At 44.8% G+C, this 72,089-nt stretch overlaps 3 protein-coding genes and 1 pseudogene across 3 annotated transcripts; 2 read left to right on the top strand and 2 right to left on the bottom strand.

Moving 5' to 3' along the window:
• Window positions 1-7,999: 7,999 nt before the first annotated feature.
• LOC147958317 (uncharacterized) lies at window positions 8,000-20,674 on the bottom strand. The gene is made up of 6 exons (XM_087532049.1): window positions 20,063-20,674; window positions 19,523-19,822; window positions 19,287-19,469; window positions 18,543-18,682; window positions 18,243-18,410; window positions 8,000-8,381 (listed from the first exon to the last, which is right to left on the bottom strand). Exons 1-6 carry the CDS (start codon window positions 20,672-20,674, stop codon window positions 8,000-8,002), a joined length of 1,785 nt encoding a protein of 594 aa, XP_087388175.1.
• A 32,246-nt stretch (window positions 20,675-52,920) lies between these two features.
• Window positions 52,921-53,869, top strand: LOC125521777 (protein DMP3). Its single transcript, XM_048686840.2, has one exon. It carries the CDS (start codon window positions 52,984-52,986, stop codon window positions 53,689-53,691), a length of 708 nt encoding a protein of 235 aa, XP_048542797.2. The 5' UTR covers window positions 52,921-52,983; the 3' UTR covers window positions 53,692-53,869.
• Window positions 53,870-64,214: 10,345 nt separating this feature from the next.
• LOC147958318 (uncharacterized) lies at window positions 64,215-68,440 on the top strand. The gene is made up of 7 exons (XM_087532050.1): window positions 64,215-65,040; window positions 65,097-65,300; window positions 65,409-65,491; window positions 66,602-66,748; window positions 67,560-67,645; window positions 67,809-68,199; window positions 68,351-68,440. Exons 1-7 carry the CDS (start codon window positions 64,215-64,217, stop codon window positions 68,438-68,440), a joined length of 1,827 nt encoding a protein of 608 aa, XP_087388176.1.
• Window positions 68,441-69,173: 733 nt separating this feature from the next.
• Window positions 69,174-69,708, bottom strand: LOC125525848 (GPI-anchored protein LLG1 pseudogene; annotated as a pseudogene).
• Window positions 69,709-72,089: the final 2,381 nt, after the last annotated feature.

Genomic DNA, 72,089 nt, shown 5'->3' on the forward strand with positions numbered 1-72,089 from the left:
CTTTATCAGACCAGACCTCCAGAGCCTTAGGGCGTGTGCTGCGCTACTGGAAGATTTCGGCATGGCGTCGGGGCTTCGCACGAACATGGCCAAGTGCTTCGCACACCCTATTCGCTGTTCAGATGAACAAGTGCAGCCGATTGCGGATGAGCTGGGATGCCAAGTCGCTAGGTGGCCATGCCGCTACCTGGGACTACCACTGGGTTTGCGTAAAATATCAGCATCACAATTGGAGTATCTAGTGGATAGAATGGCTGATCGACTTCCTGCGTTGCAAGCAAGACTCCTATTCAGGGCTGGGCAGTTGGAGCTGCTGAAGACCACGCCAGCCTCCATGCCCATTCACGCGATGGCGACGCTTGATCTACCGGTCAAAACAATTGAAGCGGCGAACAAGATATGCCGTGTGTTTTTCTGGAAGGGGCACCGCGAGGTGCACGGTGGCCATTGTATGGTCGCATGGCACCAAGTCTGCACACCGAAGGAGTATGGTGGTCTCGGCATACCGAACTTGCGCCTCCTCAACACAGCGCTTAGAGCGCGATGGCCTTGGCTGATGAGAACTGAGCATGATCGGCCATGGAGTGAGTTCAACTTGCAAGTATCTCCAGACTCCCTAAGCATATACAAGGCGGCGACCAAGTGTAATCTAGGAAATGGTGAGGTGGAACTGTTCTGGACGGATTGGTGGCTAGAGGAGGGACGAATCCAAGATCGATCTCATGCCAAAGCTATTCGCGGTTGTTAAGAGAAGGGCACGAAAACAAACGGTGAGGCAAGCCATAGTTGACGGATGGTGGCAGGATGTGTCGCCAAACATGGGCCCTCAAGAGCTGAGCGAATTTTTGCAACTCGTGGACAGAAGTTGACACATTCGGCTGCTGGACGTTGAAGATAAACTGGTTTGGGCTTCGGAGAATAATGGCCGCTACTCGGCGAGATCGGCTTACCGAGTGTTCTTTGCCGGGAGAGTAGAGGCTAATGGAGCATCACAAATTTGGTGGTCAAGGGCGCCGGCGACCTGCAAGTTCTTCACATGGTTGGCAGCAAGGGAGAGGTGTTGGACGGCCGATAGGCTTGCGCACCGACACCTACCATACCCGACAGCCTGCCCCTTCTGTGATCAATCCCCTGAGATGATCAACCACATCCTTTTTGGATGTGTGTTTGCTAGACAAGTGTGGTTCTCCATCCTTGACCACTGGGATAAGCTAGCTTGGCTACCTACTGCAGACGCCAACTTGGTAGAATGGTGGACCTCTGTAAATCCACAAAAGCTGCAAGTGCAGAGGGGAATTTCGCAAGCTAGGAGGAATAGAAAATCATAACTAAGAAACAATCAATCTGTCCACTAACTCTGTTAAGTAAGAGTTATACGAAATACTCTGATTCAATGTATGAGTTACTCAATCCCAAAGGTCAATCCAGCCAGCCGATTTTCAACAACAAAGGAGTTCACAGTGGAAAGATAAAGTCTAATGACAGACACTGGTAATTCTCTCACTGGGCCAGCCACTAGAATCAGTCACCAAAGCTTAGGAAGGAGACATGGACTGTAATAGCGCTAGTTGCATGGCTGCTATGGAAGCACATAAACGATATGATGTTCAACGGAAGGATCCCTTCCACAAGTGAGCTTCTTAGGAGGATCGGCTTAGAAGGGCAAGACTGGAGGGCCGCTGGGCTGTTGCGTGAAGAGAGGTCACTTCCGGATAGTCTAGATGGGTGGGCTAGTAGTGAGTAATCCGCATGTCCAGGATTGGCTATGATAGCCGTGGATAAGTTGTAAAATTATATGCCTTTCTAGGCTCTCTTGATCTTTGAACCTGAGACGTCAACCTTTGACGTATCCTTGAAAAAAATGTTGTCATCTCTCAGTTTTACGCTGATGCGCCTGCTCCATCAGAGAAATCATGCTATAGGTCCCGGCAAGAGAGGGCCGCATCCTCCCTTCCCAAAGCTCCAAACCGTCCTGGAGACCATGTCGATTGATATCTCCACTCAAGAATGTATCTACTTTTTTTTGTTGATATTGAGCTTCACGCCTTTAAAATGAGCTCTTCACGGTGAAGCTCACATGGACCATTCTCGGGTACTCTATGGTTCATTTCGTATTGTGTGCATACTCTGAAGTGAGCAGCTCACCAGCCAAACGGGAAATTCAGCATGCGCCGATCACTAAAATGTTTACAGGCAAACCAGGAAATACATCGTTAGAGAATAGTCACATCCTCCCTCTGTCCATATTTATATGGCGCCATCGTTTTTCTACTTATATAGGTTTCATGGTGATTGGAAAAATCAAAAGCCGTCAATCGAAAGGAATCAAACGTTGAAAAAATAGGAGGTACCAAAATAGCAGTACCGAAAAGCACCAAATAGATAAGGCCAATACCAAAAAACATGGGACCAGTAGCCGTATTTTATTTTATTTTAGTTTATTTATTCATAAGGGTAGATATGTAATTTCATAATCGTGGACATGATCACATCTTCATGTTATCCATCAAACCTCCTTAACACGAAGAAGCACATTTCGGAAGTTGTCCTATGGACCACCCCTGCTCTTCAATGATGCATCAAACATCTTGTTATCCATGTGGGTGCTTTAACATGAAGCAACACATTTTTAAAGGGGGGCCACCTCTGCTCTTCAATACTGCATTGGCTATTGTACAAATGTACCACCTAGAAAATAAGTGATGTCCATGGGGTTCCACATGGCAAAACTAGCCCTCAAACTGAAGAAGCACACAATAAAGGAAAATCACGACATGAAAACCTTACCATTCAATGACCCCATGAGGATTTAAGTTTACATCGCCCATGGACTTCAAAAGGCACACGTGACCCTCTTTCATCACAATACTGATCACGCACAAACACAAGAACTAGACGACACTCCCTCTCCTGCAACCATCATCTATCAATGGAAAGCTCTCGGTCTCCCGGGAGTTCAAGACTTAGACCAGTTCCCAACCAATTTGATTTGATATGTTGCTATTGTGACGCTGATTACCTAAGCATTCTAGTTGGTCTCAATATTTGAGGATCTATTTGATCGCTTGTTCACCTAATTTCCAGGTTTCCTTAATCATTGGTGTCTTGTTTGATGGTGGTCTTGAATCTTGAACCATTTGTTTGAGTTTTGTTTTGTTGGTGGCAAGGCTATCTCATATCAGCAAGTTCAACCGAGATGCAAGATTGCTCGAGAGTTATTGGAATCAATACTCAAGTAGAACTAGGTGTTGGAGGCATCCAGAAAGATTTATGAGCGGAATATCAGTGATCATCTTGCATGATCCTAAAAACAAGTAGTTTGTAACCAACCGTTGTAAGAACTATTAAGTTTCATGCACAACCAATAGAGCCAAAGTCTGAGCTAATGAAAAAGATTGGGGAATCCATATGTACTTCAACAAGAGCCAAGTCAAGGGTCGGAGGATCTTAGTCTAAAATAGGTTTATAATAATGTTAATAGCATTACTATATTCAAATTAACATTGCAAAAAGGTTTATGATATTTCAGTTAGTGTAACTAACACCTATTTCATTATGCAATAGCATAATTTGAAAATTCCTTAACTATTATGAAAATGCGAAAAATGTCTTCAATTAATTTTGATCAAGTCACTAAAAAACTTAAGGTTACTAACACCACAGTGGATTTTGCATGTGTTTCCAACAATACCAGAAAACGCACCCATGCTCAGGAGCATCGAGGAAAGAGAAAACTGAGCGGGGTGGAATGAAAATAAAAATGAGGTAGCGTGGCACTAGCATGCATGGAGATCACGATTGTGGAAGTATTTGCCGGTAGACATATCACTGAAAGCTACATGTTCCTTCAGACAACTATAAACAACTTTCTAGTTGTGATCTTGTGCTAGTTTTTACCTCATTTTTTTGAAATTGCACAATTTACCTATTAGTTGACAATGCTATGATTTCCCCCTATTTATATCATTGTTCCCCAACTAACAAGCCCGGGCTCTATGTCAAGATCGACGAACTGGGGGAGTATCCAGCATGGCGCGAGAGAAATACAGGACAACTAGCACTAGTGGAAAAAGTGCTAGCCACAACTTTCGTTGGTGGCGCGGCATTTTCCATACGCCCCAGCACTATTTTTTTCAAATAGTGCTGGTGTAGGCCAAATCCGTATGCCAGCTTTACAAGTATAGTGCTGGCGTTCATTGTTTTGTAAATGCCACAAATATATTGGCCCATATACACTCACCGTTTGGAAATCACTGGTGACGTTGGTTTTCTTTACATGCCATAGTTATTTTGTTAGTGCTGGCGTTATTTTTCTTTGCACGCCATAGTATATAATTATATTATGCTTATTTTGCCATCATTTTATTTGGCCTGTGATTAGCTATGGCGTTGCCATTTTTTCCAATGCCAGCAATGACCTAGTAAAATACCCAAGTGCACCGCTCACTCTCATTTCACACCCCACCCGGCCCGGTCGTAGCTAGCTAGACACAAACTCTCGTTGGACCAAAGTCGACGCCGCCGCCCCCCTCGCCGCCGCCCCTCGCCGCTGCCATGTTAGATCCACTCCTCCGTTGACGGATCTGAGCAAGTTTAGTAGAAATTATGTATAGGTTGACTGGTATATGTAAATCAAATTGTTTTTTCAAATTGTTAAAATTGTAGATCAGGGTTCCATTGTTTACTCCCATAAAAGAACATAATTTTCTTTGTTTACTTGACAAGTTGACATGCCTCTGTATAGATCAGTTAGGTTGTAGAATTTGTGTAACTGTATTAGATCACTTGCCATACATTGATTGGAATTATTATCAACTTGCTTGTTATTATTGTTATGTTTGGTTCTTGTCAGCACTAAGAAAAATTCTTGTTTGACATTGTGATGCCATCTATATATATTTTTGTAGTGATTGACAGAAGTTATTCAGAAGTTATTTTTATATATGATAGTATGTGTATGTATAGAAGTCAGTTTGCTATATCTTATTTATCAAAATAGATTCATAATTTTATCTATTCTACTTAATTAACAAAATCATATCTTTCCAACACATGAACTATTTTACATTGCATATTATCTTGATCGTATATATACGCGATGTGTTTGTAGATCATGGCCAATTCTGGAGGCAATAACGTTAATGAGTCGGTGTGCGATGTGGACATGGCCAACAATGAATCCTTAAACACTTTTGAGTATGTAATCAAGAGCGTGCAAGGGCCAAATGACGATCTAAAGGGGCAGATTAAAGAGCTACACAAGGACATTGTTCGGCTCGTTCAGGAGACTAATAAGCTTAGAGACGAGAGGGATAAGCTCGTCGAGGATCGGGATAAACTGAAGGAGGATAGGAGACGCCTCAGGGGTGAGAGGATTGACCTGAAGATGGACATAGATCATTTCAGAAGAGAAGGAGAGGCGGATAGAAAGAAGTTAATGCAGTTGGGCAAAATCCTTGCTGAAGATTAGTTTTTTTTAAGTATCTAGCTAGCTCATCTTATTAGTTCAAGATGATCTATTAACTAGAGTACTTGAGTGAAGTTATGTGAAGTTTAATATCAACTTGTTGAGTTCATGAGCCTCTTTATGTAATGATTATCTATTAAATAAGTACCTAGTGTTGATGAGTATATTGTGTTCAGTAGTATCTATTAAGTAAGTAGCTAGCTAGTGTTGATGAGTAATTTTTTTATTACAAAAAAACTATTTGCTGGCGTTGGACGAGCAGGCACGCCAGAGTTACGATGGACTTAGTGCTGATGCTGTACAGGTGTTACGTCAGCATGATGTATGATACTGCTGACGTGTCCTCCAACGCCGCCACTACATTTTAGCAATGGCGTCATATTAGTGGCGTCGTATGTCTACGCCAGTAAGGCCGTTTTTGGCACGCCATAGCTAGACTTTTTCACTAGTGTAGCCGGGCCTATTTGGGACAATTGCCAATTTAATAGAGTGAGATGAAATTTGAGGGAATTCAACATATTTTTTGTATGCTCCTGACAAACACACGTCTGAGTTGTCTGCCAATCATCAGGTGACACAAAATCCTAACAGGTAGGTATAGTTTCTCAGTTTGAGAAATATATAATAAAGATATATAAAAGCTGCCATGTGTCAAAGATATAAAAGCTGTCATAGAATCATGACCGGGGTAAGAAGTGAATTATACTCGCGGATTAATGCCCTCATATATGTTTCTCCCTCCCGATCAATTGATTCAAAATCATATGAAATCTCCATCCACCTCCAAGGCAGGATCGCGGCAGCCATCTCTGGATTTATGTATGCTGATACGCCTGCCCATTAGATAAATTTCCAAGCCATGGGTATAAAAATGGGCGACACTGACGACAACAACCATTTTGTAGTGTAGCAATGTGTTACAGATCAGGGACCGAATGGCTGCATCCTCCCTTCCAAAGCACCTCACAAAGGTGAAATATTTTTCCGCTTACCGTTGCTCGTTGTAAGTAGGTACTCAAGCTGGAAGGTTCGTCCAAGAACCATGTCGGCAGGCACTCACAAACACACACAGACATATTAGTGGTAACACTGAGAAGGTCACTTGTTCAGTTCAGAGTTTAAGCAACTTGCATCGGCAGATTAATCAATTAAATCAAATGCTTAATGTGTCCCTATGTTCCTCCCACCTTCAATTGAATCAAGAATCACATGAATCGCCAGGCACCAAATACTGAGCAAATTCCAACCACCAACACACTAGTTATCACTCGTAAACCGTAACAGTGTTCGTACTGAAACATAGATTCATATACTCTGATTTGTGTTGTACTTAAAATGCCATGACTGTGCATGGATTGATGTAGAGCCGGGGAGGCCACTTGTCATCATGGATTCGCAGTGTGGAGGGTTATAGATCTAATTTAGAGCAACTCTAGCAGAGTCATCATATTGACAGCCTCCATATCCTATATTCGCAGCCTCCATCGCCACACGGAATTACAGGTAACTACCATATGGACAGCGCTTCAAAAGGTATCCTCGAGACGCCATATATGGCGACTGTGGGGAGGGTGCTCCATATATACTATGACAATCCCTTACAAGATGAAGACTCTGCTAGAGTGCTTCTTTTGGGTCAAAATCGTTAATGGCGGTTTTTATGGCGACCGGACAAATATGACGACTCTACTAGAGTATCTCTTACCTTTCGTTTCAGTTGGCCATAGTTTTTGAGTTCAAAGATGAAAAGTCAGAATACAACAAATGTTTGTTTGGAATTGCTACACAATGTTACGAGAGACTTAATTTACCGATATATGTCAGTAGTGACATTATCTCTTTCGTTCCCCCATGTCTATCTTGGCTCCTCCCCTAATGGGAGAAGTATGGTGCATCTAGCTGCACCTATTTAGGTTTTTTTTAGAAAAGGAGGATGACCCCCGGCCTCTGCATCTGGGAGAAGCATACGACCAATTTATTGATTATTCTCGAGGACCTTACAAAGTATTACAAACAATATATCTGAATTCACCATCTTGGCAACATATGCCGCTACTCCTATCCATATGATGAAGGGATGCTAGTTGGGCCACTACCCAAAAGCCGGAAGCCCCAGCCGAGCCACATACCGGGTCTGGGGCACAATCCGGTCAGACGCACTCGTGTGTCGTCGCAACCATCTTCCACAGGCCCGTCTTCAGATTATATTGAGGCATCTACCTTGTCTGGCCACTCTGACATCGACATCACCATGACGCCAGATAGCTACCTCCTCCTGTGCGAGTCCATCTCCGCGCATCGGACGCCGAGCCTCCACAGCGCCATGCCGCCGATCTCCGCCGCCATCAATGTGTGAGATGAAGTACCGCTTCACCACGACAGGTACAAGGTAAGGAAGGGCGAGGTCCCCATCGGAGACACGGCCGGACGGGCCGCCACCAGGAACCAGACAACTTCTCCATACACGCCCAACATCCCCATGCCCAAGTCGGCGCCTTCAAGAAGGTGACGACGTTGTGGCGCCGCCGCCGCTTAGCCACCGGGGCTAGGGTTTTCACTCGGGCGCAGGGGAATGGGGGAGGCAGGGGAAGTTGAGCCTCGGCGCCGCCACCAAGGAGGGAATGGCGTCCGGTGCGCCATCGACGCCGTGACCGCCACCAGCGGCCAAGGGTTTCCCCCGGCCAAGCACCCTGCCGCCACCTCCGAACCAGCCACAGCATCAGCAAGCGCGTGCTCGCCGGAGATCCAGGCCGACCGGAGCTCATGCGTCACGAGCGGACCAGAACGCCTCAGATCTAACGAGCGGAGCCCGGGGCCTCCCCGCGCCACGACCAGCGCCCACCGGGACCTTGCTGCCCGCGCAGCCGAGGGGACCCGGCCAACCTCACCGACGAGCACTCCCAGAACAAAATAACTATAGGAGTACATCAGATAATTTGTTGAAATAACTATAGGAGGGTGGGATAACTTGATAATTTGTTGAAATTCGAGGGGATTTGACATGCTTCTATATACTGGTAATTTGAGGGGATTTGAAATATGTACAAGTAGGATGTTCTCAGTAAAAAAACATTACAAGTTTTCAAGTGTCACCAGTGTGGGGGGAAATGTGGCAAGATCATTTATTTCAGCCCGGCAAGATATTTTGAATGATGTAAAAACTATCACAAAGTCACGACTGAAGAAAAAGGTAAAATATACTAGAAAACTAGATGAATCCCCGCACGTTGCTGCGGGATATGTTGTGCTAAAATTTCTAATGTGGAGAGATACGATGTGTAAAGAAAAATAGTGATTTGCATCTACGTCAAAGCATTTCTCTTTTTGTGGGGAAAGCATATCTTTCAAATGAGTGTTAATGCAAAGGATTGAAATGATGAGTTAATACAAAAAAAATTCAAAACAAAGAAGTCTTTAAGTGACAACATGAAAAGAGTACATCAGATTCAGCATATAGCTAAAAGTAATAAATTCAGATGTTGGATCCATGTATGTGCGGTTATCATGTTACCTGAGCTGAACAACTATTCTTATTCTTGGAGTAACAAAAATGCAAGTAATCCATAACTATCTTCCAGAACAAAATAACTATAGGAGACAATTTTTTTTGCCACATACACAAAAACTTGTACAGAAATGTCACCTAGATTAACTTAACTTAAAATCTAGTACCAATGCATTAAAGTTGACAATCACTAACCTGCAACTCTCAAAAACAAACAAAATGACATTTTGAGACGTGAACTAATGGAGAATAGTATAGCAATAGAATAGGGAAACTCTTACCATCACCCGGCGGATCGCGGCGTCCGCGTCCGCCGCCTCCCCTGCCTCACACGTGTCCCAGTGAGATTCCACACACTATCCTCTGTCGAACGCGCTTCTGCAACAGAAGCTATGTTTCCGAAACATATATAGCGTTGCAATGGTCTATGACAAGTCTACGTTTTGTAATAAAATATCTCTTATGAATTTCTTTCTGCAACAAGACCTCGGTTGAAAAAAAAATTGCAACAAACAATCAGTTGCAAAAAAATGCAACAAAACAATTGTTGCAGAAAAATTCTGCAACAAGACCTATGTTGCAGAAAAATCCTGCAACAAGACCTATGTTGCAGAAATAATCCTGCAACAAGACCTGTGTTGCAGAAGTAATCCTGCAACAAGGCCTGGGTTGCAATAATGAAGGCACAGATCACAGATCTGATGGCTCGCGACCCAGCTGATCTTTTGAAAAGATCAGCCGGCGGACGCCTAGCACGCCCCAATAGAATAGGTGAAAAGTCGGAAGAAATAAAATTTATTCCATCAAGAACTATGAATGTGTGTAATGTAACTTTAAATATACTATGATCAAGACCTTTGACCTGAAAAAGACAATGACCATTAAGTCAGCATCAGAAATACTACATGGAGGTGCTAGGTAAGGAGTTGATGTCGAGATTCATATCGAGAATGGCATTATAAAGCCCATCGTTTGTCTCCTCAGATGCCCATTAATTTATGAGTTTGTAATGTCTATTTCAAGCTGCAACACTCACCCCACATGTTACATGAGAAGAAGAGAGAAACCGGCCAGTTTGGCCTGGCTGTCCAGGAGGGACTGAGCACATAATTACTCGACATGGTCAAGTATATTGCAACAATAGGTCAAGAGGACCACAACACCTCCAAGTCCAGAAACAACATCGATGTCCCCACTCATAAGCATAACACCGATAGAAAGGAGCAGCCTAGACGGTTTCCTCCGTAGCTGCAGACCCAGTTCACCAAAAAACGCTATCATTGCCATGCTAGAAACTCGACCATGTTGTTGTTAGAAATTTAGGGTTTGCGGTCTACCCCCTAATTCCTCTGCGCTTATCCGTGGTGCCGCTCACAATTCGCATATCTGAGACTAGGGGGTAGGGACCTTCTTATACTGTCTTTACAAAGAGTCCACCTCTTATACAGATATAAGATTCCTAGTCTTTTCCACTAGTTTCCGGGATAGAGTCCAGATCAAATAACCAACCACGATCATATTTGTCTGTTAACGGATTCTACCCATTATGTCCCCGGAGCACGCGCTTGTGAGCAACGCGCCATAATAGAGTGTAAATTCCTCTAATTACGTAGATCAACATTAGGGCTGTAACCTAACTATATGATCTAGCTCCTTCCAATCATCAGTGTACCCGGATAGTCTTTCCAATATAAATAGTATATTGTATTCCACTGATAATCGACCAGCTTCCTTAAGCATATATTACTTAAGTACATTCCAACAAGTGATAATTCCATGATAATCGTCTAAAGCAATTTCATGTATAAATACATGTATAATTCCATAATGAGGTATTCCAAACGTTAGTAATTTTCTAGTAATTTGAATATAGTTGCAGGACACATAATTCCAACATCTCCCACTTGTCCAAAACGATCATTCAATATTCTTAAACCCATAGCCTTAACATGCTTACCAAATACCTCATGACTAATAGGCTTAGTCAAGGGATCAGCAACCAGGTTAACAATACGTTGAAAATCCAAAGAAATATATAGTGATACCTTCCCTCAGTATGTTTCCTTGTTGTGACACTTAAGATCACTAGAGACCTTTAGTTTCCGCCTAATTATTCCAGCATAGCTGTCCTCGGCGCCTCAAGTATTCCTCCCTCGAGTGTAATGCCACCTTTATAGGCACCTTGAGTATTTTATTCCTCAAGTGAAAATTCCGCATCCATTGTTTTCCATCACATATATTAATAATATGATTAATTCCACATTGAGTCAAATAGATGATAACCATGTTGAATACAATTTCCAAAACCACATAATATCAAATCCAATCAGTACATGAAGCTCCATAAGCAACCATGTTTGGAAAGAAATTCCTGACCTCGGTCAGTGAATCCGCACCATATTAGTACTTCACAAAAAAAGGATATGCCTACCTAGACTTATTTATCATCTCATAGATACAGTAATAGCTTCCTCAATGTGTTTACCTTTAATATAAATTTCAAAACAAGTGACAGGTTGTGATGCACTTTCCACAATCTTATATAATGTGTGAGATTCCCTTAGCTGTTCATCTTTCCTTCCATTGCTTGAATGCAACATAAATTCCGAAAGCTAAGTTATGATAATATAATGAAGATACATACGAATTTCAGTACCATTTATTATTCCATTTTTCCTCGGGAGTTCAAATATAATTCCTCACCGAGTATGATTCCCTTTATCAAAGGTATTTTAATAGATTTTCAATTTTCCACAGAGAAACATTTCATAATATTTTGTATGTATTTCTACTCGTAAAACATAGGATGTTTCAAATGTTCCTTTCATATGAAAGTTAAAAGATGACCAAGCTTTCACTTCCATCAATGTGACTTTATCATTGCAAACAACAAAAAACAATGTTAATGTATACAATAATAATGCAAAATACTTTGCACTTACATTTGTAGATGACCGCCTTGCTTCATTTAGAAAACCATATGACCTGCTATTCCATTGATGTGAAGCTTGTTATAAGACCATACATTAATATACTCAATTAGCAAACCATGTATTTAGGTCCTCTTTCCCAAAATTCCAGGAGAGAGAGAGTTCCCACAAAGTATATTTTCCTCTGTGTGAATAATTTAATAACAAGAGTGACATTAAATATTCCAGTGAGCCAAATATCGTTACAAAAAATCACTTCCAGACAATAGGCTTACGGTTATTTGGTATGATATTAAGTTCCCAAACTATGCTCTTCCTCATTTGAGGTTATTCCTTCCCGCAATTCTTCCACCCATAGTTGACATTGAAAAAAAAACCTTAAGATCAATTTAGTGATTCCTCTAAAATTTAGAGTGACATCCCCCAACAATGCATAACAATTATCCAGACATGATCTTCCAAGCTAATTCCTCCCATTTATTCTAAGCAAGTCATGTTGGGAGTGTCACTTGTAGTTTCCTTGGGGTAAGATTATATTCCAGTATGATTGTCAATAATTCCACCCTTGATCATACAAATTATTGTGTTCCTACTTTCCACCAGTATTCCTTTTCCAGATAACTAAGGAAACACCCTTTGATCCACTAGAATAACCATGAAAATTTCCTGGTGTGCGCTTTGTAATAACTGGCAATTTAATGCCAAAATAGAAGATTTCCTTCCAGTCAAGTGACTGTACTAGATGGATAATGATATCAACAAATGACAGTACACAATGCTTCTTTCCAGGGGAGTATACAAGACATTCAATTCCTCCATTCAATTGTGTAGTGTACGGTATATTTCAATGGTGAATAGTTCCATGCTCTTTACATACAAACGATATATTCCTGAAGTGTACTCCCCCACCAATCGGTTGTTAAAATTATGATATTATTTAATCAACTGATTTTCCACTTCAGTATAACATGTGACCAGCACAATAAAACCTTCTGACTTATATTTTGAAAAAGTATATACATAACCATATCAAGTACAATCATTAATGAATGCGATAAATAATCAGACCTCTAGTGGGGATGTCCAAATAAATACCATAAGTATATCAAATAGAAACGATGTGAAGCCTTTTATCTCCTTCCACCTTAATAAAAAAGGTATATTAAAAAAATGTGCTTCACATGTACCATAGTCCTCCCACTAAAGTTTAAAATTCCAGAATCAATAAGCCTCTTGATACAGTTCCAAGATATGTGACCAAGTCGTTGATGATGTAGATAATAGATTCCAAGCATGTGTTCCCATTGTCGATATTCCTCCATATGGAGTTATCTTCCCCAAATAACAATTTGGGTTGGTGACTTCCAATGGACCATCAAGAAAGAATAAACCATTGTGTGAAATTCCGTAATGCACTAATTTTATTATTGAGCAATATTTCCACTCTTCCTTTTCCAAATAGTATAAGATAGTCAATAAATTCCAAGATAGAACAATAAACCAAATCCCTTCTCACTGAAGTTGCACATAGTGTCCTATAACAATAATAGTTTTCCTCCACAAGGGAGTTTCATGGCATAATTTCCAATCCAAAGTACATCAATTTTCCTTTGAAATTGTTGCATGACAATAAAGTTGCCCGTTAAGTGCGAGCAAATTTCCTTTTCCATGGAGTGGTTCCCATCTTCCTCCATAAATAAGTGATGTTCCATAATAGGCACTTCCTCTTAGCCAATTCTATTAGCAAAAAATATATCTTCCTCTTCAAGGTGTAGTCAACCATAATTGGTCAGATCATTCCCTCAAAGATTTTCATGTCTTCCTCCATAGAACAAATAGTATCCCATATTGGATAGATTGAATAACCACTCACGATGACAAGTGTATATAAAATTATTCCAACCATTTTGGCATATAGTTTATGACAACTATGACTTGCACTAAGAAACCAACTATCTATAATTTCTGAGAGATATTCCGCCCAAAAAGAAGGTGTTTCTGATTGCACATTATTTTCCATGCAATGTAATCACTCTCATATTGAATAGTAAAAAAAGAACCAATTGAATAACCCCAAATAATTATGCAAGTCATAGGTTATCCATATTCCAGGTGTCACATTATATATTTCCTTTTCCATAACAATGACATTTTAATTTTGCCTTTCCGGTTTGTTCTGTTAAATAATGTGAACAACATTCACCGTAGAATATATAACCATTATTATCTATTTCCAAACCGTGATAATAGAGTCACGTAATCATAATTTCCATGCTCTAAGTAACAAAGAGAAAAATACCGTTGGGTGTCATTATTGAGAAAAAAAAGTGTTACCGATCTAATCCGTAGACTTCAGAAATCAACTGAATAAATGACGTGAGCACGTCTCTGTAATCCTTCCTCGGTCCACTTGAATTGCTTATTGATGGGCAAAAGTAGTACTTACTCTGCAAGTAGTACTATTCCTCGATCGCTCAAAAGTCAGAACCTCTAGCAATCTGTGTTTCCTTGCGTTCTCAGTTTGGTGAAGTATCAACTTGCATGGCTTCTCGTCTGTTGAACCCGAACGAGAGAATAAACATAGACTGTCTTCCGTATTCATTGTTACTTAGAGCATGTCCATTGTGAGTTTGCTAGTACAATCAGAAGCAAGCAAAAAATTGTTCCTCAATCCACGTGAGCAGAAGTTGGGCATGTCCATTGCTTTCCAGGATCCCTCCATCTATGTGCAATAGGAAATTATCTCACAGGGAGTGACATATTTAATCTTGTATAGTTGTCCCTGCACGACTGTTACATGATGCTGAGTAAATCTTTGACCTCCATACCCGATTAAATTAATAAAAAAATCCATTAACGATTTCCGGCAGCGAATCTTCCCGTGCTTCTGATCGCACACGCAGACGTATCGATCTGCTCCTACTTGGTAGTAGCATAGTACTCCTATCTCTCCGATCGAATGCAAATGTACGCAATACAAGAACGTGGGACTCGGCAGCGGCGCATGAGTATTACAGACGATGAAAAAACAGACTGCGCCACAGGAGTACGACACGACAGCGGGTTGGCAGGATCAAGCTAAGCACCAGGAAAGCGGCGGCGACGGGTCGATCTGAAAGAGGCTACTACGCTGCAGATGAGCGACATACCAAGTCGGCAGAGTTACGCAGCGGATCAGCAATTGTTCCGGTTATAGCCGGATCACCCGTCGGATGAACCTTGCTCTTGATGCCAATGTTAGAAATTTAGGGTTTGCGGTCTATCCCCTAATTTCTCTGCGCTTATCCGTGGTGTCGCTCACAATTCGCATATCTGAGGCTAGGGGGTAGGGACCTACTTATACTGTCTTTACAAAGAGTCCACCTCTTATACAGATATAAGATTCCTAGTCTTTTTCACTAGTTTCCGGGATAGAGTCTAGATCAAATAACCAACCACGATCATATTTGTCTGTTAACGGATTCTACCCGTTATGTCTCCGGAGCACGCGTTTGTGAGCAACGCGCCATAATAGAGTGTAAATTCCTCTAATTACGTAGATCAACATTAGGGCTGTGACCTAACTATATGATCTAGCTCCTTCCAATCATCAGTGTACCCGGATAGTCTTTCCAATATAAATAGTATATTGTATTCCAATAATAATCGACCAGCTTCCTTAAGCATATATTACTTAAGTACATTCCAACAAGTGATAATTCCATGATAATCATCTAAAGCAATTTCATGTATAAATACTTGTATAATTCCATAATGAGGTATTCCGAACATTAGTAATTTTCTAGTAATTTGAATATAGTTGCAGGACACATAATTCCAACAGTTGTATCTTCCTCATTTAGTCCTCAAAGCTGAACTGCAGCTCCGGCTCCTCTATTAAGAGACTATAGTGTTCATAATTTTTGTCCCTGCAAAAAAATCATAATTTCTAGAACGCTATTCAGTTTTGCTGATCTGCCATCGACCAAACAAAAGAAACTAAACCTACATGGAACACTTACACATACGTTAGTATAGAGGAACTATTGTGGGATTTGAATTAAAAAGGAAGCGAGCCATCATGATATGTAGTTTTCTAGTATATTCTAATGTGGGAGTATGTATATCAACTCAGAAACATAAAATTTGCATGTACCTTCAGACTGTAGCATGTGTGCGAATTAACCTTCAGTAAGAAAATAAGAAGTGGAAAAACGTTTCAGAGTTGGACAGCACCAAGTAACACATCACTTTGAAATTGGTTGAGTTATTTTATTTACCACCTAGGATGTAATGCTTATAATCAGTCCACCTAAAGCATGAAACATGACAGTGACCAGAAGCACGAAAGAAGACAGTCTTCAGTACGCTGTTTAGAAAGCAGCAAGATAATTATGATGGCTTGTGTATACATCAATATATTTAACTCAATCCACCTGAAGCATGAAAAAAACAGTGAACTGAAGCACGAAAGAAGATAGTCTTCCTTGTGTATACATCAAGATATTTAACAAAAAATAGATTGAGAGAGTCTACTTACAGATAGTGGCACATAGAGCTATTCAACGGGAACAAATTACTTGGTAATGTAATACTTGACCAATGAATACGTGCCCATGCATAAATTCTATTGGACATACTTGAATAAGACAAATGCCCAACACAGCCGAGATGATACCCCTGCCAGTATGCAAGGAACATGTCGTAAAGCTGCTGCAAGTAGTGCAGATGTTGTATATCATGATGCGCGACAAATATAGAAAAACAGGGGGCGGAAACCCTAGATCAACACCTGATTAGAACAAATCGGGCCTAGTACAAATAGAGAAAAATAGGGGAAACCTAGATCAGCACTGGATTAGAACGAGTCGGTCCGAGCCGAGGCATGTCCGGAGAGAGGAGGCAACGGAGTCGACTTACGTGTCTTCCTCCTTTAGTCCTTGGAGCTGAACTGCGGCTCTGGCTTGCCCTCGACGATGTTGATGAGATTATTGATGCACCAGCCAGTCTCTAGATCGATCTTCTTGAGATCCGGTCACTGCTCCACCGTCGCCATTATACCCGCCGGTTTTGCCCCGGGACGGCCGCCGCAAACCCTAGAGGAGGGACGACCACCGCAAACCCTATAGGAGGCTGGCTTCTCTTGCGTTCGTCGCTTCGCCGGGGTTTTTTTTTAGGGCAAGCAAAGAGCTTTATTACGAAACGTGCTGGGCAAGATCGCCCATTACAAACTCAGCAACATTTGCTGGGAGTACATGATCAGCAACTAGAATATCACCCACTTGATGGGATAGGCCTAATCTGGCCATATGATGTGCTGGCATATTAGCCTCGCGCTTACAATGGGCAAACACACAAGTGAAGAACCAAAGCCTGGACTGCACCTTAATGTCTTCAATCGCCTGCGCTTGACGCGAACAATCAGGGGCGCGTCTGTTTAGAGCCTATTCCAGCATTAGAGCATCCATCTCCACAGTCAACCGCACGACCCCCAGTTCAGCCGCAAGATCCAAAGCTTGCTCCACTACACGTAACTCGGTGCTGAACACATCAGCGACATGATCAATCCGTCCCGCCCACGCAGCCACAACCTCTAATAGCGAATTGAGCGTGCTTCATTGGTTTCTCTCCCTCCCTAACCTTGTTGCGTTGAGTCCACCACTGCCACCACATGACAATGATAATCATCTGGTCCTTTTCGACGAGCTGCCACAAATATTCCAAGGTTGTGTGAATGCTATCGCACTCTGACAGCCGCTGTCTAGCATACTCAAGGCCAATTCCCCGCCACACCTGCTTAATTTCGTGGCATTCCACAAACAGGTGTTTAGCCGACTCATTTCTCGAATTGCACAGGAAACACTTGTGATCCTCAATTGCCATTCCCCTTCGACAAAGAATATCTTTAGTGGCTAGTGTGTTATGCACAAGGCGCCACATAAAATGCCTAACCTTGCCTGGGCATGGCAGTTTCCATATCCTCTTCCACGTTGCCTCTCCTCCACCCTCTAGATCACCGGCCACCTGAGGAATCCCATCCCCTTGTGCAGCCCCGGTCTCGGCCAATGCCCTCTTCAGCTTGTACGCCTGCTTGACGGAGAATACGCCCTTGGGGTCAAAGTGCCAGGCCAAGAAGTCGACTGCTCCATCTCATTGAGGAATTTGAAGAATCAACTCCGCATCCTCCTCCCAAAAGGTATCTCGGACCAGTTCCGTGTCCCATTTGCCGCTCGATGGATCTATGAGCTCAGCGACCCTCGTCAACAGGTTTCCTCCACGAGGGGTGATCACACGCCTAGACCAAGCTCTGGGTATCCATGGATCGTCCCAAATGCGAATGTTTTTCCCGTCTCCCACACACCATATCATCCCTTGCTTGACTAGGTCAATTCCGTAGGTGATGCTGCGCCACGCATAGGACATGTTTGTGACCTGGCCCGCATCCAGAATGGAGCTCTCCGGATAGTACTTGGCCTTCAAGAGCTGTGTGCACAGGTTGTCTGGGTTTTCAATCAGACGCCACACTTGCCTTGCAAGCATAGCAATGTTAAAGTCATGAATATCCCGGAAACCAAGTCCCCCCCTACCCTTCGACCTTGTAAGTTTTTGCCACCCAATCCAATGGATCTTATTATCATTATCTTGCCGGCTCCACCAGTACCGCGCAATCATAGAACTCAGCTCTTCGCAAAAGGACTTGGTGAGGTAGAAGACTGACATTGCAAAGGTTGGAACCGCCTGCGCAACACCCTTAACCAGAATTTCCTTGCCTTGCCAGGATAGAGTCCTCTCATTCCAGCCCTGCATATAGTTCCATATCCGGTCTTTTAGATAAGCAAAGGCCTTTCATTTTGACCGGCCGATATACACTGGGAGTCCCAGGTATTTCTCATTATACACCTCACTAACAATGCCCAAGGCTCCTTTCACATCTCCTTTGGTCTGTCCGGAGCAGTTTTTACTGAACATTACTGCAGATTTTTCGTGATTAACACACTGCCCCGAGCACCTCTCATAGACCTGAAGTATACGTTGCGGTTCCGCAGCTTCAGCAACCCGCGCTCGCATCAGGAGTACCGAATCATCAGCAAAAAAACAGGTGCGAAATGGATGGCGCACCCGGACAGATTTGTATGCCTCCAAACGAACCACGCTGTTGGGACTCATTTAGAAGAGCCGACAATCCTTCAGCACAAATGACAAACAGGTAGGGAGAACTTGGATCGCCTTGCCGGAGCCCTCTAGATGGCACAAATTGTTGGGAGAGATCCCCATTGATTTTGATCCTGTATCTCATCGAAACTACGCACTTCATCACAAGCTTGACCCAGCTGCTTGCAAACCCCAATTTATACATCATCGCTTCAAGGAAAGCCCACTCTACACGGTCATATGCTTTGCTCACGTCCACTTTAATCGTAGCAAACTCTTCCTTCCCTGACCTTCTGTTCATCAGGAAATGTGATATCTCATATGCCATGAGGATGTTATCTGTTATCAACCGTCCAGGTACAAACGCACTCTGGTTATCCGAGATGATCTGTGGCAGGATAAGCTTGAGGCGATTCGCCACAACTTTGGAGATTATCTGTTACACAAACTTATTGGCATGAGATCCTTTATCCGTGAAGGGTTTTTTACCTTGGGTATTAGCACCACATGAGTATCATTCCAACCCGCTGGCATCTCACCACCCTCCAGAACATGTCGCACCTCATCAATGATATTCCTGCCCATTAACTGCCAATATTTCTTGAAAACCACCGCGGGCATGCCATCCGGCCCATGTGCTTTGAGATCTCCGATCTGATCTAGAGCAGTTTTGATTTCCATATCAGAGAATGCAGCAGTAAGGCTATCATTCATAGCACTAGTCACCTTCACTTGCACAGCCCTGAGAAGCTCATCATATTGGCCATTGCCATTGGAGGTGAATAGGTCCTGAAAATAAGACACGACATAGTTAGTGAGCTCTCTTCCTTCCTCTACAACTACTCCATCCTCCCTCCTAAGCCTCTGTATCCTGTTGGCCTTCCTTCTCGCCGAGGCATATCGAAAGAAAAACTTTGTGTTTCTATCCCCATCCTTCATCCACCAAACATGAGCACGTTGCCTCCACTTAATATCAAGCACTTCTTCCAAATGATCAACCAAACACCATAACCTCACCTACTCAGCCACCTTCTCGGGTGAGACCCCTTGTTTTCTACAAGCTTCCAACTCTCGCTTTGCCTCCTTCAACTTCTTTTCCGTATCCCCCACCACATCCCTGCTCCATCTAGATAGATCACGCGCCACCCCCTCCAGCGTCGTGGCCACATCCGGCACTCCACCTTCTCGTACTCTTCTCCATGCTTCCTCCACCACCAAGTTGCAGCCCTCTTCCTTCAGCCACCGGGCCTCAAAGCGAAAGCATCCCCGTCCCTTCCTCCCCCTGTCCCCCACCTCCTCCGTGTCCACCACCACCGGCCGGTGATCGGAGTGCCTCGGGAACTCATTCCGAACACGGAACTCCGGGAATTTTGAACACCATTCCATGTTAGCAGTGGCCCGGTCGAGACGCCCACAAACATACCCTTCCGCATGCGTACAGTTGTTCCACCAAGTGATAACATCTCCCTCGTATCCTAGATCACTCAACTTGCACTCCTCCAACGCCTCCTTAAACTGATTCATGCACCCCTCCGGTCGGTCCACACCACCTCTCTTCTCCTCATTAGACATGATCTCATTAAAATCACCCAAACATAGCCACGGCCTCCCCTCCTGCTGTTGCTGATTAAGCAAGTGCATCGTCCTCCAGGTTTCCTTCTTTCTTCCCCATTGCGACTCCCCATACACTCCAGTAATCCTCCAAGTTGAGTCATCCTCCTCCGTTATATCCGCATCAATGTGCCTTCTACCCACCGACCGCAAAGAGAGATTGATGCCCCTCCTCCAGAAAATAGCCACCCCTGGCTCCTTCCTTCTGAGTCCTTCGCACACATATTTGCCAACCCTAGCTTCCACCTGTACTGTTCCAGCTCCTTCTCCAGCAGCTTTGTCTCGCACAAAAACAAAACATCGGGATCCTCCACCCTCTTGAGGTCCAAGAGGCCACGAACTGCCGGGCCATTCCCGAGTCCCCAACAGTTCCAGCTTACAATCCTCATTGCGTCCGGCGGGGCTGCTCTGGCAGCCCGGCCGATATCGTGTTTAAAGGAGACGTCTTAGTTGCACCCATCACCTTATCACCCCCTCCTCCACCCTTCCCTTCTTTCTCAAGTGCTCCTCTTCTTCCCCCTCCACATCCCTCTTCTTCCCTAACACACGATCAACTACACTGTCTTCTTTTGACACCACCGGCCCTTCCCTTCTAACCTTCTTGTATTTCTTTGGTATATGCGCGCCACTCTTCCCTCTCCCATCCTCCTTTGCAGTGCTTTCTTCCACTACTTCCTTCACAGTCTGCATCTCTGGTTGGAGCACACCTCCCTTGCCTACCTGCCCCTCGTCCATCTCCACCTCCATAGCCGCTCCTTCCCCCCCCACCATTGGCATTAGCGTCGATCACCTCCTTGCTTCCACTGTCTGCATGAAAGGTATCCTCTTTTGAAGCCCCCCTCCCCCGCACGCCTTAGTGATCTTGCTGGGGCTATTGACTTCTTCTCCCTCCTCCGTCCGTTCCTCTCCTGTCTGAGGGACAGATTTTCGCCAGCTAAGGCTATCACTGCGAGACTTACCACCCAACCTCCCACCCCCATACAATCGCCCATTTCCAGAGCCGCTCCCACTCCCATTCTGGTTGTTTCTCCACATCCTTCCTTCCTCTAGACCACGACGTCTCCCCATGTCAGCACGCAACCATCGCCCGTACTGCGCCTTCTCCCCCTTCTTCAGCTTGGTCGAACACCCTTTCTCCACATGTCCAATGATTCCACATATATAACAGAAGTCAGGGAGGTATTCGTACTCAAAACGGCAAAAAGGCCTCTCTTCTCAACATTTCCTTCATTTTCACGCTCCTTCTCCTCATCACTCTCCGACTCCTCATCCAGCGCGACTCCCCTCATTATCGGTTTATTGATCGGCATACACACCTTAATGTGCAAAAACCTCCCCACCACCGAACCATCCTCTTCGGAGTCCATCTCCACGTACTTGCCTACTAGATTTCCAATCTCCTCCGCCATCTCCTCCTCCATCTTCCCCAACGGCAAGCCAAACACTCTGAACCAAACAGGGACCTCCTCGAACACATACTGCTCAATTCGCTTGCTCGGCACAAAATCCACCATCACAACGAGGTCATTATCGAACATCCATGGTCCATCCTCCAACGCCTTGCGCTTGCCTGACTCTTGTTTGAAGGTGAATATGAAGATATTCTCGCCCAGCTCTTTGCAGTCCACGCCCTTCAGGGGACACCAGCACTTTCCCAGCGATAGGCAGATCGCATACGGGTGCGCGGGTCTCTCCGACATCACCTTCCCCACCGCTTGGATCTCACCCTTACTCTCCTTTGCCCGCGATGTCCACCGGATCTTCACTCCTTTCCTCTCCTCCTCCGACAGCTTCATCTTCTCCATCAACCCCGCAACCTTTTCCACGGTGGCTCGTACTCAGCGTCTGTGACTGAAACCCTAGACGGGTGTTTTACGATCGTGTGCCCTAGAAAGCACCCGAAAGGCTTTTGGTGGAATACGGGGGAGTCCCGCTGGGCGGACAGTGCGCCTCGCTGCGGGACGGGGATCACTCCACGGCACCCACCGGCGATCAGATCTGAGCGCACGGGGCGGACGCACCACGGGAACCAGGAGGGAACAAATCGCTTCCATGATCGCCGGACATACCAACCGTCACCGCGTACGTGGGACGGACCGCAGGAGTGTTTACTTGGACCCTTCCCAAGTGGCTGAAACTGCTTCGCCGGGGGTTGATACCGTGGGGATGGGAGACGGGGAGGCCAACTTATGAGGGATTCAAGACGTTTCGTTTTGGGGAGGTTTGCTTTTGCTTCCGCTGGTCGAGGAATAGAGATCCAAATGGGAGGGGCACATATTGTGGAGCACCGAGGGGTCATCTCGTAGGATGGCAGGCTCTCTCGTGGGTTGTAATAGCAGTAACTAAAGCCACGTGCTAGTAAAAAAACTTTTGGGTGGAATACCATCAAGTGATGCTACGTGAACATGGAGAAAAAAACCAAGAGTTAAAGTGACGTGGATGGAAATTGCTGAGGTGGCTAGACGATGATGTGGACGGGCTGCTGTTGGGGAACGTCGCAGAAATTCAAAATTTTCCTACGTGTCACCAAGATCTATCTATGGAGAAACCAGCAACGAGGGGAAGGAGAGTGCATCTACATACCCTTGTAGATCGCTAAGCGGAAGCGTTCAAGAGAACGGGGTTGAAGGAGTCGTACTCGTCGTGATCCAAATCACCGGAGATCCTAGTGCCGAACGGACGGCACCTCCGCGTTCAACACACGTACAGCCCGGTGACGTCTCCCATGCCTTGATCCAGCAAGGAGATAGGGAGAGGTTGAGGAAGACTCCATCCAGCAGCAGCACAACGGCGTGGTGGTGGTGGAGGAGCGTGGTACTCCAGCAGGGCTTCGCCAAGCACCGCAAGAGACGAGGAGGGAGAGGGGTAGGGCTGCGCCAAGGAGGAGAGGAACTCGTGTGTCTTGGGCAGCCCAAACCTCAAGTATATATAGGGGGAGGGGAGGGGCTGCGCCCCCACCTAGGGTTCCCTCCCTAGTGGTGGCGGAAGCCCCCCAGATCCCATCTGGGTGGCGGCCACAAGGGGGAGAGGGGGAGGCGCACCTGGGGTGGGCCTTAGGGCCCATCTGCCCTAGGGTTTGCCCCCCTTCCCTCTTGGAGGCGCCTTGGGCCTTGGTGGGGGGGCGCACCAGCCCACCTGGGGCTGGTCCCCTCCCACACTTGGCCCATGCAGCCCTCCGGGGCTGGTGGCCCCACTTGGTGGACCCCCGGACCCCTCCGGTGGTCCCGGTACACTACCAGTAAAACCCGAAACTTTTCCGGTGACCAAAACAGGACTTCCCATATATAAATCTTTACCTCCGGATCATTCCGGAACTCCTCGTGACGTCCGGGATCTCATCCGGGACTCCGAACAACATTTGGTAACCACGTATATCTATTCCTTATAACCCTAGCATCATCGAACCTTAAGTGTGTAGACCCTACGGGTTCGGGAACCATGCAGACATGACCGAGACGTTCTCCGGTCAATAACCAGCAACGGGATCTGGATACCCATGTTGGTTCCTACATGTTCCACGATGATCTCATTGGATGAACCACGATGTCGAGGATTCGATCAATCCCGTATACAATTCCCTTTGTCTAGCGGTACGATACTTGCCCGAGATTCGATCGTCGGTATCCCGATACCTTGTTCAATCTCGTTACTGGCAAGTCTCTTTACTCGTTCCGTAACACATCATCCCGTGATCAACTCCTTTGGTCACATTGTGCACATTATGATGATGTCCTACCGAGTGGGCCCAGAGATACCTCTCCGTTTACACGGAGTGACAAATCCCAGTCTCAATTCGTGCCAACCCAACAGACACTTTCGGAGATACCCGTAGTGCACCTTTATAGCCACCCAGTTACTTGTGACGTTTGGCACACCCAAAGTATTCCTACGGTATCCGGGAGTTGCACAATCTCATGGTCTGAGGAAATGATACTTGACATTAGAAAAGCTTTAGCATGCGAACTACACGATCTTGTTCTATGCTTAGGATTGGGTCTTGTCCATCACATCATTCTCCTAATGATGTGATCCCGTCATCAACGACATCCAATGTCCATGGTCAGGAAACCGTAACCATCTATTGATCAACGAGCTAGTCAACTAGAGGCTTACTAGGGACATGGTGTTGTCTATGTATCCACACATGTATCTGAGTTTCCTATCAATACAATTCTAGCATGGATAATAAACGATTATCATGAACAAGGAAATATAATAATAATCAATTTATTATTGCCTCTAGGGCATATTTCCAACAGTCTCCCACTTGCACTAGAGTCAATAATCTAGTTCACATCGCCATGTGATTAACACTCATAGGTCACATCGCCATGTGACCAACATCCAGAGAGATTACTAGTGTCACTAAACTAGTTCACATCATCATGTGATTAAGACTCAATGAGTTCTGGGTTTGATCATGTTTTGCTTGTGAGAGAGGTTTTATTCAACGGGTTTGCAACATTCAGATCCGTATGTACTTCGCAAATCTCTAGGTCATATTATAAATGCTGCTTCCACGCTCCACTTGGAGCTATTCCAAATGGTTGCTCCACTAGACGTATCTGGTTTGCTACTCAGAGTCATTCGGATAGGTGTTAAAGCTTGCATCGATGTAACCCTTTACGCCGAACTCGTTATCACCTCCATAATCGAGAAACATGTCCTTATTACTCCAAGGACAATTTTGACCGCTATCTAGTGATCCACTCCTGGATCACCTTTGTACCCTCTTGCCAGACATGTGGCAAGGCACACATCAGGTGTGGTACTCAGCATGGCATACCGTATAGATCCTATGACAAAAGCATAGGGGACGACATTCGTCCTTTCTCTTTCTTCTGCCGTGGTCAAGCTTTAAGTCTTAACTTCATACCTTACAACTCAGGCAAGAACTCCTTCCTTGACTGATCCATCTTGAACACCTTCAAGATCATGTCAAGGTATGTGCTCATTTGAAAGTACCATTTAGTGTTTTTGATCTATCCTCATAGATCTTGATGCTCAATGTTCAAGTAGCCTAATCCAGGTTTTCTATTGAAAAACACTTTTCAAATAACTCTATATGCTTTCCAGAAATTCTACATCATTTCTGATCCACAATATGTCAACAACATATACTTATCAGAAATTCTATAGTGCTCCCACTCACTTCTTTGGAAATACAAGTTTCTCATAAACTTTGTATAAACCCAAAATCTTTGATCATCTCATCAAAGCGTACATTCCAACTCCGAGATGCTCACTCCAGTCCTTAGAAGGATCGCTGGAGTTAGCATACCTTTTAGCATCCTTAGGATCGACAAAACCTTTCTGATTGTATCGCATACAACCTTTCCTTACGAAAACTGGTAAGGAAACTCGTTTTGACATCCATCTGCCAGATTACATAAATGCAGCTAATGCTAACATGATTCCGACGGACTTAAGCATTGCTACGGATGAGAAGATCTCATTGTAGTCAACTCCTTGAACTTGTGAAAAACTCTTCGCCACAAGTCGAGCTTCATAGACGGTGACATTACCGTCTATGTCCGTCTTCTTCTTAAAGATCCATTTATCTCAATGGCTTGCCGATCATTGGGCAAGTCCACCAAAGTCCATGCTTTGTTCTGATACATGGATCCTATCTCGGATTTCATGGCTTCTAACCATTTGTTGGAATTTGGGCCCACCATTGCTTCTCCATAGCTCGTTGGTTCATTGTTGTCTAGCAACATGACCTTTAAGACAGGATTACTGTATCACTCTGAAGCAGTACGCATCCTTGTCACCCTACGAAGTATGGTAGTGACTTGATCCGAAGTTTCATGATCACTATCATAAGCTTCTACTTCAATTGGTGTAGGTGCCACAGGAACAACTTCCTGTGCCCTGCTACACACCAGTTGTAGTGACGGTTCAATAACCTCATCAAGTCTCCACCATCCTCCCACTCAATTCTCGAGACAAACCTTTCCTCGAGAAAGGACCCGATTTAAGATACAATCCCTATTGCTTTCGGATCTGAATTAGGAGGTATACCCAACTGTATTGGGTGTCCTATGAAGATGCATTTATCCGCTTTGGGTTCGAGCTTATCAGCCTGAAACTTTTTCATATAAGCGTCGCAGCCCCAAACTTTTAAGAAATGACAGCTTAGGTTTCTCTAAACCATAGTTCATACGGTGCCATCTCATCGGAATTACGTGGTGCCCTATTTAAAGTGAATGTGGTTGTCTCTAATGCCTAACCCATAAACTATCGTGGTAATTCGATAAGAGACATCATGGTATGCATCATATCCAATAGGGTGCAGTTATGATGTTCGGACACACCATCACACTATGGTGTTCCAGGCTGTATTAGTTGTGAAAAAATTTCCACAATGTCTTAATTCTGTGCCAAACTCGTAATTCAGATATTCATCTCTATGATCATATCATAGATCTTTTATCCTCTTGTCACGACGATCTTTCAACTTCACCCTGAAATTAATTGAACCTTTCAATAATTCAGACTCATGATTCATCAAGTAAATATACTCAACATCTACTCAAATCATCTGTGAAGTAAGAACATAACGATATCCACTACATGCCTCAGCACTCATTGGACTGCACACATCAAAATGTATTACTTCCAACAAGTTGCTTTCTAGTTCCATTTTACTGAAAACGAGGCTTTCAGTCATCTTGCCCATGTGGTATGATTTGCATGTCTCAAGTGATTCAAAATCAAGTGAGTCCAAACGGTCCATTTGCATGGAGTTTCTTCATGCATATATACCAATAGACATGGTTCGCATGTCTCAAACTTTTCAAAATGAGTGAGCCCAAAGATCCATCAACATGGAGCTTCTTCATGCGTTTTATACCGATATGTCTTACGTGGCAGTGCCACAAGTAGGTGGTACTATCATTACTATCTTATATCTTTTGGCATGAACATGTGTATCACTACGATCGAGATTCAATAAACCATTCATTTTAGGTGCAAGACCATTGAAGGTATTATTCAAATAAACAGAGTAGCCATTATTCTCCTTAAATGAATAACCGTATTGCGATAGACATAATCCAATCATGTCTATGCTCAACGCAAGCACCAATCTCGATGGTAGAGGGAGCGTACGATATTTGATCAACCTTGGAAATACTTCCAACACATATCGTCATCTCACCTTTCAGCTAGTCTCCGTTTATTCCGTAGCCTTTTGTTTCGAGTTACTAACACTTAGCAACCGAACCGGTATCTAATACCCTGGTGCTAATAGGAGTACTAGTAAAGTACACATCAACACAATGTATATCCAATATACTTCTATCGACCTTGCCAGCCTTCTTATCTACCAAGTATCTTAGGGTAATTCTGCTCCAGTAGCTGTTCCCCTTATTACAGAAGCACTTAGTCTCGGGTTTGGGTTCAACCTTGGGTTTCTTCACTAGAGCAGCAGCTGATTTGCCGTTTCATGAAGTATCCCCTTTTGCCCTTACCCTTCTTGAAACTAGTGGTTTCACCAACCATCAACAATTGATGCTCCTTCTTGATTTCTACTTTTGTGGTGTCAAACATCGCGAATATCTCAAGGATCATCATATATGTCCCTGATATATTATAGTTCATCACGAAGCTCTAGTAGCTTGGTGGTAATGCGTTCGGAGAAACATCACTGTCTCATCTGGAAGATCAACTCCCACTCGATTCAAATGATTGTTGTACTCAGACAATCTGAGCACAAGCTCAACAATTGAGTTTTCTCCCTTAGTTTGCAGGCTAAGAAAATCATCGGAGGTCTTATACCTCTTGACGTGGGCACGAGCCTGAAATCCCAATTTCAGCCCTCGAAACATCTCATATGTTTCGCGACGTTTAAAAAACATCTTCGGTGCCTCAACTCTAAACCATTTAACTGAACTATCACGTAGTTATCCAAATGTGTATGTCAGATGTTCGCAACATCCACAGACGACATTCGATGTTCAGCACACTGAGCGGTGCATTAAGGACATAAGCCTTCTATGAAGTAATGAGGACAATCCTCAGTTTACGGACCTAGTCCGCATAATTGCTACTATCAACTTTCAACTAAATTTTCTCCAGGAACATATCTAAACAGTAGAACTGAAGCGCGAGCTATGACATAATTTGCAAAGATCTTTTTGACTATGTTCAGGATAATTAAGTTCATCTTATGAACTCCCACTCAGATAGACATCCCTCTAGTCATCTAAGTGATTACATGATCCGAGTCAACTAGGCTGTGTCCGATCATCACGTGAGACGGACTAGTCATCATCGATGAACATCTTCATGTTGATCATATCTACCATACGACTCATGCTCGACCTTTCGGTCTCTTGTGTTTCGAGGCCATGTCTGTGCATGCTAGGCTCGTCAAGTCAACCTAAGTGTTTCGCATGTGTAAATCTGTCTTACACCCGTTGTATGTGAACGTTAGAATCTATCACACCCGATCATCACGTGGTGCTTCGAAACAACGAACTGTCGCAACGGTGCACAGTTAGGGGGAACACTTTCTTGAAATTATTATGAGGGATCATCTTATTTACTACCGTCGTTCTAAGTAAACAAGATGCAAAAACATGATAAACATCACATGCAATCAAATAATAGTGACATGATATGGCCAATATCATATAGCTCCTTTGATCTCCATCTTGGGGCTCCATGATCATCTTGTCACCGGCATGACACCATGATCTCCATCATCATGTTTCCATGAAGTTGCTCGCCAACTATTACTTCTACTACTATGGCTACCGGTTAGCAATAAAGTAAAGTAATTACATGGCGTTGTTCAATGACACGCAGGTCATACAATAAATAAAGACAACTCCTATGGCTCCTGCCGATTGTCATACTCATCGACATGCAAGTCGTGATTCCTATTACAAGAACATGATCAATCTCATACATCACATATTATTCATCACATTCTTCTTGGCCATATCACATCACATAGCATACCCTGCAAAAACAAGTTAGACGTCCTCTAATTGTTGTTTGCTTGTTTTACGTGGCTGCTATGGGTTTCTAGCAAGAACGTTTCTTACCTACGCAAAACCACAACGTGATATGCCAATTGCTATTTACCCATCATAAGGACCCTTTTCATCGAATCCGTTCCGACTAAAGTGGGAGAGACAGACATCCGCCAGCCACCTTATGCAACTAGTGCATGTCAGTCGGTGGAATCGGTCTCACGTAAGCGTACGTGTAAGGTTGGTCCGGGCCGCTTCATCCCACGATGCCGTCGAAACAAGATTGGACTAGTAACGGTAAGCATATTAAACAAAATCAACGCCCACAACTACTTTGTGTTCTACTCATGCATAGAATCTACGCAATGGACCTAGCTTTGATACCACTGTTGGGGAACGTAGCAGAAATTCAAAATTTTCCTACGTGTCACCAAGATCTATCTATGGAGAAACCAGCAACGAGGGGAAGGAGAGTGCATCTACATACCCTTGTAGATCGCTAAGCGGAAGCGTTCAAGCGAACGGGATTGAAGGAGTCGTACTCGTCGTGATCCAAATCACCGGAGATCCTAGTGCCGAACGGACGGCACCTCCGCGTTCAACACACGTACAGCCCGGTAACGTCTCCCATGCCTTGATCCAGCAAGGAGAGAGGGAGAGGTTGAGGAAGACTCCGTCCAGCAGCAGCACAACGGCGTGGTGGTGGTGGAGGAGCGTGGTACTCCAGCAGGGCTTCGCCAAGCACCGCAAGAGATGAGGAGGGAGAGGGGTAGGGCTGCGCCAAGGAGGAGAGGAACTCGTGTGTCTTGGGCAGCCCAAACCTCAAGTATATATAGGGGGAGGGGAGGGGCTGCGCCCCCACCTAGGGTTCCCTCCCTAGGGGTGGCGGCAACCCCCCAGATCCCATCTGGGTGGCGGCAACAAGGGGGAGAGGGGGAGGCGCACCTGGGGTGGGCCTTAGGGCCCATCTGCCCTAGGGTTTGCCCCCCTTCCCTATTGGAGGCGCCTTGGGCCTTGGTGGGGGGCGCACCAGCCCACCTGGGGCTGGTCCCCTCCCACACTTGGCCCATGCAGCCCTCCGGGGCTGGTGGCCCCACTTGGTGGACCCCCGGACCCCTCCGGTGGTCCCGGTACACTACCGGTAAAACCCGAAACTTTTCCGATGACCAAAACAGGACTTCCCATATATAAATCTTTACCTCCGGACCATTCCGGAACTCCTCGTGACGTCTGGGATCTAATCCGGGACTCTGAACAACATTCGGTAACCACGTATATCTATTCCTTATAACCCTAGCATCATCGAACCTTAAGTGTGTAGACCCTACGGGTTCGGGAACCATGCAGACATGACCGAGACGTTCTCCGGTCAATAACCAGCAACGGGATCTGGATACCCATGTTGGTTCCTACATGTTCCACGATGATCTCATTGGATGAACCACGATGTCGAGGATTCGATCAATCCCGTATACAATTCCCTTTGTCTAGCGGTACGATACTTGCCCGAGATTCGATCGTCGGTATCCCGATACCTTGTTCAATCTCGTTACTGGCAAGTCTCTTTACTCGTTCCGTAACACATCATCCCGTGATCAACTCCTTTGGTCACATTGTGCACATTATGATGATGTCCTACCGAGTGGGCCCAGAGATACCTCTCCGTTTACACGGAGTGACAAATCCCAGTCTCAATTCGTGCCAACCCAACAGACACTTTCGGAGATACCCGTAGTGCACCTTTATAGCCACCCAGTTACTTGTGACGTTTGGCACACCCAAAGTATTCCTACGGTATCCGGGAGTTGCACAATCTCATGGTCTGAGGAAATGATACTTGACATTAGAAAAGCTTTAGCATGCGAACTACACGATCTTGTTCTATGCTTAGGATTGGGTCTTGTCCATCACATCATTCTCCTAATGATGTGATCCCGTCATCAACGACATCCAATGTCCATGGTCAGGAAACCGTAACCATCTATTGATCAACGAGCTAATCAACTAGAGGCTTACTAGGGACTTGGTGTTGTCTATGTATCCACACATGTATCTGAGTTTCCTATCAATACAATTCTAGCATGGATAATAAACGATTATCATGAACAAGGAAATATAATAATAATCAATTTATTATTGCCTCTAGGGCATATATCCAACAGCTGCATGTTGAGAAAATTGGTAGTAGTGGGGATCAACTTCTTAAGAATGTAAGATTAATATATTAGTATTTATTCCTCTCACTTCAATAAAATCAAGGACCAGCTCAGGAACGGAAAAGGTCTAGAATCAATTACCAATATTTTACTAATTAGTTATTTATTTTTTAATTTTTGGTGTTGTAAAAATTCCTAAACTATGATTTTTTTTTTGTATTGAAATGACTACCACGTGTGTGAAACTATCATCGTGGTATCCATCAAACAACTTTAAGTCTCAAGGGACCAAATCAGAAAGAGAAGCTCTTCTGTACCACCTATACTATTCAATACTCCATCAACTATTATACAAATATACAACCTGGAAAAAGGTGATGCCCATGAGGGTACCATATGCCAAAATCAGCCCTCTGTCTAAATATTCACGTAATAGATAAAACATGGGATGAAAACCCTGGATGGTACCAAACAAAACGAAATACCAACCTATGATGGTACCATATGCCAAAATCAGCCCTCTTCCCTTTGTGCCTTTTGCGGCCAACAGATTATGTTCACTTCAGTTCTATCCGTGATGCCACGGCATTAGCTTTTCTGTTTTCTTTTCTTATTTTTCTAACTCAACAAAGCTCTTTTTTTCCATTATATCTTGCAAGAAATTTTCTTTCTTCCTTTTTATACTTTTTTGACAAAACTTGCAATGTCGTTCTAAAAGTTGCGTGAAGAAAAGGATGGCCAACAACAAGCTGGCTCACATGTCAGTCACCCATGAACGTCGGACATCACATGCTAGCTACGAGTTTCCGATATGACCTTCTGATAGGCACCGATGCTAGCATGCCTGTGCTTTAATGAAACACATCACAACACGGCAAGATCTTTTGAATTTTTTCCCATCTCGTCAAAATTTGTCTTTCTCATCTCTCTTTCATGTGAAGGAGTATTATTATTTTTGTTTTCAGCCGTTTTAGACCCATCTTTGTTTTTAGTGTGTTTCATATGTGGTTAGTTGGATACCAAAGCATGACAATGGTGAAACGAAAAAACGACACTATCCATATTTTGGAGCCAACAAAGAGAATTAAATATGTGGCATCATTTTTTCCTTGTGCCATTTTGGACAACATTTTCTGTTCAGTTCTATCCAAATGTAGGAGAAAAATTGTTTTAGCATCTTTTCTCCCTTTCTTATTTTTCAAACTCCACAAAGTTCTTTTTCTATTGTATCTTGGGAGAAAGAATTTACTTTCTTTCTATTTCTATATATTTTGGACAAAACTTGAATGAAAAACACAACTTTGTTTGGTTAGAGGAGTTGCAAAAAGAAATGAGCAGCCGACAACAAGCTGGTCAACATGTCAGCCGCTCACAAGTGTAGACAATCACAACGGTCCTCGTTGCGAAATATTACAACTCTAATTTATATTCGACGCGATGGAAGCGAGAGAATACTTATAAGCTCTATCAATTGAGTTGTCAATTCAACCACATATGAAAACAAGTACTTGCTCGAAGAAATTTGTACCAATGACAATCTACTAAATGGACTGGTGTACGTAGCAGTAGAGTTACACAAAGTAGTAAATACCCGAGAGTTGCCAAATATGAAGGAACGAAAGAAAGCAAGCAATAATGAAAAAATGCAGATATATGTAGAGTTCTTTGGATATTTACTACTCTCTATAACACGCTGAAAGAGCACAAGGGAAAAAAAAACCTCACCACATGGTTGGAGAGATCATGGCGGCGATGAGGGAGAAGGGGTTGACGGAACCGATGGTGAAGTTTCCCCTCTCCGATGGCATGGTGAAGCCTTCAGCAGTCCTCCGAGAAGAAGATCAGCAACGGCGGCCCCGCATCAAGAATAATTTTGTGATAAATATGCAAATCTGCACTGTCACGTGCAACGCACCCCATTCAACTCTCGAGAACCTAATTGAGCTAGCTCACGGGCCACCAAGAAAAGAGATTCTACCGTGCATGAGAGGTCTCGTGTATAGGTCCCATGCATGGGTCAATTTCTTTCCTCCTTTCCCTCACACTACACATATTATATACACCACCCATCCATGCATTTTTCATTTGATTTCAAAGTTTGAATCTACTTTATCCATTGAGTCAAACGTCTAATTTATGATCCGCCTGCATCTTTGGGTTCTTTGCGATGAGTACTTTGAAACAAGACCACTCTTGAATACATTTTGACAAGTTTTAAAAATTGAAATATGAAACACGGTGAAACTCTATGAAACATAGTGAAATAATATTGTGTTGCTTGAAGCGTATATTGAGTTTTCATCAAGTTTCGTCAAGTTCTATACTGATGAACATTATGATGCACCAAGTTTCTCCATGTTTTAACAAGTTCCCTATCCATCACTTTGACACACAATTCAATTGACATGATACACTATGGTACAAGAGAAAATATGATATAACAAACTAAAATGTCATAGAACAATATTGCCAAGTTTTATTAGGTTATTTTGTGTTGCATCATGTATCACTAAGTTTCATAAATTTCCATCATGTTTTTGAATTCAAATTTTAAATATTTTCCTAATATATTAAAGATTGGCTTTGTTTGGAAGACTTCCTTACCGGAAATTATAATGTGCAAACAGATAAAAAAATCCGAATCATATTCAAAACATAAAATTGATACAATATTTGAATCATATGAAAAAAGTATGGGTGAGTTACATTGTACTAGGGTTGTAGAGTAGTTTTGAGGTCATTTCTGCCATGAATCATGGTGCAACAATCAACGGGTGAACCGTGCACAGTATTTAATCAGTCTCATGGGCCACGTGAGTGTCTTGACAATGAATCTTTCAAATACAGACCTCTTGAGCACTGACCTTTAGTTGGTGATGGAAATCAGTGGCAATATCATGGAGGTGTGACCTGCTCTCTAACAATCGTGTCATTGCAGAAATGACCTCTGAGTGAAGCTTGTACACAGTTGTTCATGGCATCCCATGCCGAGAGATGAACTTCGCCACTTTGATCCCTAAAATCATCGTTCCCAAGCACAGTGAGAGACATATACGTGTATAATGGCCTCACGTGCACTCGTCCTTGTGACCGCTATTCTCCTCTTGTTGTTATTGCTCTTTTGGGCAATTAGCTCGTGCACACAGCATAGGCTTCGAGAAGAAGACCATCACAGAGTGATTATATTAACCCTAAAGGACAAGGACTGATGGTGAACTGATGCCATGTACTACTACAACACCTCATATCCTTGTAGTTTTTCTTTTCTTTCAAAACTACTCCTTTAGGGTTGTAATTGTTTGTGATGATCATGTCACGGAGCCATGCATGGAGTATCTTTCTATGATGATCACTCCGCTTGTAATAGTCTGTGATGCACTTTGTAATTTGGTATACCCATTCGCTGGCATGACTAATGTTCACGAGGAGGACATGATATAGGTGCTTGGCGAGAGGGCATAGCAAAGACACATCGCCCGTGAACGGAGAATCTTTCTGTTTCATGATGCGATGGTGGGTATTGGTTTGTTTGACTTTTGAGTCAACATTTGTTTTCTAGATATGTCCAATATTTTTCTTTAAAAAGTTAAAATTAGTAAATGCAAATTTCAGAATCCTCCATACCATTTTCCTGATTTATCTAAGGCATCATGGGACCACATTGTTTATTTTGTTCGCAGTTACTTGGAGTAAAGCAACGGGCAAAATGAGAAGTGCTTTTACTTGCTTTTACAAGTACAACCATTCCAGATGGCGTCGAAGCACATTGTTGTTGAGAATATTCCCTCAGAGGAAACACATATGGCCTCACCTTACCAAAGACAGAGCACTAGAAGAGGGCGAGATCCATTGAGAGCAACTAAGAAATGGATCTTAATGCACTCAAAACCGATATGCCCCATCATGAACCGAGGGACCTGGTGACCGAAGTTCATAACCCTATCGCCTTAAAAAATGCTACGACTAGGAGGCATGCCTAGTGGACTATGTAGAGTTGAAGAACAAGTCCTAGGCTGCAGGATTAGCTGAGGAATGGTCGTTTTTCTCCCGATGTCTCCAATTCCCTTGTATTCCCCGTACACTCTTAGGTTATCACCTGTTTGATGTGCTAGCATTGCCAACTAGAAGATGCGATGGTTAATGTCCGAGATTGCTGAAAATTGAGTAGTATATATAGCTAGAAAATATTATTCGCTCGAATAAATGTTGGTGGAGTATTTATGTTATTCACGTGGTGAATGTGTTGGTACTGACACCTGTTGTCTACTTTTTTGTGGATACATATTATTAACCCAAATGATCCGATGGTGAAACCTCTATCTTGTACTACTAGAGTACCGCGTATTTTGCCTCCTTGCCATTGTGGCTTGAGGGTTCGACTATGTGAGTTGTGTCGTTGTAGTCGTGGCGTGTGCCCTGTGTGCCGAAAGGTGTTGTATCCACCGCTTGGCTCTTCTTCTGTGCTATTGATGCACCTTTCCATGGTGTATCCTTGAAAAAAAGGCACCGTGTGTCTCCATGTAGCTTTTCTCCAAACTATCTTTATGTGATGATCCTATATTAGTACTATCAATCTACCAAGTCAGACAGTACCTTTTGTGAGAACTGTATATTTATATACGTACCTTCTCCCTCCGTTCCAAATTACTTGTCGTGGTTTCAGTACAAATTTGAACTAAAACCACGACGAGTAATTTGGAACAGAGGGAGTACAATATAAGATTGTTTTTATGCTATGTTAGCTTGAAAAATGATCTTATATTGTGAGACTGCGGGAGTATAGATTAGCCATCGTTCATGAGGAGAACACGAAATGTCAAAGAAAAGAAAACAATATCCACGCGAAACTCGAACTAGAGGAGACACGTCTCGTGGATGCAGTATGGGAAGAGCGTGGGAACGTAAAGTAACCAAGATTTGGAAAATTGAGAGCTCCGCTAGCACCTTAAGTGAGCCTAATTGCTCTGCCTGCTTTGGCGGTGCTACTGAACAAGATGAAGGTATATAGTGAAACCTATACGTTGTAATGGCCTCGTTCATCCCTGTGGCTGCGGTCCTCGTCGCGCCGTTGTCCCTCCTGCTAGCAGCTTCCCATGCAGATACCGTCGGCAATCGTACGACCTTCGTGACAACCATAGAATTGTAGTAGTGAGAAGAAGATCAGCAGGTATCCTAACTGCATTTCTGTTGAGCTAGACACAATGAGCAGCACCGATGTTGTCGTCTCTTGCTTGGGGCAGTACCGGACCAGGCATACTCACTAGACCTTAGTGAGCTGGGCATGCCAACATACGACATGACACATCTGTAGGGAGAATTCACAGAGGCAGAAATCTAAGACGCGGTTCGCGCGCAAGATCTTGACAAAGCATCGGGTCCGGATGGGTTCTCGGCGCATTTTTACGTCATATGTTGGCCAATCATCAAAGATGACGTCTTGGAGGCTTTCCAGTCCTTTGGAAACTTGGATTTTTGTGGGATGACTTCTATCAATCAGTCATTCATCACTCTGTTGCCAAAATCAGCCGATGCACTTGAAGTGCAGGACTATAGACCTATCGGCTTGATACATAGCTTCCCCAAGCTTGCTGCCAAGGTGCTCGCGGCACGGGTCACTAGCGATATGCCGTGATTGGTTGGCGCTCACCAGAGTGCGTTCATAAGAGGAAGATGCCTACATGACAACTACACGATGGTACAGCAAAAAGGTTGCATGCCTCCTTGACACCTTCTGTCATGCTCAAGCTAGACATTACCAAAGCATTTGATACTGTGGATTGGGCGTTCCTAATGGAAGTAATGCAACAATTTGGATTTGGCCCAAAATGGATCGCATGGGTGGCTGGCCTCCTTGCCTCCTCCTCAACCAGAGTTCTACTCAATGGAATCCTCGAGGAAATTATTTACAACCAGCAAGGTCTGCGGCAGGGAGATCCTATGTCTCCCCTACCGTTTGTTATGGTCATGGAAGGTCTGCACCACTTGCTCCAGCACGCGGCAATTGATGGCGTGATGGCACCTCTTACGCATGCGGGATTACGACACATGACCTCAATTTATGCGGATGATGTTGTCACCTTTATCAGACCAGACCTCCAGAGCCTTAGGGCGTGTGCTGCGCTACTGGAAGATTTCGGCATGGCGTTGGGGCTTCGCACGAACATGGCCAAGTGCTCCGCGCACCCTATTCGTTGTTCAGATGAACAAGTGCATCCGATTGCGGATGAGCTGGGATGCCAAGTCGCTAGGTGGCCATGCCGCTACCTGGGACTACCACTGGGTTTGCGCAAAATATCAGCATCACAATTGGAGTATCTAGTGGATAGAATGGCTGATCGACTTCCTGCGTTGCAAGCAAGACTCCTATTCAGGGCTGGGCAGTTGGAGCTGCTGAAGACCACGCCGGCCTCCATGCCCATTCACGCGATGGCGACGCTTGATCTACCGGTCAAAACAATTGAAGCGGCAAACAAGATATGCCGTGTGTTTTTCTGGATGGGGCACCGCGAGGTGCACGGTGGCCATTGTATGGTCGCATGGCACCAAGTCTGCACACCGAAGGAGTATGGTGGTCTCGGCATACCGAACTTGCGCCTCCTCAACACAGCGCTTAGAGCGCGATGGCCTTGGCTGATGAGAACTGAGCATGATCGGCCATGGAGTGGGTTCAACTTGCAAGTATCTCCAGACTCCCTAAGCACATACAAGGCGGCGACCAAGTGTAATCTAGGAAATGGTGAGGTGGCACTGTTCTGGACGGATTGGTGGCTAGAGGAGGGACGAATCCAAGATTGATCTGATGCCAAAGCTATTCGCGGTTGTTAAGAGAAGGGCACGAAAACAAATGGTGAGGCAAGCCGTAGTTGACGGATGGTGGCAGGATGTGTCGCCAAACATGGGCCCTCAGGAGCTGAGCGAATTTTTGCAGCTCGTGGACAGAACTTGACACATTCGGCTGCTGAACGTTGAAGATAAACTGGTTTGGGCTTCGGAGAATAAAGGCCGCTACTCGGCGAGATCGGCTTACCGAGTGTTCTTTGCTGGGAGAGTAGAGGCTAATGGAGCATCACAAATTTGGTGGTCAAGGGCGCCGGCGACCTGCAAGTTCTTCACATGGTTGGCAGCAAGGGAGAGGTGCTGGACGACCGATAGGCTTGCGCACCGACACCTACCACACCCGACAGCCTGCCCCTTCTGTGATCAATCCCCTGAGACGATCAACCACATCCTTTTTGGATGTGTGTTCGCTAGACAAGTGTGGTTCTCCATCCTTGACCACTGGGATAAGCTAGCTTGGCTACCTACTGCAGACGCCAACTTGGTAGAATGGTGGACCTCTGTAAATCCACAAAAGCTGCAAGTGCAGAGGGGAATTTCGCAAGCTAGGAGGAATAGAAAATCCTAACTAAGAAACAATCAATCAGTCCACTAAGTCTGTTAAGTAAGAGTTATACGAAATACTCTGATTCAATGTACGAGTGACTCAATCCCAAAGGAAAATCCAGCCAGCCGATTTTCAACAACAAAGGAGTTCACAGTGGAAAGATAAAGTCTAATGACAGACACTGGTAATTCTCTCACTAGGCCAGCCACTAGAATCAGTCACCAAAGCTTAGGAAGGAGACATGGACTGTAATCGCGCTAGTTGCATGGCTGCTATGGAAGCACATAAACGATATGATGTTCAACGGAAGGATCCCTTCCACAAGTGAGCTTCTTAGGAGAATCGGCTTAGAAGGGCAAGACTGGAGGGCCGCTGGGCTGTTGCGTGAAGAGAGGTCACTTCCGGATAGTCTAGATGGGTGGGCTAGTAGTGAGTAATCCGCATGTCCAGGATTAGCTATGATAGCCGTGGATAAGTTGTAAAATTATATGCCTTTCTAGGCTCTCTTGATCTTTGAACCTGATACGTCAACCTTTGACGTATCCTTGAAAAAAATGTTGTCATCTCTCAGTTTTACGCTGATGCGCCTGCTCCATCAGAGAAATCATGCTATAGGTCCCGGCAAGAGAGGGCCGCATCCTCCCTTCCCAAAGCTCCAAACCGTCCTGGAGACCATGTCGATTGATATCTGCACTCAAGAATGTATCTACTTTTTTTTGTTGAGATTGAGCTTCACGCCTTTAAAATGAGCTCTTCACGGTGAAGCTCAAATGGACCGTTCTCGGGTACTCTGTGGTTCATTTCGTATTATGTGCATACTCTGCAGTGAGCAGCTCACCAGCCAAACAGGAAATTCAGCATGCGCCGATCACTAAAATGTTTACACGCAAACCAGGAAATACATCGTCAGAGAATAGTCACATCCTCCCTCTGTCCATATTTATATGGCGCCGTCGTTTTTCTACTTATATAGGTTTCATGGTGATTGGAAAAATCAAAAGCCGTCAATCGGAAGGAATCGAACGTTGAAAAAATAGGAGGTACCAAAATAGCAGTACCGAAAAGCACCAAATAGATAAGGCCAATATCAAAAAACATGGGACCAGTAGCCGTATTTTATTTTATTTTAGTTTATTTATTCATAAGGGTAGATATGTAATTTCATAATTGTGGACATGATCACATCTTCATGTTATCCATCAAACCTCCTTAACACGAAGAAGCACATTTCGGAAGTTGTCCTATGGACCACCCCTGCTCTTCAATGATGCATCAAACATCTTGTTATCCATGTGGGTGCTTTAACATGAAGCAACACATTTTTAAAGGGGGCCACCTCTGCTCTTCAATACTGCATTGGCTATTGTACAAATGTACCACCTAGAAAATAAGTGATGTCCATGGGGTTCCACATGGCAAAACTAGCCCTCAAACTGAAGAAGCACACAATAAAGGAAAATCACGACATGAAAACCTTACCATTCAATGACCCCATGAGGATTTAAGTTTACATCGCCCATGGACTTCAAAAGGCACACGTGACCCTCTTTCATCACAATACTGATCACGCACAAACACAAGAACTAGACGACACACCCTCTCCTGCAACCATCATCTATCAATGGAAAGCTCTCGGTCTCCCCGGGAGTTCAAGACTTAGACCAGTTCCCAACCAATTTGATTTGATATGTTGCTATTGTGACGCTGATTACCTAAGCATTCTAGTTGGTCTCAATATTTGAGGATCTATTTGATCGCTTGTTCACCTAATTTCCAGGTTTCCTTAATCATTGGTGTCTTGTTTGATGGTGGTCTTGAATCTTGAACCATTTGTTTGAGTTTTGTTTTGTTGGTGGCAAGGCTATCTCATATCAGCAAGTTCAACCGAGATGCAAGATTGCTCGAGAGTTATTGGAATCAATACTCAAGTAGAACTAGGTGTTGGAGGCATCCAGAAAGATTTATGAGCGGAATATCAGTGCTCATCTTGCATGATCCTAAAAACAAGTAGTTTGTAACCAACCGTTGTAAGAACTATTAAGTTTCATGCACAACCAATAGAGCCAAAGTCTGAGCTAATGAAAAAGATTGGGCAATCCATATGTACTTCAACAAGAGCCAAGTCAAGGGTCGGAGGATCTTAGTCTAAAATAGGTTTATAATAATGTTAATAGCATTACTATATTCAAATTAACATTGCAAAAAGGTTTATGATATTTCAGTTAGTGTAACTAACACCTATTTCATTATGCAATAGCATAATTTGAAAATTCCTTAACTATTATGAAAATGCGAAAAATGTCTTCAATTAATTTTGATCAAGTCATTAAAAAACTTAAGGTTACTAACACCACAGTGGATTTTGCATGTGTTTCCAACAATACCAGAAAACGCACCCATGCTCAGGAGCATCGAGGAAAGAGAAAACTGAGCGGGGTGGAAAAAAATAAAAATGAGGTAGCGTGGCACTAGCATGCATGGAGATCACGATTGTGGAAGTATTTGCCGGTAGACATATCACTGAAAGCTACATGTTCCTTCAGAACAACTATAAACAACTTTCTAGTTGTGATCTTGTGCTAGTTTTTACCTCATTTTTTTGAAATTGCACAATTTACCTATTAGTTGACAATGCTATGATTTCCCCCTATTTATATCATTGTTCCCCAACTAACAAGCCCGGGCTCTATGTCAAGATTGACGAACTGGGGGAGTATCCAGCATGGCGCGAGAGAAATACAGGACAACTAGCACTAGTGGAAAAAGTGCTAGCCACAACTTTTGTTGGTGGCACGGCATTTTCCATCCGCGCCAGCACTATTTTTTTTCAAATAGTGCTGGTGTAGGCCAAATCCGTATGCCAGCTTTACAAGTATAGTGTCGGCGTTCATTGTTTTGTAAACGCCACAAATCTATTGGCCCATATACACTCACCGTTTGGAAATCACTGGTGACGTTGGTTTTCTTTACATGCCATAGTTATTTTGTTAGTGCTGGCGTTATTTTTCTTTGCACGCCATAGTATATAATTATATTATGCTTATTTTGCCATCATTTTATTTGGCCTGTGATTAGCTATGGCGTTGCCATTTTTTCCAATGCCAGCAATGACCTAGTAAAATACCCAAGTCCACCGCTCACTCTCATTTCACACCCCACCCGGCCCGGTCGTAGCTAGCTAGACACAAACTCTCGTTGGACCAAAGTCGACGCCGCCGCCCCCCTCGCCGCTGCCACGGTTAGATCCACTCCTCCGTTGACGGATCTGAGCAAGTTTAGTAGAAATTATGTATAGGTTGACTGGTATATGTAAATCAAATTGTTTTTTCAAATTGTTAAAATTGTAGATCAGGGTTCCATTGTTTACTCCCATAAAAGAACATAATTTTCTTTGTTTACTTGACAAGTTGACATGCCTCTGTATAGATCAGTTAGGTTGTAGAATTTGTGTAAGTGTATTAGATCACTTGCCATACATTGATTGGAATTATTATCAACTTGCTTGTTATTATTGTTATGTTTGGTTCTTGTCAGCACTAAGAAAAATTCTTGTTTGACATTGTGATGCCATCTATATATATTTTTGTAGTGATTGACAGAAGTTATTCAGAAGTTATTTTTATATATGATAGTATGTGTATGTATAGAAGTCAGTTTGCTATATCTTATTTATCAAAATAGATTCATAATTTTATCTATTCTACTTAATTAACAAAATCATATCTTTCCAACACATGAACTATTTTACATTGCATATTATCTTGATCGTATATATATGCGATGTGTTTGTAGATCATGGCCAATTTTGGAGGCAATAACGTTAATGAGTCGGTGTGCGATGTGGACATGGCCAACAATGAATCCTTAAACACTTTTGAGTATGTCATCAAGAGCGTGCAAGGGCCAAATGACGATCTAAAGGGGCAGATTAAAGAGCTACGCAAGGACGTTGTTCGGCTCGTTCAGGAGACTAATAAGCTTAGAGACGAGAGGGATAAGCTCGTCGAGGATCGGGATAAACTGAAGGAGGATAGGAGACGCCTCAGGGGTGAGAGGATTGACCTGAAGATGGACCTAGATCATTTTAGAAGAGAAGGAGAGGCGGATAGAAAGAAGTTAATGCAGCTGGGCATAATCCTTGCTGAAGATTAGTTTTTTTAAGTAGCTAGCTAGCTCATCTTATTAGTTCATGATGATCCATTAACTAGAGTACTTGAGTGAACTTATGTGAAGTTTAATATCAACTTGTTGAGTTCATGAGCCTCTTTATGTAATGATTATCTATTAAATAAGTACCTAGTGTTGATGAGTATATTGTGTTCAGTAGTATCTATTAAGTAAGTAGCTAGCTAGTGTTGATGAGTAATTTTTTTTATTACAAAAAAACTATTTGCTGGCGTTGGACGAGCAGGCACGCCAGAGTTATGATGGACTTAGTGTTGATGCTGGATAGGTGTTACGTCAGCACGATGTATGATACTGCTGACGTGTCCTCCAACGCCGCCACTACATTTTAGCAATGGCGTCATATTAGTGGCGTCGTATGTCTACGCCAGCAAGGCCGTTTTTGGCACGCCATAGCTAGACTTTTTTCACTAGTGTAGCTGGGCCTATTTGGGACAATTGCCAATTTAATAGAGTGAGATGAAATTCGAGGGAATTCAACATATTTTTTGTATGCTCCTGACAAACACACGTCTGAGTTGTCTGCCAATCATCAGGTGACACAAAATCCTAACAGGTAGGTATAGTTTCTCAGTTTGAGAAATATATAATAAAGAGATATAAAAGCTACCGTGTGTCAAAGATATAAAAGCTGTCATAGAATCATGACCGGGGTAAGAAGTGAATTATACTCGCGGATTAATGCCCTCATATATGTTTCTCCCTCCCGATCAATTGATTCAAAATCATATGAAGTCTCCATCCACCTCCAAGGCAGGATCGCGGCAGCCATCTCTGGATTTATGTATGCTGATACGCCTGCCCATTAGATAAATTTCCAAGCCGTGGGTATAAAAATGGGCGACACTCACGACAACAACCATTTTGTAGTGTAGCAACGTGTTACAGATCAGGGACCGAATGGCTGCATCCTCCCTTCCAAAGCACCTCGCAAAGGTGAAATATTTTTCCGCTTACCGTTGCTCGTTGTAAGTAGGTACTCGAGCTGGAAGGTTCGTCCGAGAACCATGTTGGCAGGCACTCACAAACACACACAGACATATTAGTGGTAACACTGAGAAGGTCACTTGTTCAGTTCAGAGTTTAAGCAACTTGCACCGGCAGATTAATCAATTAAATCAAATGCTTAATGCGTCCCTATGTTCCTCCCACCTTCAATTGAATCAAGAATCACATGAATCGCCAGGCACCAAATACTGAGCAAATTCCAACCACCAACACACTAGTTATCACTCGTAAACCGTAACAGTGTTCGTACTGAAACATAGATTCATACACTATGATTCGTGTTGTACTTAAAATGCCATGACTGTGCATGGATTGATGTAGAGCCGGGGAGGCCACTTGTCATCATGGATTCATAGTGTGGAGGGTTATAGATCTAATTTAGAGCAACTCTAGCAGAGTCATCGTATTGAAAGCCTCCATATCCTATATTCGCAGCCTCCATCGCCACACGGAATTACAGGTAACTACCATATGGACAGCGCTTCAAAAGGTATCCTCGAGACGCCATATATGGCGACTGTGAGGAGGGTGCTCCATATATACTATGACAATCCCTTACAAGATGAAGACTCTGCTAGAGTGCTTTTTTTGGTCAAAATCGTTAATGGCGGTTTTTATGGCGATCGGACAAATATGACGACTCTGCTAGAGTATCTCTTACCTTTCGTTTCAGTTGGCCATAGTTTTTGAGTTCAAAGATGAAAAGTCAGAATACAACAAATGTTTGTTTGGAATTGCTACACAATGTTACGAGAGACTTAATTTACCGATATATGTCAGTAGTGACATTATCTCTTTCGTTCCCCCACGTCTATCTTGGCTCCTCCCCTAATGGGAGAAGTATGGTGCATCTAGCCGCACCTATTTGGGATAACTTGATAATTTGTTGAAATTTGAGGGGATTTGACATGCTTCTATATACTGGTAATTTGAGGGGATTTGAAATATGTACAAGTAGGATGTTCTCAGTAAAAAACATTACAATTTTTCAAGTGTCACCACTATGGGGGGAAATGTGGCAAGATCATTTATTTTAGCCCGGCAAGATATTTTGAATGATGTAAAAACTGTCACAAAGTCACGGCTGAAGAAAAAGGTAAAATATACTACAAAACTAGATGAATCCCCGCGCGTTGCTGCGTGATATGTTGTGCTAAAATTTCTAATGTGGAGAGATACGCTGTGTAAAGAAAAATAGTGACTTGCATGTGCGTCAAAGCATTTCTCTTTTTGTGGGGAAAGCATATCTTTCAAATGAGTGTTAATGCAAAGGATTGAAATGATTAGTTAATACAAAAAAAAAATACAAAACAAAGAAGTCTTTAAGTGACAACATGAAAAGAGTACATCAGATTCAGCATATAGCTAAAAGTAATAAATTCGGATGTTGGATCCATGTATGTGCGGTTATCATGTTACGTGTGCTGAACAACTATTCTTATTCTTGGAGTAACAAAAATGCAAGTAATCCATAACTATCTTCCAAAACAAAATAACTATAGGAGACAATTTTTTTTGCCACATACACAAAAACTTGTACAGAAATGTCACTTAGATTAACTTAACTTAAAATCTAGTACCAATGCATCAAAGTTGACAATCACTAACCTGCAACTCTCAAAAACAAACAAAATGACATTTTGAGACGTGAACTAATGGAGAATAGTATAGCAATAGAATAAGTGAAAAGTCGGAAGAAAGAAAATTTATTCCATCAAGAACTATGAATGTGTGCAACGTAACTTTAAATATACTATTGTCAAGACCTTTGACCTGAAAAAGACAATGATCATTAAGTCAGCATAAAAAATACTATATGGAGGTGTTAGGTAGGGAGTTGATGTCGAGATTCATATCGAGAATGGCATTATAAAGCCCATCGTTTGTCTCCTCAGATGCCCATTAATTTATGAGTTTGTAATGGCTATTTCAAGCTGCAACACCCACCTCACATGTTACATGAGAAGAAGAGAGAAACCGGCCAGTTTGGCCTGGCTGTCCAGGAGGGACCGAGCACATAATTACTCGACATGGTCAAGTATATGAAGGAAATATGGAGGTCATGTTACTCGACCAGAGCAAGATCCGCACCAGAGTGGTATGGTAATCCTGTTCTGAAGGTCATGTTACTCGACCATGACGAACCTACGAACTATGAGGAAGCGATGATGAGTCCAGATTCCGCAAAATGGCTTGAGGCCATGAAATCTGAGATGGGATCCATATATGAGAACGCTATTCAGTTTTGCTGATCTGCCCTCGACCAAACAAAAGAAACTAAACCTACATGGAACACTTACACATACGTTAGTATAGAGGAACTATTGTGGGTTTTGAATTAAAAAGGACCAGCACATATGCCCGTGCATTGCAACAGGAGAGATATTTCTTTGCGAGAAGCAATGGGAGAGATAATTGATGTGTCCACCAAAAATGATCTCCATGGCGGTGCGATGGTGCGATCGAGAGAGGAGTTGTGATCTTCTCGCAGGTCATGTTTGTCCCACGAGATCTTGATAGTGGCAGGGTTAGTCGGCATGGCGGTAACCATTCAACTCGTGTCCTTTCTTTCCTCCGGGTCCGCCTTTGTCTCCGGGTTGTATCTGCCTCCTCATTTGGTAGCTATGCGACAACCTTCGAGACACGGTTGCTTCGACCACTCTCTATTACAATGCTGTACAATGGCGTAACCGGACATATTACTAATTGTAAGTCGTAAATCCCGTTTCATTAGCATATTTAGCGCATAATGAGACATTAATGTTCCTTCTTTATTAGGGTTTATTCTCTTTTATTATTTTAGCGCTCATGTGCCCACATTTTTTTATTCCAGCCAAACCAACATATTCTCTTTTATTGGCCCAAGAAAAAATTTGCTCCCTCGAACAACCCAGTATGAGAGTGCGTGAGGCCCAATAGTGCATGTGCGATGAACCAAAATTTTCTCTTGGGCCAACTGCGTGTGGGCTACTATATGACGCTAGTAGCGTAAAATAGCGCGTGAGACGCACATGAGTTCATGTATGGGCCAGCACACTGGTAGGCTCCAAGACGACCTGTGTTTGTAAGACGCGAAAAAATCCAAAAAAAATGATGAGTTGAAGGATCAAAATAATGCCCTCAAAGGCCCAACTACGTGTTGCTAGCCACTTGAAGAAACGAGTCCTATTAACCAGTGGCCAACTTAAACCTTTCAGAACATACTCCAATGTCAGATTTATTTATTTTTTATTTTGATTTTTTTTAAAATATAAATTACAGAATATTATTGGGAACATGAATAATTTTGAAAATCTCAAACATTTTATAAATTCTTTACATTTTCAGAAATACACAACAAAATTTGAAATGTTTGAAATTCACAATTTTATTTGAAAACATGAACCTTTTATAATTACATGAACATTTTTATATTTCTGTTATTTTTTTGAAAAGGGAAACATATTTTGAACATTTGGAACAATTTTTGAAAATGTGTTTCCTTAACTCGGACATTATTCTGAATATGTAAACTTTTCACCAAAACAAGAATATTTTACGTATTTGGAACATTTTTAAAATGCTATTTTTATTGGGAAATCTCTAACAACTTTGAAAAAACACAAAGAAAAAGCGGAACATTTTTTTAAACCTGAACCAATTTTGGAATGACAACCAAGATGTAATGTTCTGAACATTTTTCAAAACAGAGTATTTTTTAAAATGCTAAACATTTGTAAAAATTCGATTTTTTTTTGAAATCATGATTTTTTTACAAAAGATACAGGAAAGAAAGGGAGAAAGAAAGGGAAAAACAAAAATAGAAACATAACACTGAACAAAATAAGGAAACTGGTTCAACCCAGGTTGGGCGGCCTGTGCGAATTTGCAACTATTTCACGCTCTATGCGATAAATAGGGTCGTCTTACGTGCGTGGGTACGAAAATAAATGGGCTGGCTTGGCTGGGCCACACTGTGGGCGGCCCATGTACGAAATTCTGGCGTTTTTCCTTTTATAATAGACGAACGGACACAAATTTAGTACCACCTCGAATAGAAAAAAATCTTTTCGATGGTGAACGGATAAAAAAACAGGAGAAGCACACCTTGCTTTATTAGTAGGTATTGAAGCGAGCCATCATGATATGTAGTAAAATATGTATATCAACTCAGAAACATAAAATTTGCATGTACCTTCACACTGTAGCATGTGTGCGAATTAACCTTCAGTAAGAAAATAAGAAGTGGAAAAACGTTCCAGAGTTGGACAGCACCAAGTAACACATCACTTTGAAATTGGTTGAGTTATTTTATTTACCACCTAGGACGTAATGCTTATAATCAGTCCACCTAAAGCATGAAACATGACAGTGACCAGAAGCACGAAAGAAGACAGTCTTCGGTATGCTGTTTAGAAAGCAGCAAGATAATTATGATGGCTTGTGTATACATCAATATATTTAACTCAGTCCACCTGAAGCATGAAAAAAAACAGTTAACTGAAGCACGAAAGAAGATAGTCTTCCTTGTGTATACATCAAGATATTTAACAAAAAATAGATTGAGAGAGTCTACTTACAGATAGTGGCACATAGAGCTATTCAACGGGAACAAATTACTTGGTAATGTAATACTTGAACAATGAATACGTGCCCGTGCATAAATTCCATTGGACATACTTGAATAAGACAAATGCCCAACACAGCCGAGATGATACCCCTGCCAGTATGCAAGGAACATGTCGTAAAGCTGCTGCAAGTAGTGCAGATGTTGTATATCATGATGCACGACAAATATAGAAAAACAGGGGGCGGAAACCCTAGATCAACACCTGATTAGAACAAATCGGGCCTAGTACAAATAGAGAAACATAGGGGAAACCTAGATCAGCACTGGATTAGAACGAATCGGTCCGAGCCGAGGCATGTCCGGAGGGAGGAGGCAACGGAGTCGACTTACGTGTCTTCCTCCTTTAGTCCTTGGAGCTGAACTGCGGCTCTGGCTTGCCCTCGACGATGTTGATGAGATTATTGATGCACCAGCCAGCCTCTAGATCGATCTTCTTGAGATCCGGTCGCTGCTCCACCGTCGCCATCGTACCCGCCGGTTTTGCCTCGGGACGGCCGCCGTAAACCCTAGAGGAGGGACGACCACCGCAAACCCTATAGGAGGCTGGCTTCTCTTGCGTTCGTCGCTTCGCCGGGGGTTGATACCATGGGGATGGGAGACGGGGAGGCCAACTTATGAGGGATTCAAGACGTTTCGTTTTGGAGAGGTTTGCTTCTGCTTCCGCTGGTCGAGGAATAGAGATCCAAACGGGAGGGGCGCATATTGTGGACCACAGAGGGGTCATCTCGTAGGATGGCAGGCTCTCTCGTGGGTTGTAATAGCAGTAACTGAAGCCACGTGCTAGTAAAAAAACTTTCGGGGTGGAATACCATCAAGTGATGCTACGTGAACATGGAGAAAAAAACCAAGAGTTAAAGTGACGTGGATGGAAATTGCTGAGGTGGCTAGACAATGATGTGGACGGGCTGCATGTTGAGAGAATTGACAGTAGTGGGGATCAACTTCTTAAGAATGTAAGATTAATATATTAGTATTTATTTCTCTCACTTCAATAAAATCAAGGACCAGCTCAGGAACGGAAAAGATCTAGAATCAATTACCAATATATTTTACTAATTAGTTATTTTTTATTTTTTTTTTGGTGTTGTAAAAATTCCTAAACTACGATTTTTTGTATTGAAATGACTACCACGTGTGTGAAACTATCATCATGGTATCCATCAAACCACTTTAAGTCTCAAGGGACCAAATCAGAAAGAGAAGCTCTTATGTACCACCTATACTATTCAATACTCCATCAACTATTATACAAATATACAACCTGGAAAAAGGTGATGCCCATGAGGGTACCATATGCCAAAATCAGCCCTCTGTCTAAATATTCACGTAATAGATAAAACATGGGATGAAAACCCGGGATGGTACCAAACAAAACGAAATACCAACCTATGAACACCGCCACGTGGATTTAAGTTCCCATTGCTCCCGGCCTTTAAAAGACGTAGGTTCCCTTCTTCATTTGTAACACACACACACACACACACACATACCTGCCCTTTTGGATGAACACAACAACCAAAGGACCCTCCATCTCCCACCACCCCCATATGAAAAATTGAAGGTCTCCGTATTGCGATATTTGGATAAATCCATAGCCAATTTGATTTGATGTGATGTTATTGTGGTGTGAGTTTCCTAAGCATTTCAAGCAGCCTCATAGTTTAGGATTGATTTGACCGCCTCTTCAGTGGGTTTCCTAGATTTTATCAAGCATCGGTGTCCTGTTTTGTGGCGGTCATGATTCTTCATCTATCTAGTTGAATGTTGTTTATCGGTGGTAAGGCTATCATATCGATGAGTTCATCTAAAATGTAGGATTGCTGGAAATTGATTGGAGCAAGAAATCGGAGGAACTAGGTGTTGGAGGCATCCAGGAAGATTTATGAGCAATTTTCCATGAATCTTCAAGCACCTTTCTCTCGAGCAATAGCTTCTTATGAACAATGAGTAATGGTAAAATGAAAGTGGAGATTTAGAAGATCTCCATTTAAAATTTGATAGATATCATTAATGTGGCAATGGAATAATTAACTTTGCATGCATTAATGTGGCAATGGAATAATTAACTTTGCATGAGGTTTATGATATTTCATACACAAGTAATTGACGACTTAAGGTACAAACAACAAATTTATTCAACAGACCAAAAAAATCGTAGTATTTTATTCCAATTAAGAATGGTATCAAAATTTGAACTCAAGGACCCAATGTAATATAATATAATATAATATAATATATCCTATAAGAAAATTGTTGAGTTATCATTTACATTTGTTAGTCCATACTCGGCATGCCGATCGAATATGAATTTCCACCTCATACAAGTCATTGTCTATTCGCCTTGGCTCGATGTATGTCCATATTTCTAGGTATGAATAGCTCGAGTTAATGTGCACTAGCTAAGCCGTATGTGGCGATCTTTGTCTCGCCGTTGGCCATGGCTCCACTTTTGGGCGTGGTGGCTGTTTCATGCTTCAAAGTGAGGAACCATGGAAATGAGATCATGATTTCCACTTTCTGTAATTGAAATCATGACTTCCTTTGTTATGTGCGGATATTTTTTACATGAGTTTTTTTTTTGCCATAGTGATACATGATTCATGAACAGGGTCCCGGCATGTAATGTTGTACCGCTAGCTGGAGCGAAACGAATGGTACTTCTATGCGCCACTTCAACTTCCAACACAAATATTGTCAATTTTTTATATCTAACTTCACCTCCCCATTTCTGTGGTGCTTTCTCAGAAAGAATGGAACATGCCAAACATATATGTGCTTAGAACACTCAAAGGCTGGTCATGGAAAATTCTTCAGTCTGTATGATATCAAATGTGTTCTATGATTCATTCTTAAATGTATAGTCCGTGAAGTATTTTTGTCTGATTGGACACTAAAAAAAATCACATATGTCATACAGGTGTGTGTTGCGTTGCGTTGCGTGAGTGCGTGCGCGCGCACGCATGCGTGTGTATCGAGGAGTCTTTCCTGATTTGGGTTCCATCCAGACTACCATAGAATACCCTCAGTACAATAGTTGTGGCATATTCTAAAATTGCCATACAGATGCCGTATATGTTTACTATACCACACAATATCGACCAATATATAAAATATCACCATATAGATGCGGCATCTTGGTTTTCTTAAAAGTCAAGTTTCATAAACTTTGACCAATTTATAAAATCCCATTGTTTTGTCATTTGAGAATATATTTCGTGATCCAATGGTAATGATTTGGCAATGTAGACGTTGACAAGAATTTCTCTAATGTTGCACAAAGTTTACAAAGTTGATTTTGCAAAAATCTATTATGCACTATATTTTGGAACAAATGGAGTTTTTCTTCTTCTTGTGGTTGGACATTTATTGAACCAAAAGCACAGTTTACAAAATTCTTGTGCTTCCAAGTCTTCTTCTATCTTGCACTTCCATCAAAATTCTTATGTTTTAAGATCATGCATACCAGTGAGGCCTGTAATATGTATGCGTTCATATGATATCCAATTTAGCAGTGGCTATAGAGTCACAGTATTGATTTCTAAGCGCACAATATGAATATAATTTTTTTTTATTTTTTTACAAAAATTTAGAGCAATAAAGGCAGGGTCCTCGCATTTGCCAGACGGCACTGTGCTAGTTGAGTGAAAGGTAAGCTTGCAGATTTCTACTGGAAACAAGTGATCTTGAACTAATTCATTTCCTCACTTTCGGGGAAGAAGACATCGTCGCACGTTCAGGACCACGACGTTTTTGTTGCCATTAGTGGAAGTTTAACCAAAGAAAATCTAGAGAGTTCCAAGTACGTGGGATGCAAACTTAAGACAATTCAAGACACGTAGAAACGACTGATCACGCCTAGAATAGTTGAAGTCAACATGTGCAGGGCTTCAGCTAGCTTGGCACACCACGTAGACAAATCGACGCGGCCAACGGTAGAACCATTCGTAGAGGGTTCACCTATATACACACCAACGTTGCGTTGCCACACGAATGGAACAGCTTAGGACCACACAATGGCGTCTCCTCCTCCATCATCCACCGTGATCCAGATGCCTCCAAGTCCACAAACCAACGGCCAGCCGACGGCCGGGACAGTCCCGGCCATGCCTAATGATGCCGGTGACGTGACCATAGCACCTGCAGCAGCTGCCGGACCAGCATCCAAGGCAACGGACAAGGTCATGTCGAGCGCCGCGAACCTCGCGCAGCTCCTGCCGACGGGCACAATGCTCGCGTACCAGGCTCTATCCCCGTCCTTTACCAACCACGGCAAGTGCGAGGCCTCCAACCAGTGGCTCACCGCCGCGCTGGTCATCATCCTCACCGCCCTGTGCATCCTCTTCTCCTTCACCGACAGTGTCCTCGGCCGCGACCAGAAGCTCTACTACGGCGTCGCCACACCACGCGGCTTCAACGTGTTCAATTTCTCCGACGAAGAGGAGAAGCTGAAGTGGACTCCAGCTGAGTTCCGGAGGCTCCGCATCAGGCCACTGGACTTTTTGCACGCCATCTTCACAGCGCTGGTCTTTCTCACCGTGGCGTTCAGCGACGTGGGGCTACAAAATTGCTTCTTCCCCAACGCCGGCAGGAACACCGCAGAGCTGCTCAAGAACCTGCCGTTGGGCATCGCATTTCTGTCGAGTTTTGTGTTCATGGTCTTCCCCACAAAGAGGAAGGGCATCGGTTACACCGACACCACTCCTCGCAAGAAGCTCACTTGATGTTTAGATGATCATATCACCTTTTTTTTGGACAATTAGATTACAACGTAATCACGATATATATTGTTAACTTGTGATTACTTTATTTTTGAGAAATACTTGTGTATTGTTTAGTTTGTTATGCCATGGCCCATGGAACCATCCGTGTATTTTGAGAAATATACTTGTGTATTGTTTAGTTTGTTCATGCCACGGTCCCTCATACCAGCTCAAATATGAGGCGGATATGGGGCGCCCGGGCTGACCGGCACCCCTCATGGCTAACGAATTTGAGATGATCTAGCAACAGCATCGCCCCCCGCGTCGCCCTCCCGCTAGGGCGGCTCGGGTGGAAACCCTAGCCCCCGCCACCGGGCATGTCCATCCTCCCCCTCTCCTCCGCCGCCGCTAGAGGAGGTCGCCGGGCGAAGCCCCAGGCGGCTGATGGCGACGGCGGAGGCTCTCTTCCCTCCCGCGCCAGATCAGGTGAGGCGGGTCACCCATGGCACTGGGGTGCTCTCCCCCGATCCGCGTCATGGCGGCGCGGCGGCGCATCTAGGCGATGGCGCAAGGCGGCGGCGTGATGCTGGGTGGGGGCGGCGCAACTACTAGGCTCCAAGGAAGATCTGGTAGCGCCGTCCATTCGATGGGCTCGTGGGGTCATGGCGGCCTTGGTCGCGGTGGCCGGCGGCTCAGCCTGTCGGCGGCGGCTGGATCCCGGGGTGGCGGTCCTGGAAGGTGGCGGCGGGTGAAGCTCGGGCTTCCCGCGACGGCATGGCGTGGTGTTGTCCCTATCCAAGGCGGATCTGCATCGCCGATCTCATGGTTTTGCTGTGGATTGGTTCAGATCAGAGACGGTGATGAGCGTGCGGGATCATCTCGACGGCTCTCGCGGTTTGGTGAGGTGGGGTGAGAGCCCTCCTCCCAGGCTCCAGTGGTGGCGCACTCAGGCAGTGGCCATTGCACCAGGGCTCCTATGGTGACACTGTTGTTGCGGTTGGTTGCCAGATATAGGCGGCTAGATCTGGGGCTTTGAAGGCGGTCGAGACAGTGCATAGGTTGCCGGGTGGATTTCTTGGGACGGATCCGGGTGAAAACTAGGTCTTCGGTCATTGGCCAGAGCCGGTGATGACGATGCCCTTATCATTGTTTCCTTCATGAAGGCATCATCGAGGTGAAGCTCCCAATCCCACCCAATACCTCCGGAGGAAACCCTAGATCAGCTGATTGGATGACGGCGGCATTCATGTGTCGTTACCCCCTTGGGGCGGCATTCTTGGAGAGGCACTTGGGCTCGAGGGACCAACGGATGGCTTCTTCGGTGGAGCGGTGTTTATTTCTACATATTCATGGCGGCGGTTCTCGGCGGCATGGAGCAGTGGAGGCTTGACGTCAAATGTGTGGCGATGGACACGCACAGGAGGTCGACGTTGTCTGGCGTCGTGGTGGCGTCGATGCCAGAAAGGCCATAAAAGGTCGATGCGTCAGTACATGCTTTGAGATGGATCGAGGGAAGACGAAGGTGACGTCCCTTTGCAGCGTGTGCGTGTGGTACTCATTAAGAGTGCGCCGGGCCGGAGTGTTACCCAGTCCCGCCTATGTGGCTTGGATGGGGCATCCAGCGTTAAATGTTAGGCTTTTGTGCGATGTCTGTTTGGTATTTGGTCCGAACATTCGGCACCCCTTCATCAAAAGGATAGGAGTAGCGACAGATGTCGTCTAGATGGTGGCCTCGGGTTTACTATTGTATTTTCTTTGTAAGGTCTTTGTGAATAATAAATAATATGGCCGCATGCATCTCCCAGATGCAGAGGCCGGGGGTGATTCCTCCTTTTCTAAAATAATATCAAGCCCAAATATGGCATGGATATGGGGGCTCCCAGGCGTCCGGGCGCGTCCGCCACGTTGGACCCGACATCCCTACCCCATCATAATTTGCACCAAATCCATTAAACTATCCCTCCTCCTCCCGCCTCCCTCCACCCGTTCCCACGTCCGAGCCCTCGCCGTCCGCCACCTTTGCTCACCATCCTCACCACCGATCCCGATCCTCCGCCCTAGATGTCATCTAGCCCGTCTCCGACCGCTGTGACGGAGAGGTTGAACTTGAGAAGAAGAGGTTGCAACTCGCACGGGACGCGGAGGATGCGAAGATCATGTTGACAGACGAAACACTTTTGGATGAACATGCAAAGAAGTGACTTGCGGAGAAGAAGAAGGAGATCAACAACCATAGGGTGTACGAGGTGACAGGGTGCCAGTGGCAGCAGCGGAGCATGCAGCAAGGATGAGGCGGAGCGGGACGCAAGGATGGCCTCTGAGTAGGCGGCATGGATGGCGTCCGGCGAGTGATCCGGCCAGCCAGTGAGGCACCTGTCACGCTCGGGCATTGCTATCATTTTGGCATGTTCGGATTGTTGTCGAACTATGATTTGTTTTTCTTTTGTTTTGAACTGTTGAATTTGGACAATTTGTATTGTATGATTGACCTGTATAGATTGCATGTATTTGAGACTCTGCATCTAAGGTGTGCGGCAACCCATATGAGGGGCCGCCCGGCGCTGTTCGTGGACACGCCCAGACGCGCTCACGGGCGTATAGGAGGCTGGATTTGCTATGTCCGGCCGTAGATGCTCTAAGATTGGTAGATAGCAAAAAGAAGTATAAGAAATACTTTTTTTAATACTTACAGAGTCAAAATTGAAAAAATAAAACGAAAATACAAATGTCAGGAAACGTAGGCACTCGCAGCGCCGGCCGGCCTAACGAGCCGGCAATCAAGGCCGCGGCTCCACGCCGGGAGGGCGAACGAACTCGATCCGATCACATCCACACGCATCGACTACAATCTCCAAGGCAAGCCTGATCGAGCCAGGTCTGCACATGCGCGCACGGACGCGCAGCCTGTCAGGTCCATCCGCGCACGGACGCGAACGGAAGCGGAGCTTCGTGGGGAGGCTTCGCTGCTGTCCCTGCGGATTGGTCTGCGGAGGCGTGGGACTTCTATCTAGAGAAAGAGAGGGATTCGGGCTGGTATTCCCTGCGGATTGGGTCGTCCAAATGTCGCTCCCGATTTTTACCTGGTGAGAGTTTGCACGTGGGTTTCGGGCCCTGAAAAAAAGGAAGGGATCCGGGGGAAACCCAGGCAACCAAATGCGCCTTATACGGTTCACCCGACAGGCTGACAGACGACATGTTCCTCCATGGAGATCACGGCGAGCGGTCAGCTTCAGGAACCATGCAAGGTGAGGCCTCGTGTATGAGTTCATGACGTTTTTGTGCAGCTAGCAACACATACATGAGCTGATATGCATCGATCAGCATCAGCACCAGATGATCTACATCTAGCGCTTCCAGCCTTCGTCGACCTACGATAGTCATGTGTCGAGTGAATTGCAAAAAACCATCACATTGACGTCTAGGTTTGCAGAAAACACCGGTTTACGAATTTCTGTCAAAAATCATTTATTTTCGGTCTAATTTTTGTAAAATACACTAGTTGACAGCTTTGGCTCATTTGATAATGATTATGACGGATGGAGCTCATCATTTGATGACATGGCATGACGGTGCACAGTAAACGATGTTAGAGGGGTCTTTTTTGCCAAACACACCCCCTCTCTAAAAAGAAAACTGCCTTAAAAAAGTCACCACCCATTCCACTGCCGTCCCCAAGTCGTGCGACCTGCCCCGGCCCCGGCCCGGGTGCGAGCAACGGCGACCGCGCCTCCCCTTCTCCACCCCCTCTCTCTTTGCGAGCTGGCGGTGCGCATTCAGGCATCTCGGCCATGCCTCCCCTTCTCCGTCATCGCTCCTATCTGTTTCCCGAGCCGGTGGCGCGTGGCCTCGCGCAGCAGGGCGAACGTGGGTCAGCGACGGCCGCGCCTCCCCTTCTCCATCCTTCCTCCTCTCGGCTTCGACCTACCTGGACCTCACGGCGCCCTCGCGCCCGTGCCGTCCCCGCGTCATGGTGGCCACATGACCGGACCTCACCGACATCAAGCATGACGTGCGGGTCATGGCGGATCCAGATCGCGAGGCCATGGATCCACCGCGGTCCCCGGCGTCGTGGATCCGGCGAACTTGGCTGCTAGATAGCAGGCGGCTTCCTCTGGTGGCTCGACCATAGGCTGAGGTCGACGGACGCCGGACCTCTAGCGACCGCAGGCTGAGGGACGAGGTGCGGCCCACCCGCCCGGCCAGCTTCGTCGCCGACTGCTGCAGAAGCCGCGCACCTGTGGTCGTTCCCTCTACTCCGGCTCCTGGCGACGAGACCATTGCCGGCATGCTGCTGCTCTGCTCGCTGCTTGGGCAGCCCAAATCTATGTGTGGAGCTGATCGCTTTTTTATTGAAGGGTGTCCCGGTAAAATTACAGGGATTGTTTTGTAAATTGAGAATATCCCTCATCTAACAATGTATAACGTTGTCTACCTGAACCTTTACGCCAAGTCATCAAATGTGAGGCCCACATGTCATAATCACGGTTAAAATGCCCGAAGGGACCGATCAGTGTTTTCTGCAAAAGATTAGACTAAGAATCAGTAGTTTATGGCAAAAATTCATAAACTAGTGTTTTTCTGCAAACCTAGGCGCCAATATGTTGGTTTTCTGCAATTCACTTCCGTGTGTCCTTACTCATCGTCAACTCGGTGCGGGGCCCGGTCGAGGTTCGAAAGCGCTGTCCACTACGTCATACGGCTCCGTCCGATCCACCAATCCGCCTCTGCGCTAAGCCACACGAGCCCAACAGAACTTTCATCTTGCACACATCGTGGATACACTTCGACAATACCCACCTACTGAATATAAGATTTTTTAGATCACTACTTTAATAATCTAAAAAATCTTATATTATAATGTATTAGTTAACAGAGAGAGTACATACGTGCTGCGAGTCTTAGAATCACGAGAGGGCTAATTCCTTCATGGACCACATCTACACCAACCTAGGACGCCTCATGCAATAGCTATTTTTCGCCCAGTCGATCAACTCCTTCAGGCAGAGCACGACATCAAGCTGTACGGCTATATCAAGTTCAAAAAATTATATATTTGTCGACCACGTCTATACTATGAGAAGCTATATCGACATGCACCATCCACATGACACGTCAGTGTGTAAAGAGATGTAATTCTTTATCGATTTCTTTTGCACGACAACAAGCATCAACACACATCGTCAGTGACGGACGCCTTCATGTGACGCACTACTTCACACCGCTAGTTCTTCATCGACACGTTATCGCCAAGGTCTACTATAACGTGGCCTTCATCAATCATCGTCAATACACCGTCGTTGTCTTGTCCATAAGATGAACACCTAACATTCTCTGATAGATTTTTTTTTGCAAGACGCGACTTCAACAATGCCAATGACCGCATCATGATGACCGAAACGATCGCGCCATTTACGACAGTATGACTGCATCGACACGACATAGTGACGAGCCCTACAACCACATGGTTCTTGAAAAACCAATGTGTTCTTTTTCGAAATGCGCGAGCCATTGGGCGTACGAGATGGCAACAGAGTGCTCGCAGTGGTGCGGGCGTTGGGCGACTCCTCGCCGGCGGAGTGGACTCTGGTCCGCCACGGCGCAGGGTCCCCTCTGGCGAGCGGTGCGGTTGCCTGTGCCGGCTCGGCGGGAGCGGGGGCGGGGGTAGGGGCCCGACGCAACCGCTTCTGGGCTTTGGAGGCGGAGGACTCGGAGGATGACGACATGGGATCGGAGGAGGAGCAGCTGATGCGCGCGGTGTCGGCGGGGCCGTCGGTCGGCGACTTCGTGGGGTTTGCGGCTGAGGCTCGCGGTCTGCGTGCGGGGGGGCGCCTGCCGTTTCGCGCCGGGAGGCCGTGGCTCAAGAGCCATGGACTCTCGCATCTGGCTTCCGCCGGCGGTGGCGTGCTCGGGCTCGGGCTCGGGAGAAGAGGTGGGGGCGGCTCGGATCATCAGATCCAAGACGACGGCGAGCCTGGTGGCCGCGGGCGGGGCAGAGCTACCTAGGAAGGACTGGCCATGCCTGCCTGCACCACCCTCCCCTGCGGCGCCGGCGGTGGCGGAGCGCGGTCGGGAAGCGCCGCCCCCCCCCCCCCCCCCAAGTGCCTAGGGTTGAACTGGTTGGGCCGGGCTTTGTTAGTGGGCCTGGGCCGGTGCGCCCTCATAGGCCCGGGACGGATGCTCCAGGTGGGGTGGGACAGGGCACGACCCTCGTCTCGAGTCCCACTGGGCCTACAAGGCCCTCGTTGCCTCGGCCTGCTCCAAGGCTCGTGACGGGCTATATATGGCTGCGGCGGGGCTGCCTGGATCCACATTTAGGGTTTCCAGTCACTTCCAGAGAGGTGCGGCGCCTCGCTCACTCTGCCTGCACCCTCCAGATCTATCCTCCCCCCTCCCCTCTTCTCAAGTCTTTCGCGGCGGCGGTGATGGGTGACCAACGGGCTGACAAGCGACCAATGGAGACCTCCAACCACGAGACGGACCGACGCAGGGAGCGCAAACTGCGCGACAAGGCGAAGCGAGCGATGCGGGAGCGCTCGGACGAGCGCGAGGCCCGAGAGGGGCGCGGCGGGAGCCGAGACCAGGGCGGGCGTGAGGGGGATTGGGGTCCTCCTCCCCCTTGGTGGATCCAGCTGCAAGAACGCAAGAAGAAGAAGGCCAGTCAATGGCGTCAGGAGCTCGAAAGGACGCCGGCGGTGCACCCTCACGGTGGTGGGGGCCACGGTGACCCACTAGCCAAGAAGCCGCTGGCCATGGCGCTTCCCTCTTCGTCCAAGGGCACGACGGAGGAGCCCATTCATTGGAGGAGGTCCCCGACGTCGAGTGCTTCAAGTGTGGGCGCTTGGGCCACTTTCAATCCAAGTGCAAGTTCAAGCCTCTCTGCGTGCTCTGTAAGGAAGAGGGTCATGCTTCCCCCCATTGCCCGTCGTGTGACCGCCAACTGCACTTGCAGATCATGGGCAGTGCCATCTCAGGCGACGGTTTTTTCTACCTTGAGTTCGATGAGGATGCCGAGGCTGACTTGCCCGTGGATGCTAGAATCAAGAATGCAGCTATCCTAACCGTGGATCCTGGGAAGCTCAACCTCTGCATCCTCAAGCAAGAGCTGCAGCACATGGTGACCGGGGACTGGGATTGGCAAGTGACTCAGTTGTTCTTGTCCATCAATGACATCACTGCTATGGTGTGGGACATGCTTCACGAGGAGGTGCAGCCGATGGCCATGCCCGAGACGTGGGTGAGGGCTGCACGTCATCCCTAAGAAGCACATGCGCGAGGACCGCATCAAGGAAGAGTTCTGGATGCTAGGTCGACCAATTGTGGTGGATGAGCTATCCCTCATCAGGTTGGGACCGGTGAGGATGAAGATAGCGTGCAAGGCTCTGGAGAAGCTGAACGGGTTTGTGGAAGTGTGGTTCAATCACGAGGGTTTCCAGATCAAGGTGGAGCGCGAGGTGCTCCCCAAACGCGGTGGCGAGCGGGCGGTGCTCGGAGCTGGGCCTTCCAACCCTCCGCCTAAGGATTCTGACTTGGCGGGGGGAGCACGGCCACCAGGCAGCTCTAGGCCTGGCGGTGCTGGTCCTGGCAACACCCAACAGGGAGATGGCAGGGTCCCTAACACTGCAGCGGATCCGGATTCCAAGATGCAAGACATGGGAGAGGACCAAGAGGATAGCCTATGATACGTCTCCAACGTATCTATAATTTTTGATTGCTCCATGCTATATTATCTACCTGTTTTGGACATTATTGGGCTTTATTATTCACTTTTATATTAGTTTTGGGACTAACCTATTAACCAGAGGCCCAGCCCAGAATTGCTGTTTTTTTGCCTATTTCAGTGTTTCGCAGAAAAGGAATATCAAACGGAGTCCAAACGGAATGAAACCTTCGGGAACGTGATTTTCGGAACGAACATGATCCAGGAGACTTGGACCCTATGTCAAGAAATAAAGGAGGAAGCCACGAGGTAGGGGGCGCGCCTACCTCCCCCCCAGGCGCGCCCTCCACCCTCGTGGGCCCCCTGTTGCTCCACCGATGTACTCCTTCCTCCTATATATACCTACATACCCCCAAATGATCAGAAATGGAGCCAAAACCCTAATTCCACCGCCGTAACTTTCTGTATCCACGAGATCCCATCTTGGGGCCTGTTCTGGAGCTCCGCCGGAGGGGGCATCCATCACGGAGGGCTTCTACATCAACACCATAGCCTCTCCGATGAAGTGTGAGTAGTTTACCTCAGACCTTCGGGTCCATAGTTATTAGCTAGATGGCTTCTTCTCTCTTTTTGGATCTCAATACAATATTCTCCCCCTCTCTTGTGGAGATCTATTCGATGTAATCTTCTTTTTGCGGTGTGTTTGTTGAGACCGATGAATTGTGGGTTTATGATCATGATTATCTATGAACAATATTTGAATCTTCTCTGAATTCTTTTATGTATGATTGGTTATCTTTGCAAGGCTATTCGAATTATCAGTTTGGTTTGGCCTACTAGATTGATCTTTCTTGCAATGGGAGAAGTACTTAGCTTTGGGTTCAATCTTGCGGTGTCTTTTCCCAGTGACAGTAGGGGTAGCAAGGCACGTTATTGTTGCCATCGAGGATAACAAGACGGGGTTTTTATCATATTACATGAATTTATCCCTCTACATCATGTCATCTTGCTTAAGGCGTTACTCTGTTTTCATGAACTTAATACTCTAGATGCATGCTGGATAGCGGTCAATGAGTGGAGTAATAGTAGTAGATGCAGGCAGGAGTCGGTCTACTTGTCTCGGACGTGATGCCTATATACATGATCATACCTAGATATTCTCATAACTATGCTCAATTCTGTCAATTGCTCAACAGTAATTCATTCACCCACCGTAAAATACTTATGCTCTTGAGAGAAGCCACTAGTGAAAACTATGGCCCCGGGTCTATCTTCATCATATTAATCTTCCAATACTTAGTTATTTCCTTTGCTTTTTACTTTGCATCCTTATCACAAAAATACCAAAAATATTATCTTATCATATCTATCAGATCTCACTCTCGTAAGTGACCATGAAGGAATTGACAACCCCTTATCACATTGGTTGCGAGGAGTTATTTGTTTTGTGCATGTACGAGGGACTCGCGCATAATATCCTACTGGATTGATACCTTGGTTCTCAAAAACTGAGGGAAATACTTACGCTACTTTGCTGCATCATCCTTTCCTCTTCATGAAAATCCAACGCAGTGCTCAAGAGGTAGCAGCCTACAAGATACTTCTATCGACACTGAGACTTGGGATAAGTTGGGTGCCTTGTCGGCCGATGCTGGGGCCATGGGGGTGGCGACCCAGGACACGGCGGTGAGTGTGCCGCCGCTGGCCCGCTCCCTCGCGTTGTCCTTTGACGAGTATGGGTCCAACATCATGGCCCAGATCCCGGAGATGGCCGGGCTACACGAGGTGGTTGGGGCCCCCTCTGCTGCTCTCCTGTCATCCTCTCCTCTCGTGGTGACGGGGACGGACTCAGGGTGTGTGGTGGATGAAGGTTGCGACATGACACCTGCGCCCAGGCGTGGCTCCAACAACTCTGGTCATCAGGCCAAGAAAACGGCTGGCAGAAAGCCGGCCAACAAGCAAGCAATGTCCAATTCGACGGCGACGGCGATGCTCGATGGGGATCTAGGGGCGGCTTTGGGAGCGCCCGAAGCGGGCAGCAAGGCCAGTTGCTCCAAGGCGACACCGGTGGTGCAGCGGGCTCCTAGCGTGCGGGCCAAGGCCAAGCTGGGGGAGCTGTCCTCCATGGAAAGCGCCAAGCTTCGTCTCGCAAACAAGAATCTGGAATCGTCGGGCTTGGGCGCCGTTGGGGAAGACGCGTGATGAGGACCGCATGACCGAGATTATGCAGCAGATCAAGCTATGCATGGTGAAATCGCGACAAGAAGGACAGCAAGCTTGAGTCTTTTGCGTTGAGCTCTATGTTTCGCTCCGCTTTTGTGATCCTTAAACTACTTGGTTCTTAGCCTTTGCCGGGACGTCGAGCCCGCGGAACTTATGTTTTCTTCGGTTTGTAATGTTGAACTATTTGTGTGGATGCTTCCTTGGGGCTTTATTAATTTAAAGTCGGTCGCTTCGTGCGTCTTCGTTCCAAAAAAACCGATGTGTGCTTGATGTGTTACCTCTAGTCCGGGCAAAACCGGCGGAGTCATGATGACACCCTCTGACGTTCGCAAGGTGCATCATCGACGTGAAATTTTCACTGGTAATTCATTTTTTGTACAGAAGGTAATAAGTATTGTTAGATGATATGATTTAAACTTGATGTAATCTCAACCATCTCTTATCTCTATTCCCTGTCGTAGCTTTCCTGTTCTCTTCTTTCATGTACGAGTTGTATCCTAGCAATCAACTCTTGCCTTGTACGCCACGAATAGGGGCTTTCCTGTCGCACATAAATATACACCATGCGGCTCCTCACGAGGAGTAGGAACGCTTCCATCTAATCTTACATGGTATACAGAGCCATCCTCTTCACAATCTAGCTACCAGAAACCTCTCCATCTCCATGGCTTCCTCGACTTCAGTCGTCCTCAACCTTGGTCCTCTGCCGGCTGAGAAGTTGACAAAGGGGAATTATTTCCTATGGAAAGCCCAAGTGATGCCCGGCCTGCGAGGAGCGCAGGTCACTGGGCTCCTAGATGGAACCGACGCCGCGCCCCTAGGCACGGTGGAGCAGCAGCAGTCAGACAAGACCATGGCTGCGGTGCCAAACCCACTGTATGTGCCATGGCTGCAGAAGGATCAACAAGTCCTTAGTCATCTGCTGAATTCTCTCTCAAAAGAGATTCTTGCACAGGTTATTGGTAAGGAAAATACCTATGATCTATGGACTGCAATCACCACAATCTTTGCATCGCAGTCACAATCTTGTATTACAAATCTGCGGATCGCCATCACCACCACCAAGAAGGGCACGATGTCCAGCTCCTCCTTCATCGCCAAGATAAAGAACCTCGGGGATGAACTTGCGGCAGCATGTCATCCAGTTTCAGATCCCGAGATGGTGGACTATGTACTCGCAGGTCTCGACCGCGACTATGATCCCGTGGTGGCTGCCATCGGCGCTGTCAAGATATCCACCAGTGTCGATGAACTCTTTGCCCAAATCTATGCCTTTGATCAACGGATGGAGATGTTGGGCGATGGGGCAGAAGGTGTCGGCTTCAACTCTTCAACAAACTTGGCATACAGGGGTCGTGCCCAAAACAACAGAGGCCGCGGCCAAGGAAACAGGAGGCGTGGCAGAGGAAGGCATCCTCCCACTCCTTCTGGTGTCGGCACCAACGGTGGCAGGAACTACCGAGGACGTCCACAACAGCAGCATCAGCAACGTCAACAACCAACTCGGGATTACCTCAGTGCCAAATCTGTTACAAATTTCATGCAGGAGGTGCCCATGAATGTTGGGATCGCTATGAGGAAGATGATTATGAAGATAAGGAGGCAAATGCAATCACCAGCAGCTATGGCATCGACACCAACTGGTACGCGGACACTGGAGTAACAAATCATATCACGGGTGAGCTGGACAAGCTAACCATCAGGGACAAGTATCATGGACCGGACCAAGTTCACACCGCAAGAGGTTCTGGTATGAAAATTACTCATGTTGGTCGCTCAGTTGTCAAAACCCCCGTGAAAAACTTGCATCTAAATAGGATCCTATATGTTCCTGAAACTTCAAAAAATCTTGTCTCAGTTCATAGGTTTACTCTTGATAATCGTGTTCTAACTGAATTTTATCCTTACTTCTTTTTGGTTAAGGACTTGGACACGAGGAGAGTACTTCTTAGGGGCAAGTGTGTGGGAGGTCTTTACCCACTTATATCATCATCGTCGTCGTCATCGTCAAATAAGCAAGCTTTTTTCGTCATCAAGCCGTCTTCTGCAAAGTGGCATAGTAGATTAGGTCATCCTTCATCAGTTATTGTTAAACATGTTCTTAGCAAAAATAAGCTTCCCCATGCTCATGAGTCTAGTAGTGAGTCAGTTTGTGATCCATGTCAGCAAGCTAAAAGTCTCAACTACCATATCCTATTTCTACCAGTATCTCTACTGCACCCTTACAACTTGTATTCTCAGATGTTTGGGGCCAGTTCCTGTCTCGGTTGGTAGACATTTATATTATGTAAGCTTTATTGATGACTATAGAAAATTTACTTGGATCTATCTTCTTAAGAAACGATCTGAAGTGTTTCAAGTTTTCAAGAATTTTCAAAATCTTGTTGAAAGACAACTAAACACTAAGATCGTTGCTATGCAAACTGACTGGGGTGGCGAATACAAGAAACTCAATTCTTTCTTTCAGCAACTTGGCATCTCACATCATGTTTCATGTCCACATGCTCATCAACAGAATGGTTCTGCAAAAAGACATCGCCACGTTGTTGAGGTAGGTTAGCCCTACTAGCAAATGCATCCATGCCACTCAAATTCTAGGATGAAGCTTTTTTGACTGCTACATATCTCATAAACTTGCTCCCTAGTAAAGTCATCAAGTTTGAGAGTCCTATCACACGACTCTATGGCATTACTCCTGATTACAAATCTCTCCGCGTGTTTGGTTGTGCATGCTGGCCCAACCTTAGACCCTGCAATACATGCAAACTTGCTTTTCGTTCAAAGCAATATGCTTTTCTTGGGTATAGCCCAATTCACAAAGGAGTTAAATGTCTAGATATCTCTACTGGTAGGGTCTACATCTCTCGCGATGTTGTATTTGACGAGTCTGTTTTTCCCTTTGCGTCTCTTCATCCTAATGCCGGAGCTCTTCTTAGAAAAGAAATCCTTCTTCTTCCACCCACTTTACGAAGTTTTGATCATGGGGGCGACAATTGTACTAACCAAAATGATAATTCTGCTAGTGCTGGTACTGTGTCTTTACATGTGCAGGATCATGGAGAATACACGGAGGAAAACGATGCAGAAAACGGTGCACAAAATGATCAAAATTTGGCAGAAAATGATGTTATATTTCATGAGGAGGAAGAAGACGCGGGCGCTGGATACGAGGAGGATCCGATGTCACCTGGAACTCCTGTGCGTCAGTATCTCTCGGATCGCGCGCGGGGATCTGCCCAGAATCATGCGCCAGTCAGGAGTCGGTCCTTCCAGCGAACGAGCGCCACGTCTCCACCTACAACGTCGGTCCCGCGTCCCACGCGCGGGCATGCACTAGCGCCAAAACTACTAGGCTTGGGCGCGTTAGGCTCGAGGTCGTTGTGCCCCACGCGCCACATGTAGACGCACATAGAGGAGAGCGCATGATCTTCTACGGCCACCACCGCTGAAGCAGTAGCAATTTCGGCCACATCGGAGGCTACCAGCTCTGGGCCTGGATCCGCTGTGCAAAGCGGGTCAAATTCTTTTCCAGGATCTTCTGTGGCCGGAACTTCTACACCATCTCCTGTGCAACAACCTACACGTCCTGTTCAACCTCAACCAGCAGTCATCTCACGTGTTACAACCCGACTACAAAAAGGTATAAGAAACCCAAAAATTAGAATTGATGGTACTATATCGTATGGCATGTTGTCTATCGCAGGAGAACCAACAAATTTAGAGATTGCACTTGGAGATCCAAAGTGGAAAAGTGCTATGGATGAAGAGTACTCTACACTTATGAGAAACAAGACTTGGCATCTTGTACCAGAACAGAAAGGTAAAAATATCATTGACTGTAAGTGGGTTTACAGAATCAAGAAAAAGGCAGATGGCTCAATTGATAGGTATAAGGCACGTCAAGTTGCAAAAGGTTTTAAACAACTTATGGTTTAGATTATGAAGATACTTTCAGTCCCGCTGTTAAAGTTGCAACTATCAGACTTGTGCTAGCTATTGCCGTGTCCAGGGGATGGAGCTTGAGGCAGCTAGATGTTCAGAATGCGTTTTTCATGGTGTTCTGGAAGAGGAGGTTTACATGAGACAACCACCTGGGTATGAGAATAAAAAAAACACATCACTATGTGTGCAAGCTTGACAAAGCTCTTTATGGCTTGAAACAAGCACCAAGAGTGTGGTACTCAAGATTGAGCTCTTAGTTGAGGCACCTTGGTTTTGTTGCATCTAAGGCCGATACATCATGTTTCATCTATAACAGGGCAACCATAGTTATATTTGTGCTAATATATGTTGATGATATCATAGTTGCAAGTTCTTCACAAAATGCCACTAATGCTCTTCTACATGATCTAAGTTCAGAATTTGCTCTCAAGGATCTTGGTGATCTGCACTTCTTCCTATGTATTGAAGTTAAGAATATTCAAGATGGCATAGTACTGAATCAAGAAAAATATGCTACTGAACTTCTAACTCGGATGGGGATGAAGGACTGTAAGCCATCACCTACACCATTATCTTCTTCGGAGAAACTTTCAACATTTGAAGGTGAACCTCTTAAGGAAGAAGAAAGCACAAGATACAGGAGTACTGTAGGAGCTTTGCAATATTTAACATTGACAAGGCCAGAAATATCCTTTGCTGTTAACAAGGTTTGTCAGTATTTGCATGCACCTACCACTGCACACTGGACAACTGTTAAAAGGATTGTAAAATACATCAAGCATACTGCAAGCTTGGGTCTTCAGTTTAAACGCTCCAATTCCACTCTTGTTAGTGTTTTCTCTGATGCTGATTGGGCAGGATGTAGTGATGGCAGAAAATCAACTGGAGGATTTACAGTATTTTTTGGATCTAATCTTATTTCCCGGAGTGCCAGAAAACAGGCTATAGTCTCAAGATCAAGTACAGAAACTGAGTATAAATCTTTAGCAAATGCTACTGCTGAAATTATTTGGTTGGAGTCATTACTTCATGAGTTAGGAACTAAGCAACATCGTGCATCTTGTCTGTGGTGTGACAACTTGAGAGCAACCTATCTTTCTGCTAATCCAGTCTTTCATGATAGAACCAAACACGTTGAAATTGATCTTCACTTTGTGCGAGAAAGAGTTGCAGAGAAGAAATTGGACATATTTATTCCTTCTAAGGATCAAATGGCAGACGGTTTTACTAAAACATTGCCAGTCAAGCCATTTGAAGAATTTAAGAGAAATTTGAATATAGGACAGTTGAGATTAAGGAAGGGTGTTAGATGATATGATTTAAACTTGATGTAATCTCAACCATCTCTTATCTCTATTCCCTCTCGTAGCTTTCCTGTTCTCTTCTTTCCTGTACGAGTTGTATCCTAGCGATCAACTCTTGCCTTGTACGCCATGAACAGGGGCTTTCTTGTCGCACATAAATATATACCACGCGGCTCCTCGCGAGGAGTAGGAACGCTTCCATCTAATTTTACAAGTATATGCATATATGCAGAACAATCATATATGTCTTATTTATATTTTCATTACTTATTCACACGGAGTAACGTGTAGTAACCATAAATATATCAGTAACACATCCATTAATTTCCCAATTCCGTAACTTGTTCTTTCTTTGAGAGAGAATTTTCGTAACTTATTCAGAGAGGGGGCGGCGCCGTTGATGGTCTGTACAAAGGGGTGTCGTCAGGGCATTCGACGCCTTTGGGGCCTTCATTGCAGTTGTGGAAGAAGAGCCCCGGCCGGTAGTTACCGTAGAAGTGGATGTATTGGAACATGGTAACTGAGCAGTCGTTGTTGTTGTTCAAATAGTTGACATAAGGGCACGCAAAGTCCTTGAACGCCGGGCAGCACCGCGACGGATCGAACGGGGGCCAACTGCACCGGCTGGTGAGCACGGTATAGTTCGCCGCCGCAAAGTGCACCGGGCATGGTTTGCTAGCATCCAGCAAGGTCCGGCTTCGGCTCCGGTGGTGGGTGGTGGCGTCGCCGTCGTGCGCAAGGAGGAACGCTTCATCTGCAGCCACACCTACGTACAATTGAGTTTGATCAACCAAGTATGAAGTACTATGAGTCGATTGTAACGAGCTGGCTAGGCTGATGATCCATAGATCGTGACAAACCGGAGATGACCCCAGCTGCGGCGAGCAGGGCCACGCAAAGCACGAAGCGCATCTCCGTGGAGCTTCTGAAATATTCCCGGCCGGGTACCCAAGACAATGGAAGAAATGAGCAAAGAGACGAAGGAGAGACGTGTGCTAAATAGGTGCACGGGTCCAACCGTTTCTTGAAATTACAGCATGAGAGTTTTGTTTTTTTTACCTTTTGAGGTTTAATTGCAGCACGAGAGTTATACTCCTGTAATTTATTTCTGGGATACAATTTTTTTTGAGCCGTGGATACTATTGGCTGAATTTAGAAGTGTAATGCGAAACTGTTTCCTTGCTAAGAGATCATCTCTTATCTTCTCTTAAATAAGAGAAGACAAGCCTTTTTATATGAGTTCTTTTTCTTTCACATCATCATTTATCCTATGTGACACTCTTAAAATAGCATCATTGTACATGCCATGAACAGGGCGCACCCCTCCCTAGGGCCGGCTCTGAGGGCATCTACATCACGGGTCAGTCGGTTTCGCCACGATCAGATCTGTAAGAGAAAATCATGCAAATCCAACACCCGATGGCGTTCGTCGATTTGATCTAACGAGAAAAGGAGCGCCCAGCCACAAACCTCGTGAGCAGCCGCTGGGAGACTCGCCTGCACCACAGCCACCAGCGATGCACATGGAGGCTCAAATCAACCCCAGCCGCACTAATATGATCCCTAGTCGTGCTCTAAGACTAGCTCATGTATTATGATGATCTTGTTTTCTTGAACACTTTATTTGTTTCCTTACAGTTTAAATATAATTTCAAACACGTTGCGGTACCGTCAAGTGATTGTGTTTTATTTACTATTGTAAACCACTTGTCCGAATGGCACTAATGATACATCGTTGGAAAGATATCGACAAAGAGAAACTTTTTCATGTAACGACAATCTCAAGTTCCATTCATGCATATTTTGGGTCGCATGTGAATTTCCGCTGACGATCAACCGAATCGAGGACGCCAATGTACTTGATTCTTTCCGAAAAACATGGTAACCGTGCGGGGCGAATGTATTTCACATAGGGGAGAAATGTGACAAGGATCGAAGTGAACTGCTTGATTTTTCTTTTCCTGACTTTTTTCATTTAACTTGTATGGATTGCAAAGGCGGTGCTAGTGAACTACACTTTTAATGAATTTCTTATATTTTTTTGTCATTTTTAACTTTTTTATATGGCACGAACCAAAGTTAACTACATTACTATTTTTTCTAACTTTTCTATTAACGAGTCTGGGTTGCGTGGATGGCACCAAGTGAACTGCAATTATTTTTATCTTTTTTGAAAAGAATTCTGTGCGAGACGAGGTGAACTTCCATAAGGATGCTGATGTACTCCGAGGCGGAACAAGCGTACTTTAAAAAAAATAAGAGCACATATTTTTCTATGGCAGAATGCCTCTTGGTCAATTCTGTAATGTTATGTACTACCTCTGTGCCTTAATAGAAGACGTTTTAGCAGTTCAAAATCTCCGTACCTTAATATAAGATGGTTTTGCACTTCAACATCTCTGTACCTTAATATAAGACATTTGTATAGTATTTGTTTTATGGAACATACACAACACTGTTATTTTTCTCCTTAGTGAACTGTTCTAGACTGCATGATGAACTTCTAATACTTGTATACAACAAACTAGTTTTTGTTTAACTTGTAACCCATTCATTATGCAAAGCTCATAGGATTATTCGGAATGCCTAGCATCATTAAGAAAGCAAGGCATTACACCATAGCACATATTACAATTCTACGGTATGTACTACATTTCCTTTAGGATGTGTACTCCACTCATCTGAGCCCCTCTTTCATATCTCCAAAGACAAATCGATGACAAGTAGTCAACTTTAGACAATCACCCCTTGGAAGATTTCTTCTAGCATACAACAGCGGGTGATTGTTATTATGAGTTTTTGAGTTGCATGATCCAGAAAGGCCTAGGGTATCAAAAAGGGGAATACTGATTGCAATACTCAGTTACTTTAACCTGATTGTACCATAATTGGAGAACAGAGTTTGTTTTATATTTGCCTCAAAAAAAAGAGAGTTTGTTTTATATATTTATACAGCTCCAGAAGGACACGGATTCTTAGGACTCAGCATCCGTGTACATGAGCATAGTTCCTCTACTTTGTGAATAAAGCCTCTCCCAAAATGTCCTAGAGACACGAAAGAAAATGTGTCAAGATGGAATCTACAAACACGATGGGTTTCACCTGTTAGTGACATAAAATAAAAATCTCTTCTTCTCCACGCCGAGAACAATGACAACTGATTGACGACTCATTTGATGTGTACTCACATATTTCTGTATATATCATTTTTCTTTTGAGAGGAATAATATGTAATGATAAGATGAAATATACCATCAGCAGTATAGTGGATGGCCTAATTGCTTAGCAAACAT

This window comes from Triticum urartu, chromosome 7A (assembly GCF_056163025.1).
Source record: "Triticum urartu cultivar PI428250 chromosome 7A, HENAU_Tu73, whole genome shotgun sequence".
Taxonomy (NCBI): Eukaryota; Viridiplantae; Streptophyta; class Magnoliopsida; order Poales; family Poaceae; genus Triticum; species Triticum urartu.

Excerpts from the sequence above, each read along its gene's own strand:
- LOC147958317 (XM_087532049.1), bottom strand. The coding sequence starts at position 20,674 with ATGCACTTGCTTAATCAGCAACAGCAGGAGGGGAGGCCGTGGCTATGT. Across the intron at positions 18,411-18,542 it reads CTGAGTTCTATGATTGCGCG|GCAAGTGTGGCGTCTGATTG; the intron begins GTACTGGTGGAG and ends TATGCTTGCAAG. Across the intron at positions 8,382-18,242 it reads GTCAAGCAAGGGATGATATG|TTATTTTGTTCTGGGAGTGC; the intron begins GTGTGTGGGAGA and ends GTACTCCTATAG.
- LOC125521777 (XM_048686840.2), top strand. The coding sequence starts at position 52,984 with ATGGCGTCTCCTCCTCCATCATCCACCGTGATCCAGATGCCTCCAAGT.
- LOC147958318 (XM_087532050.1), top strand. The coding sequence starts at position 64,215 with ATGGCTTCCTCGACTTCAGTCGTCCTCAACCTTGGTCCTCTGCCGGCT. Across the intron at positions 66,749-67,559 it reads CGATGTCACCTGGAACTCCT|GGGATGGAGCTTGAGGCAGC; the intron begins GTGCGTCAGTAT and ends TGCCGTGTCCAG. Across the intron at positions 68,200-68,350 it reads TATCCTTTGCTGTTAACAAG|GATGTAGTGATGGCAGAAAA; the intron begins GTTTGTCAGTAT and ends CTGATTGGGCAG.